The following is a 70,117-nucleotide window of genomic DNA, read 5'->3' on the forward strand; positions in this document are numbered from 1 at the left end:
CCTCTTGGAAGAGTCTCCGGAGACACCTGGGTGAGCCCAGCACCCATGGGGCCAACCTGAGCCTCAACCCACCTCGTGCTGGCTTTCTTCCTCCCTTCCTTTATTTCCCACCTCGCTGTGGTTCTCCCTGGGACTAACCCTGGGAATCCTCAGACCCTGAGCCACAGGCTCCCTCTGGACATCCCCACCTAAGACACCTAAGACAGTCACATTGCAAGGGATGGAGCCGGAATTCAAGCCCAGGTCTGCCTGCCTCCAAGCCTGCATGCTGCTGCTGCAGGAGTCCAGGAGTCCTAGACCCGCACACGGGGGACATCCGGAAGTGCATGGAAAACTGGAATTAAAAGACGACCTTATTTTTGTGCAAAGTGATTTTGAAATCAATGCATATATGGGAGTCTTCTAAAAGTTCGTGAAAATGAGTAGTATGAAAAACCGGTGCATGGATTTCAATTTTTTTGCATCAAAATAAAGTTGATTTTTAATTCTATTCTCCATGAACTTTATGAAGTCACAAATTAGCCAAATCTACTCTTTTTTCTCCGATACACGTAGCAAAGTTGGAAGATCCTTGGGGCTCTTGTCTAGCCTTTTATAGTGCAGGTCCTTCCAGCTGTTAGCTGATAGCCTGCTCATGAACTTGAGTCTAACCTAGGCTCCCGCTCACCTAAAGCCAGATTCATTCTCCACCCTCTGGGGGGCAGAAGGCAGCTGATCTCTCAGAGCTTTGGCCAGGGGCAGGTGGGCCAGGACACCCCTACCTGCCTCCAGGCATGTGGAATCGCTTTCTTAGGTTTCTATGAAATGGACATAGAATATGCAGAGAAGTGAGCCATGTTTGCTTGTTCTTGCAAAGGAGTTAAGTTCAAAGAGAGCGAGGGAGGGAGCTGGGTTTCTGCACAATCTCTGATTTGTTTGAGAGGCAGAAAGACAAAGAGACAGGGGGAGACAGACAGACAGCTTCCACCTACTGGTTCTCTCTGCAAATGCTTGCAACAGCTGGGGCTGGCTTGGGATGAAGTCAGGAAGCTGAGAACTCACTCCAGGTTTCCCACGCCCGTGGCCGGCACCACATTGCTTGAGCAGTCACCTGCTGACTCCCCAGCTCTGCATTAGCAGGAAGCTAGAGTCAGGAGACAGAGCCAGTGGTGAAAGCCAGGCCCTTGATGGATGCCCATTAGTGATTTCATAGTAGCTGCCTCGGGGCTACACCCCAGCCCCAAGCACAAGCTCTTGGTGTTGGCATTTGTGCCCGGGCCCTCGAGGGTGGCTTTTAGTGTTTGCCACTTTAGTTGTGTCTCTATTTTCTTTTTAATCAGAATTTGCTGTTCTGTCAACCGGCTTTGAAGGTGGGGTTTTTAAATTGGGGGACCATGGGAGGAGGACGTGCAAGTGCCGGGGTTGGCCTCTCAGTGCTTTCAAAGCTGGCGAGGCCATGCAGGAGCCACAGTGCGTAATCCCGTTTCTTCAGTCCTTCCGCAAAACCCATGGGAAATCGCAGAGTGAGCCAGCAGGACTGCGTGGAGCCTGGGAAGGAAGATAGAAGCTCTCTTTCTTTCTCTGCCTCTCCTTCTCTCTCTTTCATTCTGCCTTTCAAATAAATAAATATTAAAAAAAAAAAAAAGAAAAAGGCGGGAAAGAGATTAAGTGGGTAGGGGATAAGTTTTTTGCGTACTAAAGCCATACCCACCAATTCACTTTTTACAGACTGCTAACAGTACTGCAGATCCTGTTAGCCTCTGTCTGTCTGTCTGTCTATCTCAAATGACAGAGCAGGTCCCCTTCAGGTCAGAGCAGACTTTTGCTTACCTGGCCCCTGAGTTTGTAAGGCACCGGCACCTCTTCACTGGCTGCCTGCTCTTGTCAGGCAGTTGATGGGGGCTGTCTTAATCTGCTTCCTGTTGCCAACAACATAACAGTACAGACTGGACAAGTTGTAAAGAGGTTGATTTTTTGGCTCATGGCCCTGGTCCAAGGTCAAGGTGCTGTGTGTAGCGATGGCCTTCTGTGTTGGCAGAGTCCCACGGTGGGGCAGGGCCGCTCACGGGGAGAGACAGGGAGTGTTTAGGAGACTTAGCCGAAGTGGCTTTCATAGCGAACTCCTTAATCCATTAATCACATGAATGGATTAGTTCATTTATGAGGGCAGAGGCCTAATCACCTCTTAACAGGCCCACCTGGTCCTACTTCTTAACACCTCCTAAACAAACTAGTTAAACCACAGCAGGGGACTCCTCATTTGGGGATAGGTATAGAGAGGAGTGCATTTATATCATTCTCTTTCTCTAAGATTTATTTACTTGAAAAGCAGTTATAGAAAAAGAGGGAGAGAGCGAGAGCAAGAGAGACATATCTTCTATCCACAAGTTCACTCCCCAAATGGCTGCAAAGGCTGAGGCTGGGCCAAGCCAAAGCCAGGAGCCAGGAGTCAGAAAGTCCATTCAGGTCTCCCACATGGGTGATGGGGACCCAAGCCCTTGGGCTGTCTTCCGCTGCTTTGCCAGGCACATTAGCAGGGAGCTGGGTCAGAAGCAGAGCAGCTGGGATTTGAATCGGCACTTAGACGGGACACTGGCATTGCAAGGGGTGGTTTAACTCACTGCACTACAACGCTGGCCCCAGTATCATTCCTTCTTACTGCTCTCAACTGCAACATAGACCTCGCCTTGGAACACCATGCTCCCTTGGCCAGCATGCTGCCTCCCTTGGAACAGGGAGGAGGTGAGTGCCAGTTTGAATCCTGGCTGTTCCACTTCCCATCCAGCTCCCTGCTAATGCTCCTGGGAAAGCAGTGAAAGATGGCCCAAGTCCCTGGACTCCGGCACCCACATGGGAGACCAAGATGGAGTTTCAAGCTCTTGAAAGCTTGGACCTCTTTCTTTCTCTGTCTCTCCCTTTCTCTCTTTCATTCTGTCTGGACCTCAATCCTGGACATCTGTGGGTGCCAGATGGCAGTCACAGCTACAATTTCTTTTCACAGGTGAGGCAGTGGGTATTGAGGATGGGTGTGGCTTGCCATGGTTGCCACTGCTCATTGGTAGAAGTGACCTAGAATCTTGGCTTATGCTCTTCTACTCCAGTCTCTCCCTTTATCAGGCCCATTACATGTTTTGCTTAGCACTGAAGAGGTTGCAAAGCCAGGCAAATGCCTCTCTCCCCCTTGCTGATGGTGTGGGAGGAGGAGATGGACGATTAAGCCAGGGAGGGCGGACAGGGGATGCCCTGGAGCAGGAGGGAGGACTTCGGCCCTGGCCGGGTGTCTGCGATCACAAAGGATCCTGGAAGGAATGGCAATGAAGCCAAGCTGCAAGCTAACGGCCGAGTGGGGATTATCCTGAGAAGCGAGGGTGGGCTGGCAGAGTTGGGAGGAAGAACATTCCGGCAGCAGTATGCGAGTAGAAGAATCCTGGCAATGGCAGAGAGCGAGACACAGCTAAGGAACTGGAAAAAAAAAAATAACTCACAACACGGCTGGAAAAGACAGGGCAGGTGGGGCTGCTGGGAGCTAACACAGGAAACTCACCTTCCTATAGTGATGTTAAGTCTTTTAAGAGCAAGGACCGTGTCTTTGTGCCCCTTGTGAATTGAACAGCTCAGGGCAGAGCATTAATGTGTGATGTTTTATGTTTGAATGAATCCAGGTATGCAGGTGAAAAACAGCGCATCCCTACAAATTCCTAAAAGTGTCCAAGTCTTTCATTATTGGAGGTGGGTGCTGGCAAAAATAATGACTTTTCCAAAGCACGTGGCATTGAGGTAGACTCTCGCTATCATCACCCCCGGCCCCCTGGCGGCTGGGGAGAGCGCCCTCCTGCCTCTCCGAGGCTCTTGCTCCATGGCCTGGATGCTCCCGCCGGAGCACGCGTGGTGAACGGATGAATGGCACTGCCTGTGAAGTGGGTTCCTGACCTCACGACTCCCTTGCCCTTCCGCCTGGTTATGAACCTGCGAGACGGGCCACAGCAGGTGCAGCCCCCGCTTCAACTTCCCAGCGCCTCCAGGCAGGTTTCTGTCAAATAAGCACCAAGGATCCAGTCATTCGGTGAGCTCCCATTGTAGCAACAGAGAGCAGAGCAGGCACTAGCCGGGCAGCCAACGTCTCTGCGAGGGGCTGGGGGTGAAGGAGGTGCCCCCGCCCCAGCCATCCCCACCAGACTTTCTCTGGATATTCCCCAAGGTCCTGTGGTGGTCACCCCAGGGTCACTGGGGTCCTCTGGCTCCAGGCTAAGGGCTCAAGGAACAGTTGGAAATTTGACCTGGGAAAGTCACAGCACAGACAGGTCAAGAAGAGGAGCTTACAGCTGTGGACCTGCCCATTGCTGGGACCCTTGAAACACACATGTGCGCACACCGGTACAGGGTGGGCCTTCTGGTCTTACTCTCACTTTTGGGATGATGCTTTTCCTTCTTCCTTGCCACTTTATTCTGCATTTTCAGTCATTTTCCCTAATGAAACTATCAGGCAGAACTAATCCAAACATCGGCTTAATTAATCAACATTTGGCAGTCTGTAACCACGCACTCCGGTCCAAATTACTTGTGACAACTTTCTTAATACAAAACCAAAACATCTACAGGGAGGCAGTGGCTCTGTCAGCCGGCTGGGGAGCACAGCTCTTCAATTTATCTAATGTATTTTAATAAAGTTGCAATAAACCTTTAGTCCCCAGGTATGACAGGAGGTATTTTGCTGCCAGAGAGTGTCATTATTTTATTGTTAACTCAATAAAGGAAAAAAATAAAATGCCCTTGTGGTTTAGGTGTGTTCTCACTGAGAGCAACTCCTGGCAGAGGTGGGGTTCATGCTCCAAGGAGACCTTCCGGTCAGGTGCTCAGACCAGAGGGGCCTGTGTGGCCGGAGCATCGTCCAGCCAAGAAATTCAGTGCAGCCAGGCGATCCCTTCTGGAAGCTGCGGTCCCCTTTCAGAGACTGACTGTGCAACAGGAAGGGGAATCTGAAGCAGAGTGATCGTCTTCCCTATTTGTTTATTGCTTTATGCAATATAGAATATTTCTAGTTTGCTCTCACAATATCCCTGGGCTGTAGGTGATGCTGTCGTTTGTTTTCTGTGGCTGCAGTAAAATACCAGAGGCTGGGTAAATCATAAATAATACAAGTGTATTCAGCTCGCAGTCCTGGAGGCTGGGAAAGCCAAGATCAAGGGGCCGCGTCTGGCACAGCCTCCTTGCCGCATTACAACAGAGCAGCCAGCCAGCGAGCAAGCGCGAGGCAGACAGGAAATCCCACTGAACCCGGCCCCTTTAGCGCCTGTGATTACCACGGTAATTCAAGCATGAGGGCAGAGCCATGGGCTAATCTCCTCTTAAAAGCTCCACCTCTTAATACTGCTACAATAGCAATTAAATTTCAACATGGCTTCTGTAAGGACATTCAACCTTAGCAGTCCCGGTTGGGAGGGGGATTTCAATACTCCTTCAGGATCTACTCCTTGCTGGGGCCTGGGCCACACAGCAGGGGACTCATGGTCCCTGGGGGCCGGGAAGTGGTCCAGCAGGTTAAGCTACCGCCTGCGACTCCAGCATCCCCTAAGAGCCTTAGCTTCACGACCTGGCTGCTCCACTTCCCATCCAGCTCCCTGCTGATGCTCCCGGGAAAACAGCAGAAGATGGCCCAGTGCTTGGGCCCCTGCACCCACATGGGAGACCCAGATGGAGTCCCAGGTTCCTTCTTTTCGCCTACGCCAGCCTTGGCCATCAGAGCCATCTGAGGGGCAACCAGCAGATGGAAGATTTCTCTCTCTCTCCGAATTAGAGTTCTGCTCTCCCCCGGACTCTTGATGGAGAACCCCAGTGTGCAGGCAGCCCTGCCGGCCCGTGGGAAGCCATCCTATACAGTGGGCGCCGAGCCTGGCTGGCTGGAATCCGTTCCTCAGACAGTAGATGAAGGCTCTAAGGGTGCTTGCTTCGATTTTTAAAAAAACGTATTTACTGTTTTGTTGATTACAAAATTAACAAACGCATCCTGCCAATTTTTCTAACAATGTAGAAATGTGGTCTAAAGAAAGTTCCCCATCATACAACATAATCCAGAAGTGTATATAACACAGAGACCTCGCCATAATTCAAGAAATAACTGTTCCTAAAAATTTGGTTTATGCTTTTCCATTTTTTCCATGCATATTTTAACATATAAATATGTAATTACTTTGAACAAAAATGATGTACTGTACAGAGCATGCTACAACTTGCTTCCCCCTTCTCAGTATATCACAGACACGACACGGAAATGTCAACATGTACAAATGAACCTCGTCCTCCCAGCGACTGAACAGCAGTGCAGTGTAGACGGGCCACCACTGGGTATCACTTACTGACAGGCATTGCCAATTTCTCTTCTGCTGCAAACAATGCAGCCATGAATATCCTCTATACATACACAATTTGGCCCTGTGCTAATGTTCTGGAGGGTAAATTCTTAAAAGGGGAATGGCTGGATTAAAGGATATGTGTATTTTGCAATTTCATAGAGCCTGCCAAGTTGTCCTGTGGAAAGCTGATCCAATTTATACCACGGATGGTGTAAGGGACGCTGAATTCCCACCACCCTTACCGGCGGGTCACTAATCCTTCTCATAGACCCAACTATTTAAGGGGGAACCAGCATGACCCAGAAGGGCTGCTCATCACCCTCCCTGTGACACAGCCCAGGCCCCAGGGGCTGCTCTCCTCGCCCCAGCCGCACCCCGGGAAGCCTGAGTGGTGGGGAATGTGGGAGATGCAGGCAGTTGTATGAGGACATAGGTAACTGCCTTGAGGTTGAGCACTGGGACCCGACTCCCCTGACTCTGCCCCGTGCCTCCATAAGGTCCCCCAAAGTTACATGGCCTAGCTTTCTATATCTGTGCAGGGTGCTATCACACATTTACCGGCTTAAAACAACACAAACCTAGGATTCCACTGCCGCTATGGCTCAAAAGCCCAGGCACACCCTCGCTGGCTCCCCTGTCCAGGGTCCCTCCGGGCTGAAATCCAGATGAGAGTTGGGGCTCCCTTCGCGGCCGAGGCTCTGGGTCCTCTACCAAGCTCAATCTGCTGCTGCTGGTAGAATTTACTTCCTGGGGATCTCCAGTCTCTAGCAGGCTGCCAGTTGGGGGTCCCACTCAGTGCCCAGAGCCCCCCTCTCGGGTCCCAGCCCTGGGTCTCTCACTGTCCAGCAGCTCCCGGCTCTGGAGCCAGTGGGAGACTCGCTCTCCAGTCGGCCACTACGTGAAGTGAGCAGAGCTGCGGAGTGGGGACCCGATCCCCTTTGCCACACAATGCACCTAACCACTGGGGACAATCTCATCAGATTCCCAGCCCTGCCCACACTCAAGGGGAGGGGATTTTACCAAAGTGGATGTAGGGGGCAGAATCTTAGAGGCCGTATTGGATTTGTATCTAACCTTAGCTGCCACTCCACATACCACGTATCACACACACCATGCCCCTTACACCCCCACTCTCCTTCTCCCCACCCCCCCACCCCCACCGGAGGAAAGGTGCCTGGTGACTCTCAAGGCCACACTGCCAAGTACAAGGCACTTTCTCTTTTTTTAAGGTTTAGGTCAGATTTGAATCAGGAGCTGTAGTTTTTACAAGCTCCCGCGAAAATATTTGCAGCCAATTTTTTAATTAAAAATTATTTTACTTATTCGCATGCTGGAGAGAGCCAGGCAGCATGCAGAAGTGATGTGGGACTGGGCTTCAAGCCATGCCACCATCCCTGATGGTCACATGGAGGGCACTGCAACACTCCCGGCAATCAGAGGGAGGCGGTCGGTCATCGTCCCGCAGAACATGCCTGCACACGAGGGATGCACCCCATGGCCAGTGCATGCGCACACACACGGGCTCAGGCCCCCAGAGACACACTGCACACGGATGCACCACACATGTTCATGCAGGCACACCTACAGATATGCATACACACAGGCAGCTACATACAAGCATACAGAGACGTACAGACATGTACACATACAGAGTTACACAGAGACAAATGCACACACATGTACACACATATGCATAGACATCCACACACATAAATATACACATACGGACCCCACGAAGACTAACAGAGAACAGTGACTCACAGGGCCACAGATGCTGGTGGCGAACCAGTATGTCATCCAAAAAGAGGACGGAATCTTCAGATGTCAAATGTCCTTCCATCCAAGCCAGACCCTGCAGGCTTGGGGCCAGAGTCCCTGGCCTTGCGAGCCACGTGCCACCAGGCAAGGCTTTGGGGCGGCTATGAGGGTCAGCGCCCACATTTGGGACACAGGCAGGGCAGCGGCTGCAGAGTTGGAGTTGGGCTCAGCTGCAGTGATGCGAGGGAGGGCCCAGAAAAGTGTCAGGTTCGGTGCTACCCACGTGGCGCTGCAGGTGTGAACGGAACACCCGTACCCCCACCCCGGCAGAAACGGTGCTGACGTGGCTGCCCCTCTGTGGATGCTTCCTTGGGGAAGGCTTCCTTCCTGGCATCCTGACCTGGCCCCTGGACTTGGAGGAGTGTAATCCCATCAGCCGGGCTGCTCCTCCCTGCCGCTTCCCTCCCAGAGGCACACAGCGGGCAGGAGTTGTTGCACAGTCTCAGGGATTACGCTAATTACATGTTTATCTCCTCGGCCAGCATGGTTTCCACTCTCGGCTTCCCGAGCTGACTGTCCTCTGCAGCCTGTTGTTAGGATGTTACCCGGGTCCCAGCGGTGCTCTTCTGAGAACGGGACAAAGGAGAGCCGGCAGACATCCCTCGTGGTGTGTGCTGGGCGCCTCTGCTTCAGGCTGAGCCTTGGCCTGGGCGGGGGGATCCTGAGATGAGAGGACCCGGTCCGGCTCTCAGGGAGGCAGGTGGAGAGTGTGTGCTGAGTGCTGTAACAGAGAAGTGTCAGAGCCGGCAACAGCATCCCCTGGGAGGCTTTCGAGGTCGGGGTGGGGGAGGTGCGCCTTGCTGGAGGAGAGGCTTTGTCGAGTGCAAAAGGATCCTGGGTGCCTGGAGAGGAGTTGTGGGTAGCAGGGAAAGCAGGTGCGAAGGTCAGGGGGTGTGAGGGCGTGGCGGGACTTGGTGTGGCTGGAGGGGGCGCTGATGTTCCACTGCTCACATGGCCCTGTGTCCCGAGGGTGTCTGTCCCGTTCCCCAGCTAGACTGTGAGCTCCTTATGGGAACAGGAGGTATAGTCTGACCCATTTCTGGGCGACTCAAACACTCGCTGAGAATGTGCCGCACACAGGGCACTCACTGTGTGGTCTCCATGGCAGACTGGGCTGAGAGGTGGCTCCTGCCCACCAGGAGTGGCCAGTCTAGCAGGCGAGACAGACACGCCCATTCCCAGCACCCACAGCGAGGCGGGAAACACCAACACCAAGGGTTTGGGAATCTAGGAGGGGCCTGGGAAAGAGCTTGATGTCCCCGGGAGAGACCAGAGCAGATTTCTCCAGGGGGCAGTGTTGAGCCGGAGGAAAGATGGGGGTGGGGTGGGGGGTGGAGCTTACCTTTAAAGTAGGAGGACTAGCAAATGTGAAGTCCCAGGGTTTGAAAAATGCAGGTTGGTGCTGGAATAATGACGAGGTCCCCGTGGCAGTGAAACCAGGCACCCTCGGTGTGTGTGTGTGTGTGTGTCTGTGTGTCTGTGTGTCTGTGTTCATGGGCATGCAGATACACACAACGTGGGGCAGGACTTAGGAAGTCACCAGCAACATCCGTGTCAATAATAAAGCACTGACTGTGGGGCCGTCTCTTACCTATTACTTTTATTTTCATATTTTCCATATATTAGTTTACATAGTCTTTATAGCACCAAGAGGTCAGCTCTGTGATATCCCCCAAGAGACTTGAGGCTCAGAGACGTGGAGTAACTTGCCTGAGACCACACAGCTAGTAAGCAGCAGAATGTGGACTTGAACTTGGTCAGTAGAGCTCAGAGCCCACCCTCTGGGCACCACACTTCTGACAGCGAAAATGCAGTGTGGCCAACGCTGTTGAGTGCCTGCTCCCTGCCTTGTGCTTCCTCCTGCTGCCAGAGCTCTGAGCTCCTGTGGGTTGCCTACCCTCCACCCTGCACGACTCTGGGGTCAGTCCCAGTCACTTTAAACCAGTTCTGGGCCAATTCTGGGAACCCCATTGCCCTTTCCAGTCACTGGTTTAGTCAAGGGCACACAACTAATCCTGACCAATGAGAGACTTTGGGGAGAAGGTTCTTCAATAACAAAAGGAGACAACCGAGGGCATGGTGCTGTGGCACAGCAGGTTAAAGCCCTGGCCTGGAGTGCCAGCATCCCATATGGGCATCAGTTCGAGTCCCGGCTGCTCCTCTTCCGATCTGGCTCTCTGCTATGGCCTGGGAAAGCAGTAGAAAATGGCCCAAGTCCTTGGGCACCTGCACAGGCCATAGCAGAGAGCCCCTGGCTCTAACGTCTGTGGCAGGCCCCCTCCTCCAGGACATCCCGCGGTGAGCAGCCATCAGCCTTCGGCTTAAAGCCAGTTGAGGAGAAAGAGAGTTACCTGCAGCCCAAAGCAGCCTCTGATACTTGAGGAAATGGTCCAGAGGGTTTCCTCGGCGCCCACCCTAGCGTCTTGGGCCCAGGCAGCAGCAGCTGAGCAGAGGGGACCCTCCAGAATCCCGCAAGTGATAGAACCAATGCAGCCTTGGAGCGTGTTCAACGCCCTGCCACCAAAGCCGGGACGGGGTGGAGGTGGAGGGGAGCTGGGAGTCAGCAGCTCTGGGGTCCACCTTCAGCTTGCTGCTTGGCCACGCAGGAGCCATGCCCTTCTCCGAGCGCCTGTGGGACCAGATGTTCTGAGAGGGCCCTCCCAGCTCCTGGGTTCCCTGATGAATTATCGTCTGTCTAAACCCATTAAGCTGCTTTACTAAAAACAGCAAGGTGGGTGGCGGCGGTGGCTGCAGTGGAGGGTGGGGGGATGGGCAGTTACTCCCCAGAGGCTGCCTGTGTGCCACCAAGTCTGGCTAGAACAGGGCTTGCTCTGCCGAAAAGGAGCAGAGGGACTCAGATGTGTCCCATGTTCACAGGGAACTGGGGCGCGGGGCTGGGGAGTTCATGGTGCTCCGGACGGCTTCTCACCACGTCTGCATTCTGCAAGGCGGATCTGCGCGGAGGATTGTGTGGGTGGGGACCGTGGCCGTCTCCGTTACGGGACACGGGGTGGAGAGGGGAGGGCAGATGCCCCACAGGCAGCCGCCGTGGCTCTCTGATCCCGGCTGGGGGACCCTGCGGGTGGGACAGCATCGCCAGCTCCCTGCAGCCAGAAGCGGGATTGCTTCGGGCGGTGACATCTGCCGTACGTTCCTAGCCAGAGCAGCCACCGGCTGCATGTCAGGATGTCAGACTTCTCTTCAGAGTTCTCTTCTGATCTCCCTTCTGTCTCCTGCCCTCGTCAGCCTCTTGGGGCCACCCTGCACCCTTCCCAGCCCCTGCCAGCTGCTCGGGGCGCCACCCAGAGGCAGCCTTCATTCCATCCGGCAATGGCTGTTCCCCGTTTTCTGCGCTGCTGTTTACTGGGTGTCTTGGCATCAGAGGAGTGTCAGGAAGGCATCTCGCTGAACAGAGTCACTCTGAATGATGAATGACTGCTGGTTTTTTTGTGGAAACTCCATCTACCCTTGCTCTCTCATTCACTCTTTCTTTCCCAAGAGAAAATGTACTCAGTTGAGTCCATCTGTAATTGCCAAAACTATTGGGTAACAGCAGTGAAGAGATCATGCTGCAGGAGGGTGAGAGAAATTTTGGAGGTGGTTTGCACTGGGATGTGTATTCAATTTTCTCTTTCACGTGCTTTTTGGGTAACCTCAAAATACCCTACGTGGTCAGTCTATGACATTCTTGCCTTTTGGAAGGGAGGGAGGCAGGAAGGGAGAGAGGGAGGAAGAGCCTACAGCCCGGGGACTCTGCTCTCCTGGGGGTGGGGCTGGGATGGGGGCTGCCTTAGCTTTGAGCTTGACCTGTATTGAAGGAAACAGATTAAGCAACGCCTAGAGAGAGACAGGGAGGAGTAGATTTGAGGGACAGGAAATGACCCTGATGGGCTGAGACCATGGGCAAGGGAAGCAGAGGAGGCATCAGGGAACAGGGGTTGGGTTTCACCGAAACCAAAGCCTGGGTACAGCCTGGCGGTGATGGCGGGGCTTCGCTTTGATCTGCCGCGTGCCGCGTGCGCCATTGTACGGTGATGTTCTTACAGTAGCATTCCAGATCCTTGATTTTCAAACTGGGTTCTCCAGATACCTGGGGGTTCCCTAGCAGCCTGCCCGCAGGACCAAAGCCACAGGGGGATTTTCTGTGTCCTCCTACAGCCGGGTTCTTCTCGGAGAGGCGCTATTTTGAAACACTGCTTTCATACGAAGGCAGATCTGGGGAAACAGTGGCATACATGGCAGCACCTGCTGTCATGTGTCAGCTGGAACAGAGGCCTTTGCGGGGAAGGAGTGGCGACAGCAGGGGCTAAGTCTTCAGGTGCTGGGTGTGGGGAGGGAGGGGCAGGGTGGGGGGTGGGGGCTCGGGGCTCTGGTTGGGAAGCAGCTCAGGAGGGTGACAAACGGCTGATGCCCTTCCAGAAGCAGCACTGGTTTTCTCTTCCATTAAGGGGTGTCTCCCTGTGGCAGTCAGGAAGCTGGGGTTAAGGAGGAGAATCTTCAGGGTGCAGCACAGCCCTGGGGACTCCCCAGATTGCGATGTCCTGACAACCATCGTCTTTGTCCCGGCAGACCTGCCTGGCTGAGCTGGTCCACCCCTACTCGTGCAGCCCAGCTGGCGAGTTCTCAGGCACAGCCTCCCTGTAAGACAGCAAGGCCTACAGGCTCACCCAACTTCAACTCCAAGTATTTTCTTCACGAGTGCTTTGAAGAAAAAAAAAAAAACCATCCAGACTCTTAGCAATACATCAAGGATACTTGAATGCATTTGAAACATAATGAGTATGCAGCCGTAAAAGACAAGCCTCCTAAGAATCTTTTGAAAGGAGAAATAAAACAAATGATCCTGCCTTTGTGTCTTGCCTTTCCAAGTCGTCAGCCAGTCCCCTGGTGCTCTCCCCAAATCACAGACTCAGGTATAAATTACAATTAGTAATTAGGCTCCTGCATAGGAGTGTCACCGGCAAAACTTCCGCCTCTGCCTTTGGCATGGCTGCTGCAGGCGGGGTGGGGAGGCCATGACACCCAGCCTTTCTTGGCCAACACAATCCACTGCCCAAGACCATCTTCGGAAGAGCTGTAGGTGTCTAGCCTGTGCTGCAGACAGCTGGTCACATGGCCTTGGTCTAGCCCGCGAGATCTGCAGGAGAGTTGGCAGAGAATTCTGGGAAAGACTTTAATCTCTTCTAAAAAGGCAGGTGTTTAGAACAGTGGCTTACATGACATCTTAGGACAGCTCAGGTCTCAGATACCCTGGTTCTGATCCAGCTTCCTGCTCACGCGCATCCTTAGGGGGCCGCAGTGACAAAGGCTCTAGTGCTTGGGAAAGCCAGATGGAGTTCTGGGCTCCTGGCTTTGGTCTGTCCCAGGCCTGGCTGTTGCATGCATTTAGGGAGTAAACCAGCAGATAAAATGTCTCTCTCTCTCCTCACCCCGCCATGGCCCTTCAAATAAAACGAATGAACTAAATAAAAAATAAGACAGTGAGAAGGTGCTTAGCTCTCCCTCCTGTTCTGCCATGAATACCACGATGTGACACTGATGCCAGGCACCCTGGAAGGGGCCCCGCGAGCAGAGTGGAGACGGGGTTGACACACTAGAGGTGGCGGTCTCTGTGGATGCCGAGGGCCTGTGTCCTGTGGGTGTGAGCGCCTGCTCAGCCCCAGGAGCCTCCTGCTCCCGCAAGGCTCACGACCAAGGTGTGGAAACTGCTACTGGACTCCATGTGCTGTCACATGCTCTTGCTGAGAGCCCAAAGCATCGTATCAGGCAGGGGAGCTAGGCTGCGAGTCTGTAACACGTCGAACTTCAAATCTCAAGGTCTAGGCACCAAAGGTTTCTTCCTCACTGCCTTAAAGGCCGTGGAGTGCTGGGTAGCCCTCTGCAGCTCGTGCTATGTCAGTGCAGCCTCTGAGACCCTGGAGGCAGAGGGAGAGAGCCAGGTGGGGCTGCACCTGCCCGGCTGAGGGCCAGGCTTGGAGGGAGCTGATGTTTCTTCTGCTCACATCCTAAGACTGCGCGGGGAGAGGAGAGATGTGTGTCTCAGGGAGCACATGACATTGCCTCTGCCACACTTCCTAGTGGATCCATGATCCTGTCTAATACCTCTTCCGGGAGGAAGTCTTCCACTCACTCAACAAATGAGTATGGAACCTACTTGTGGCAGGTAGGCTCTAGGGAATATCAAAGGGGAGATTTGTCTCATACAGCTTCACACGGCCAGTCCTCGGAGCGTCTGACACATGAAAGACAATGAATACATTAGTGAGAAAGCCCACACACACACACACACACACACACAGCCCCAGCCTCCTCCAAGGTCGCCCCGCAGGGTGAGGCTGGGGGAGGAGGCAGTGCACAGGTCCCCTGGTCAGGGTTTTCCTCTGCTCATTGCTCCTTCTCTGCCCAGGTGGCCCCCGCTCCTCCCTTGTCTGCAGCACCCTGGGGGCTGGAAACACCTGTGCTGGCAGCTGGCAGGAAATCCCCCAGCTGCCCGAGGCTCCCGAGACAGCCCTGGCAGATGCTGACTCCCGCTCCTGATTAAGTATCGGGTGCAGGGGGGGTCCATTGGGACCCCGCGCTCCTGGCTGCTGGGCCTCACCCAGTGTCCCCACAACCTCCTTGTCCATGCAGTGCACCTACTCTGCGCCACAGAGCCACTAAGAACTTCTGTGGGTAGAGGAGCCCCCCTGAAGATTCCGACTGGGATCGCAGATTCTGGGTTTGCTTCTTTAAAAAAAAAAACTTCAAGATTTATTTATTTATTTATTTGAAAGGCAGAATTACAGAGAGGCAGAGAGAGAGAGAGAGAGAAAGAGAGAGTGAGAGAGAGGTCTTCCATCCACTGGTTCATTCCCCAGATGGCTGCGTTAGCCAAAGCTACGCCGATCCAGAGTGAGAATCCAGGAGCTTCTTCCGGGTCTCCCATGCAGGTGCAGGGGCCCAAGAACGTGGGCCATTTTCCACTGCTTTCCCAGGCCATAGCAGAGAGCTGGATCAGAAGTAGAGCAGCCGGGACTTGAACTGGCACCCATATGGGATGCTGGCACTGCAGGTGGCAGCCTTACCCACTTCGCCACAGCGCCACCCGGGGTTGCTCCTTTATCCACCGGACATGGGCTGGTTCTGCCACTTGGGGCGCTCTACTTGGACTCTGCCATACCAGGACACCCCTGCTTTTGTTAGAGTCGACTGCCCGAAAAACGTCACCAAGAGACATCTCTTATGCAAACAGCAAGGGGAAGCTTTATTGATTATCCAGCATGCTGGGGCTGTCTGACCATACATGAACAGAGCAGCCCCGAATAACCAAAGGTTAGGGTTTATAAAGGCAAAAACCGCAAAACCGGGAAGGGGGGAATACATGGTTGCTATGTACGGTTGCTATACACAGTTGCTAAAATCAAAAGAGTGTACATAAAATCAAAAGAGAGTATATGGTTACTGGGGTCAACATAACCTAAAACCTAAGTGAAATTAATATTTATCATAATCTTGACAATACCAGTTACAATATTACAATCAGCAATTAGGACTTGACATTAATGTAAGACACAGACAAATCACATCTTTATTATTAGCCCAGGTAACCCAGGTGCAACCTTTCTACTTTTAAGCTTGAGCAATCATGCTAGGGGGTTTTTGTGTGTTGCCAAGGGTGATGTAGTGCACTGCTATTGTCCGACTATTTGAGATCATAGTTTCAGACCAGAGTCTCACGGTGGGGGGGTGCTTTCCTAGAATGCAGTCTCAAGTGCTCCAAAATGGAGTCCCTACTGCCAAGGTGCTACTCTGTCTTATTTTTTTACAGCTGTACCAGCAAGGTTTAAACCTGCAAGCTTAAGCTTAACTTTTTACACCCGCACATATTCAATTTTAACTCTTCATTCCCCACTCCTTGTTGTGAGGATCTCTAATCTTAGAGATTTGTTTTTGTATCTTTTAATGTGACATATTGTTGTCTTATGATTATGAGTTTAACATTTTTAACTTGTTCCCGCACGAAGGTGATGAGTCTATTTAACACACAAGGTCCTATGGTTACAATTAGGAGTAGAACAATTAAGGGTCCTGTTAGGGCTGACAGTAGAGTAGTAAGTCACGGGGACCAGCCGAACCATGACTCAAACCATCCCTGTTGAGTTTCCCTCTCCTGTTGCCATTTTTCCAGTCGTTTTCTGAGTTTGGCCATGGAGTTTTTAACCACCTGGGTTTAGTCAGCATAAAAACAACATTTTTCCTTTAGGGCCGCGCATAACACACACCCCCCCTCATGAAAATGAGATCCAACCCCCGCCTGTTCTGTAATACTGAAATGCAGATACTGGGCTACATCTGGGAGACTGTGGAAGATTTGTCAGGCAGAAGGGGCGGGGATCTCCACCTGGCAGGTTATCAGGTAGAAGGGGGCAGGACAGGATGCAAAGGCCAGGCTGTCCATGAAACATTGTCAGGATGACTGAGATGCAGATGCATATGCTGGACACATTAGGCCTTTATGTCACACACACATAAGCTCATAACTGACTTTCTGCCTAATATTTTTTCCTCAAGAGGTAATACCCAAAATTCTTCTTTGGGATTATGGATGGAGTTCCGTCTTCTGTAACTTCTTCGAAGCTGGCAGGTGGGCGTTGAGGGGGATTTGGGTATTTCCTCTTGCTACCTGTCTTATGGTGTGCAACAGGGCCTTGGAGAGACTGTACTGCTTGGTCCAGAGGGCTGCTCAGGTAGTCCAGTGGAATGGGCTGGAAGCCTTGTCTGACGACCATTTGGAGTTAACAGCTTTTAGTCTGTTAGAGACAAAACAAATAAGGGCATTAAAAACACACGGTGTAAGGAGAAGCATCTATAGTTTCAGTACAGGAGTGGAGGGGACCACTTCCCCCTGGACTATTGGATAGACTTTTAAGGCCTGGCAGGGTGTGTGAGGCCCAGACCTATCCATGGGGTGCTGTTAAGAAAATTGTAAGAGATGCAAATCTCCTTTAAGGGAGGCACCCTGTTGACTCGCATTACATGGCTGGACTAGGAGAGTTAAATAGGAGGCTGATAGAAATAGGCAACTTACGTTTTACTGACCCTAAACCATCCCCAGTAGCAGTGGCTGGAATTGGAAGCTGGGCAGAGGCTGGGCAGAGCCAAAGGCTTTTTAGCTCGGGGCCACAGGGTCTGTAGTTCTGAACCAGGAGTCCTTCGACACCCAGGGCAGTTCCGTGTCCAGTGGCTGTGCTCTTGGCAGGGCCGACAGAAGGCATTTGCTGTTACGACAGCTGCTTGCCCAACGCCCTGGCTCCTTATATCAGCAACAGGTGCACAGGTTTGGGGTGCACTGGCCTTGCTGGGTCTCCTTGACGGCAGATCACCGTGTAAAGCAGCCATTGATTGGCCTGTTGCCCATCCATACATTGCTCCTGCTGCTAGCTTGCTCCTCATTCCACTGGTCTCTAATAAAGTGGACCATGGAGGCAGCCTCTATGATGCCAGTCAAGGGGGGTGCCCAACCGAACCCTGATTTTTGGAGCTAGAAAAATTATGGTCATGGGCAAATTCTGACACTTAGTATTTTCCTGCGAGTTAAGACCGTGCCCATGAGGAGAACTATGACCCTTTAGGTAAGATCAACTGTGGTGACCTGTTTGTATACTTTGAGGTCGTCAGTGTAACTTTTCACACCGAAAAATTGATCTAGTTGTCACATTATTTTACAGTTTAACCCCCCCCCCTTTTTTTTTTTTTTGTTATGTTGTTTGGGGCCCTATACTGTGGCCAGGCATTATTACAGAAAAGGTCAGTCATCCCTTATATAAGGTCTGGGGATCAAACCGTACATCACAGTGGAGAGTCCTGCAGAACAGTAGTAACTTCCCTTCTGAAAGAGAAAAGAGGAGAAGTGAGGCAGCAAGTTGGGTCTCTAGCCTGACTTTTTGGGCTTTTAGATTTAACTGGCAGTTTAACCAGTGTTTACTGTGTAGCCTGACTTAGAGGAGAAATTGTGGCAGAGGTCTCTGCCATCCTTTGGCTTCCGGGTATTTACCGTGTAGCCTGTGGACACTAGCGCTTTCTTGGGTTTCTGGAACCCAGTTTTTTAGCATCTGCCGCATAACCATAACTTAACAGAGACAGTAGAGTACACAATGGATTAATATGAATTTTATGTCTCTTGTTGTCGAATAAACCAGAAATTAAAAAAAACCCTTGTATATAAGAGTTTACATAATTTAGAATTATTTAACAGAGTCAAAAAGAGCTTACAGGACCTAACTCTAGAAATGGCAGAGTAATCGATTAAGCAGACACTGTTAAAATAGACGTTATAGTTTTTGCAGAAACAGATTTTAAGATTTATGATTTAGACCATTTTTAGATATTTATTAACATTAGTACACTTTTTTTTTTTAAACCCCATTGTTATAACAGAAGATTAGACTTTAACTTTAGGTCAGTGTAATTTTGGTATTAGCACTTAACTCTGTAAATAATATTTTAAAATTATAAACATTTTAAAACTTTTTATGACTTGTTTACACCTTTTGAAACTTTATACTTATAGTTATTTTTACATAGTCTTGAATTGTCATGTATGGCCAACCTATGAGAATACATGTTAATAAACTCAAACAGTTTTTTTTTTTATTGAATTTGAGATGTTAAAAGTATATATAATATATTTTTCCAAGTTTTACTTAGCACTGATGCCTAGATGACTTAAGACACTGAGTTATTAATGAATACCACACCATTATCTGAAATAAAAGTTAAAATTACATTTTTATGTTTTTAAGTAACACAAGGATAACACCTCCTGGCAGCAAACATTAGTGTATGTTTACAACTTTGAAAAGATCTTCCTCATTAAGAGAAACAAGTTTAAAGCATATCAAAGACATGTAAAACTGAGCAAGCAAGCCACTGAGCAAACCGAAGGGCATTTGCATTACCTCAATTTTTTTGAACCAATCTGTATTGGCTTACTTTAGTTAACAACATAAAGGCTTGTATACACAGAATTTTACTCTTATTTTTATAAGACCGCTTTAGCTGGAAAGCAAAAACATAAATACAGCATAGGTCTGACACTATTTATAACATTTTAATATATTTTATATAATCTGAATTGACCCAAGCAGCTGTTACTTTAACAAATTTAGAGTCTCATCCTTTGAGAGTTCCAGGGATCCGACTGGAAGCCCAAAGTTGGAAGACTCGGTTTAGAATTTAAGCTGTCAGAGAGTCAAACCATTTAGCCAAAATTAGTACATTTCTGATCAGTTGGGTAATTACTTAGACATTAAAAACAGATAAACAATGTAAACAAACTTCGCGCTGTAGTTTTTCCAATCAAGACTCATAATGGCAACAGAAAAACGCGAAACCTTCAAGACAGGTGAACGCTCTCAGATGAGTCAGGGACAGCAGCACAGAAAAGAGCTGATTATCAGCATATGAACCCATTGTTTAGGTTTTTATTAGCTGCAAAGAGAAAAACCCATCAGTTTGGAAAGGGTTAATGGCTTAAGGTTCTGGCTCCCTTAGGTAAGGTCAGCAGTGGTATTGAATTGGAAATTCCTCCAGGAGAGGAAAAAGAAGCAGCCCTGGGGTGGGGGCTCTGCCTAGAGATATTTGGAGTGCAGAGAAAGGCTGTGTTCCCCCATTTACAGGGAAGACTGCACACACCGGGGCCTGGCAGGACTAATCGTGGGGTTGGGTAGGTGCGCCGTTTTACCAAGAGTGTTGGGAACCTCCTATAATTTAACCAAAGCCAGATCAATTAGGACTACTGCAGACACTCAGTCAATTACAACAGATAGTTAACTTTAGCTCTTTTCCAGATTTAGTCCTCAGGCAATCAAAGCTTAGCAACAGTAATAGTTCACAAAAAAACTTTTAAGACGCACCAGAGCTACCATAAGCTGCAAAGACGGAAAACTTTTTACCCGGTTGGAAAGGGTTAACAGGTAACAGGTAACAGCTTTTCCCTAGGTGGAGAGACCTGTGGAATTTCCCTCTCCCTTTCTCCAGGCCAGTGGTATAGGAATGGAGATGAGGAGAGCAAAAGAGTGGGGGAGGGAGCCCCCGGGAGGAGGAGGAAGGCAGAAAGCAATGAAGCTCCTCATGAAATCTCCTATCGCTTAAGGTTACCCACTACCTAGTTGTCTGAGTTTACCTGAGGGTCAATATTAGCCTCGACCGAAGCTAAGCCCTGCTCGCGTAGCAGTAGGCAGCGTGATCAGGCGTCCCTCCGAGAGAGAGACCTGGTGCTCAGGTCACAGTCCGGCTGCCGGGAAGCCAAAGCAAACTCAGGGGATCTCCAGGCTCTCAGCCAACTGCCCTTCCTAATTTCCCTCCCATTCCTTACAATCCCTCTGGAGTTTCGGCCGTAGCTAAGCCGTGGCCGGGGGGACTCCGCGTTCTCGGAGAGCTGTGGGGTGCCGGACACTCAACGGTCACTTCCACAGATCCGGTCCCGCTTGAGGGAAGGAATACTGACCTCCGATGTTTTCTCAAAATCCCGGTCTGGTGCCCATGACAGCCAGGCAGGAGAACGGCCTCTTTCACTTGGCGAATGAGTGGTAAATGGAGAGCCCTCCGGGGGGCCATTCAGAGGCACAGAAAGACTGCCACTTTACCTTCTTGACTGACAAAGAAAGGTTATGTGCCCGGTCGCTTACCTCCTACCAATGATTTAAAGTTAGAGACAAAGGTGTAGACACAGTCTGGCCCATGTTAGCAGACAACACAATGTACACGAACAGACAAACAGTGTAGAGAATCAGCACACAACAACCACACAAAGTGTCCGTAGAGGAACTGAGATAAACTACTGGTCGCGATGATGCTGGCAATACAAACACAGACTCTGGAACCGCCTCAGAGCCCTGTGAGGATGCCGGTAATACAAATGCAAGCTCCGGAACCACTTCAGAACCTACAAATGCAGACTCCAGAACCACTTCAGAGTCACGCGACAATGCTGGCAATACAAACACAGATTCCAAATCTACCAAATGGGAGCCATCACAGCGCCCCATACAATGCTAAATGACAAGAGAATACAATCAACAAACAACAAGACAACCAACAAAGCACCTTACAACTACAAAAGACTAATAATAAGAAGGCCTTACTGGCCACCCCATCTGTGCTGGGAATGCAGACTCCACGCCTGCCCCGTCGGAAGTATCTGGGCGTCCCCAGCCTTCCTTTGTCCTCCTGAGGCGTCCCTCAGGGCCGTAGCCTGTGGCCCCCGGGCACGTCTGCCGGCCACAGCCAGGAAGGGCTCACGCCCTGTCCCAGCAGCTACTACACCAGCACAGTTCCCAAAATCCTAGAGCGCTCACAAATTACCAAAATCCAGAATGAAGAGACACAAACCACAAATAAGCCGGCCGACAACACAAATAGGCGCCTGCACTTACCCCGAGAGATATCTGTTGGAGACGTCCGCAGGCAGCAGTCAGATCTCGCTGGGGCCTCCAATGTTAGAGTCGACTGCCCGAAAAACGTCACCAAGAGACATCTCTTATGCAAACAGCAAGGGGAAGCTTTATTGATTATCCAGCATGCTGGGGCTGTCTGACCATACATGAACAGAGCAGCCCCGAATAACCAAAGGTTAGGGTTTATAAAGGCAAAAACCGCAAAACCGGGAAGGGGGGAATACATGGTTGCTATGTACGGTTGCTATACACAGTTGCTAAAATCAAAAGAGTGTACATAAAATCAAAAGAGAGTATATGGTTACTGGGGTCAACATAACCTAAAACCTAAGTGAAATTAATATTTATCATAATCTTGACAATACCAGTTACAATATTACAATCAGCAATTAGGACTTGACATTAATGTAAGACACAGACAAATCACATCTTTATTATTAGCCCAGGTAACCCAGGTGCAACCTTTCTACTTTTAAGCTTGAGCAATCATGCTAGGGGGTTTTTGTGTGTTGCCAAGGGTGATGTAGTGCACTGCTATTGTCCGACTATTTGAGATCATAGTTTCAGACCAGAGTCTCACGGTGGGGGGGTGCTTTCCTAGAATGCAGTCTCAAGTGCTCCAAAATGGAGTCCCTACTGCCAAGGTGCTACTCTGTCTTATTTTTTTACAGCTGTACCAGCAAGGTTTAAACCTGCAAGCTTAAGCTTAACTTTTTACACCCGCACATATTCAATTTTAACTCTTCACTTTCTTCCTCTGCGGCAGGTCCTCGGGGCTCCCTGCCGTCTCCCCTCTTTGAGCATGTTCCCTGAATGCAGACTGATTTTCCCATCATCCTAAGCGAATTTGCTGCAGGGGCAGGTGGAGCGCCCCCTCTGAAGACAAGGAGGACTTTTGTGCATGCTGCTTTCCGGGGTGGCATGTGGCAGATCCCAGCACCCTGACACCTCCCCGACACCCAGGCAGGCACCGGTCCAGCCCTTCAAAGGGCAGGCCGAGGCTTTGCATTTGAGACTACTGCTGAGTGTACCCTCTGGCTTGCATTTTTCCCAGTTCGCATTTCCAGGGCTTTTTGAAGCTTATTTATTTATTTTTATTCGAAAGGCAGAGAGAGAGAGAGAGAGAGAGAGAGAGAGCTCTTCTTTCTGCTGTTCACTCCCCAAATGACCACAACAGCCAGGAGCCAGGAACTCATTTTGGGTCTCCCATGTGGGTGGCAGGGACCCAAGAACTTGAGCCATTACCTGCTGCCCCCCATGGTGCACACTAGCAGGAAGCTGGATCAGGAGCAGAGGAGCCAGGACTTAAAGCAGGCACCCTGATATGGATGTGGGCATCCCAGGGGTGACCTGACTGCTCTGCACAACACCAGCCCCAAGATGAACATGTTACTGGGAGGACTTGGAGGAAAGCGGACTGCCTTCTAACGGGGGTGGGCCTCAGCTCATCAGCTGAAGGCTAGAGGAGAACAAGGACCTCCTCCAGCCAAGCTAGGAGTTCTGCTATCACAAGGCCCTTGGACTTGAACTGTAGCGTGGTCTTCTCCCTGTGTTTCCAGCCTGCAGGGGAAATCCTGTGATGACCAGGCCTCCCATGCACCTCCCCTTGCAGAGCTGATGCCACTCACCAGTCTGTGGACCCAGTGTGTAAAGGGAGCCCTGGCCTCTCTGCTCGCTCTGACCTCTGCGGGGGCCAGGTCTAAGGCCTGGGTTGCCCTGGGTTTTTGCAGCCCCACTGAGCCATCCGGCACCTTCGTGGGGAGGTCTGCTCTCCCGGCTGGTGACCGGGACTCCAGCGCCTGCCCACTGTGTCCAGCTTGCTCTTCCTCCTCCCCAGGCCTGGCCCTCTCTGCTCTGTTCACCACCAGGGGATTTTGCTCATGGGGTCAACTCCCAGCTTCCAAACCCTGCCTGGAAATCACTTGATTTCAGAACCGGCCGCCCTGGCCTGCCGCATCCTCCCTAGCCTCTCTGACCCAATGGAGGCTGTGAGGCATGGGGAGGGGGAGTGGGGAGAAATTGATTCTGAAAACGCGCCTCCAGGGTCTCCAGCTGTGGGGGGCACGACTGGCCTGCAGCCCCAGCTCCAGGGCTCTGAAGTTCTTTGCTGTCTTCCTGCTCAGAGCTATTAAAAGCAGCCCAGTCGTGCACCGCGGCCACCGCCTCCAACCCCACCCCAGTGGGTCACACTGGCTCAGGAGTCCTGGCAGCCTCGATGACCTTCCTCACAACTGCCAGGTGCCACAGCCCATCTCAGAGACTCGCTGACCCCCACCCCTACCCCTTTTCCCAACCCCCTGCCCGCTAGCCAGCACCTACATTTCTTTCTGGCGGCTCTCCCTACCTCCCCCAGCCTCTGTGGGCCATGTTCCCTCGCAGCTGTTGCTCGTCGCCTGTCCCCGGCACACGTAGTCCTTTCTTGGAGTCTTCTGTGGGAGACCCAGGTAAATGCCCCCACCTTTGGAGCCAGGAAGACTTGGTGGCAAATTGTGACTTCTCAGAGCAGTGGCTTCCGCACCTGCCAATCAGAGCCGGGACTCAATGCCCCACCCAGGAGCTGACTGATGGGCGCATTCAGGCAGGGTAGAGCCGCCTGCCTTGGGGAAGCTGGCAGGGTGGCCCCCCTTCCCTGGGCTCCTGCTCCATCCAGCTCCACCCCGCTCTCTGATTGCTGCAGCCATTGCTCTCAGGCTACCCCGGGTGGCTTCCATGGAATCTGGGATCCCAGTGAGCTGGGTTTGCCCACAGTGGGCTCAGCTGGCCCTGTGCCAGGGCCTGAGCTGTTGGGGCGCGTGGGGTCCCTCTCTAGATGGCGGCTCCTCAGCACCCACAGCCCACGCAGAAGCCGTACATTTGCCCACACCGCTGCCCACCCCACCCCACTAATGGGTGTTTTGGAGCAGCTTTTGCACTCAAAGTCCTTTTCTTTTTATCCTAAAAGGGGAAATTACTTGCTTAATTTAATTTGTTTAATATTCCTGTTAAAAAATGAGGTTCAATTAAGATACCCAGAGAAATCATAATGCTCATTTAACAGTAGAATGGAATCTGAGTCCCACAAATGCATTTTTTCTTTAAAAAAATGCAAATCCCCAACTAAATGAATTACTGATCTTTATTAGATGCTTTAATTACAGGTTGCTAATGGAAATATTACTGAAATTAAACTCCAATGCGCTGAGCAAGGAAAAGGCTTCCTGCATCACTAGAATAACCACATTTCAAGACTTTGTCGATATGGTCAATGGCGAAAGCACCTGGGAAATTAGCCCCTTAATTGCGACACAGTGACAGACAGTCGATGGACAGCTGTCTCTCTGAGGCTCGTGGTGGACAGACAGGCATCGTGCGTGTGCAGCCAGTCTGCATGGACACCCCAGCCGCCAGAATGGAGCAAATCTGCGATGTGTCAACAAACCCTCCACTCGGAAGGGCGCAGAGGCACCCCCCGCCCCTGCAGCCGCCTCGCCACCCACGCTGTTCAAACTCCGCTGGCTCCGTGATTGCTCCCCGGGAAAGCGCACTCTCCCCATGCATTTATTCATCAAAACCACCTGCCTTTCCTCTCCGTGAACATGCGCTGACATGCCACAGAACACGATCGGCTTTGATGGAGCAGGCGAGGCTCTCGTAGGAAGTTCTTCAGTGTTCCAGAAAATGCCCACTTCCCCGGGGACGGCTGTGGAGGACGAGGGGTGGACGCCTTGGCTTTCCCACTGCCTCGGGCTGCCTCTCTGCGCTGGTTCCCCACAGAGCTGTCAGCTGCGTAGGAGGCAAGGACTTCCCTCCCAGGGCCAGGCGGCCTCTGGGCATGAGCTGGCTTGGGTTTTCAGCAGGTTTTTCTCATTTGCCCTGAACTGAGGGCTCTGCCGCACCCAAACTGCTCAGCTCATTCTTGACCTTGGCCCTAGGGCCATTCTGTCCTTTGAAACTGGGTTTTAGGTATGAATTCAGATTTGTTTTTTAATCTGAATGTATCTGAAGGGCAGAGTGACAGAAAGAGAGAGAGACAGAAAGACAGACACAGAGATCTTCCATCCACTGGTTCACTCCCCAAATGACAGCAACAGCCAGGGCTGGGCCAGGCTGAAGCCAGGAGCCTGGAACTCCATCCAGGTCTCCTATGTGGGTGCAGGGTCCAAGCACTTGGGCCATCGTCCGCTGCTTTTCCAGGTGCATTAGCAGGGAGCTGCATTGGAGGTAGAGCAGCTGGGATTCAAAGCAGCACTCCAGTATGGGCTAGCGGATGCTGCAGGTGGCTGCTTAACCCACTGCCCCACAGTGCAGGCCCCTGATGTCAGAATTTTCATCAGAAGCTGCGCTGGACAGGGCTGCCTGGGTTGGCCATTGTGGGGGATGCTTGTCAGATGAGGCGTCTGAGCCCGCAGGCCTGGGCTGGAATTCCGCACCCTTCCTACATCAGGGTGACCTTGGGGAGCTTGTCCACCTCTCTGACTCTCCATGTCCTTGGCTCTTTGGTGGTGATGATCACAGCTCGCCTCCTGTAGTTCCCTGTCTCAGTTCGGGAAGCTGCCCAGTGCCCTCCTCTCTGCAAACGCTCCCGGTTTTGACCCAGTACTTGACCGCATTTCATCCTCCTTGTTCTTAAAAGCTTAGTCTGCCTTCTCTTTTTATACAGATTTATGTATTTAATTTATTTATCTGAAAGGTGGGGTGATAGGGAGAGGGACAGAGAGAGAGAGATCTTACATCTTCTAGATCACTCCCCAAATGCCCACAAGAGTCAGGGCAGGTACTTGGGCCATCTTCTGCCGCCTACCCAGGCGCACTGGCAGGGAGCTGGATGGGAAGCCGGGCAGCCAGGACTTGAACCAGCACTCTGATATGGAATGCAGGCCATAAGAACTGTGGGTTAACCCGCTATGCCACAACGCCGGCCCCTGGTCTGTCTCCTTATGCCCGTGTCCTCACTCGTCGTGCAGTCCCCACACGACTCAGTGCTGTAGTGACGAGTGACAGAACCCACGCTAGCTAGTTTAAGCAGACAACAAGTTAACAAAAAGAGCTCAGGGACCTTGCAGAAGCCAGAGTCGACTGTGGTCTGCACACGGGCAGTGGTGTCCTGCATGCCTACTGGTCTACGCTGAAGGCGCTGCTAACCTTGACTGCTGACTCTGGAGCGAGACCTCCCTGCTATGCTACCATAAACCAGAAAGCAGATTCCTCTGGCACCCTTGGCCTCGCCCAGCTCTCTTCCAAATCCAGGCTTCTCTGGTGTGGCAGATTGGTACAGTCCAGGTCACACGGCTGCCCTGCTTGCAAGGGTGTCTGGGACAGAGAAGCCTCTTCCCCAGGAAAGAGAGACTCATGGGTGAATGTGGGAAGTGTGTTCGGGGGATGCTGGCAGATGTGACCAGCACCGCTGTCCACCTCACCATGTCTCTACTTTCTGCCACTGTGCCCCTGACATTCTGCAGGCAGACCCCCATGCAGGGCATCTTTTTTTTTTTTTTTTAAGATTTATTTATTTATTTGAAAGGTAGAGTTACAAAGCAAGAGAAAGAGAGAGAGATGGCCGCAAAGGCTAGGGCTGTGCCAGCCTGAAGCCAGCAGCCAGGAGCTTCCTCCTGGTCTCCCACGTAGGTGCAGGGGCCCAGGGACTTGAGCCATCTTCTACTGCTTTCCCAGGTGCATTAGCAGGGAGCTAGGTCAGAAGTGGAGCAGCCAGCACTTGAATTGATGCCCATGTGGGATGCTGGCACTGCAGGCTGCGGCTGCACCTGCTGTGCCGTAGCACCGGCCCCTCGGCATCTTCTCTTTGCTCCTTCATGTGCATGCTCCACCCCCCTCTCTGTTCCCAGGGGTGACCTGAGGTCTTGTGTTTGCCCCTTGCCTCTGGCTTCTGGTTGGGTGTGGTGGTAGGGAGCGTTGGCAGGAGAGAGGAGAGCCAGGCCAAGGGGGTTTATCTCCCCACCTCCCCACCCTCGCAGGCTCACTAGGCTGGCTGCCATCCCCACTCAGCCTTGCCTGTCTCTGGCTTTGTTAACTCCTCCCCCTTCTTAGACCTTCTGCCAGCATGGGGGTTGTTCGTGCTGTCCCTGTTACCTCATCCAGGGCACTAGGATCTCCTGGGGGCTTCCCCTACGCCATGGCCTGCTGTAATTAGATTCCTCTTATTAACCTCTGCTGAAGTGGCCCAACCTAACAGCGCCGGTTCTTTCCTGCTGGGTCTTGATGCCGATGACACAGCAGCAGTGAATTCCACTTTGCCAAAGCCAGTGAGCGCTTTTCAGTCGGGATCTTCCCCAGCCTCTTGGCTGCACTGGACATGGGGCCCCTCCGTCCTGGTCGTGCCAGCTCCCCTTGGCTCCTGGCTCTGGCGGGTTCTGCTGAGTCTCTCTGGTGGCCGTCTCCATGGAGGAGCGCTAACCTGGATTCAGTGGGGTACAGCCATCCTGTGGGCTGGGTGAGGCCCGGGGAATCGCTGGGTCTGGCTCTGCCCAGGCAACTGCAGACAGGACTCACAGTTCAATAAGTCTATAGCAGGCTCCTTTGTAGGTGGATCATGTGGTATGGCCCGCCAGAGAAGCTGGAACTATCTAAATGGCCCCTGCCATGATCTGGGTGGTTGAGCTCATCCAGTGTCTTCGGTCGTCTTGTTGCTGTCTGCCGTCTCTGAGTCTGCTGAGTTTGATTCCAGCTGCCCACTAGCGGCGGCCACCTGGATGTCACTTGGGTATCACGAACCCAACAAAACCCCCAAACCGACCCAGCATCCCCTCCCAACGGTGTCTCCCCGAACAGCACTCTGATAGCACCCGGCCTGCTCCTTCTCCCTCCCTGGCCTCGTGCTCGTTCCCTTTGTAACTGTTTCTTTTCCCAGCCCTCTTTCCTCTAACCCTGCCACCAATGCCTCCACCTGGGCTCTCATCCATTGGCGAGGGACTAGAGCAGTCTCCTCCTTCCTGGCTTCTAGGCCCCGTCTTGACTGGTGAAAAGTGTCACGCCCCTGGGAGCCAGAGTGGTGCTCTGAAAACACAAACGAGCCAGGTTAGATTGTGCTGAGGGCCCTTCGGTTGAGCACAGGAAACTTAGCCATTCCAGCATAACCTCCTTCAGCTTTCCCCCGCCTAACTCCTCAGCCTCATCTTACCCCACTCCCTGTCTCCAAGGTCAGGCTCTACGCTTGTATGATGTCAAACAAAAGCCAGCTGTTCCCCACCTCCGTGACCCTGCATCTGCGATGCCTCTAACCAAGAGTGGCACTCCACCCCTTGCTTACCTGTCATCTGCTCCGACTTCAAGGCTCAGCTATCGTGTGGCTTCTATTGCTTTTTTTTTTTTTTTTTGACAGGCAGAGTAGACAGTGAGAGACAGAGACGGAGAGAAAGGTCTTCCTTTTGCCATTGGTTCACCCTCCAATGGCCACTGTGGCCAGCGTGCTGCGGCCGGCGCACCACGCTGATCCAAAGGCAGGAGCTAGGTGCTTCTGCCTGTCTCCCATGGGATGTAGGGCCCAAGCACTTGGGCCATCCTCCACTGCACTCCCTGGCCACAGCAGAGAGCTGGCCTGAAAGAGGGGCAACCTGGACAGAATCCGGCGCCCCGACCAGGATTAGAACCCGGTGTGCCGGCGCCGCTAGGCAGAGGATTAGCCTGTTGAGCCGCGGCGCCGGCCTCTATTGCTTCTTCTGAGGCTGACGTCCCCAGTTCAGGGAGGGCTGCTGTCCCATCTTCATAGCATTCAAATCGGCTTTCTCCTTTGTGTCTCTCATCTCCACTAGACTGTAATCAACCTGGGGTCCCTTAATCGTTTCTAGCAGCTGGCGTCACCAGACAAGTTCAATGAACTGAACTGAACCAAGGGTAGTGGATTTGGCTGGACTGCAGAATCTCTGAAAGTTCTGATACCTTGGATGTTCTCAGAGGCAGGATCTACAAGGAGTTCTTTCCTCCTTGGGATTCCCAGAGCGGCTTCTGAGAAATCAAAGCGCTCCGAAGCCTGCCCCCTACAGGCAGAGGCGGGTAGCACACACACCCTAGAAAAGATGATCAAGTTCTGACTGCTCAAAGCAGCCAGGCTTAGGCTGCGCAGGGGCCCTCCCAACTTCCTGGTGCTGCCTTTATGTCTGCTCGCTAGGAAACAGTTGCATTTTTACTAGTTGGAGGCAACCATAAAGCAGCAAGGTTTGGAGCCAGGGTTAGGAGCCAGACAGACCCAGTTTAAAATCTACTCCGCGGCCCTGTGGCCCTGGTTTCCCCCTTTTTCAGATGGGGTGGGGATTCTAATGGCCAGGCCACGCATTGTTACAAGGGCTAAATGAGGTGGCGGGCGCCCAGCCCTTAGCTTGCGGCGTATCCCTCCTCAGCACACATTGAGTGGAGGCTGTCGCCAGGCTTGGTCCAAATCCCACCTTCCCGGAGCACTGTGGGTGACTCAGAGCCAGCCCACAGCAGCTTCCTTCCTCCAAGCGTTTGAACCTGGGCCCGAACACTCACGTTGGCGCTTAGTCACTCGGAACCGGTGCATCTCCGTGCCTGTCTTGGGCGCCCCACTAGGCTTTAAATCGCTGGGGGACCAAGGTGGCGGGGCAAACAACTTCTCTGGTGGAGGGGGGGCCGCGGTCTGCTGGCACCCCCATGAGTTTCCCTCCTCCTCTTCTTTGCCCAGACTCCTTTAAGTGCCCAGCAGAGGGCTGCCCTGAGTGGTGGGGGAGGAGCCGCGTGGAGGACCCTGGGAATGGGGAGGAAGAGCAACATTATGTGGGCGGCCAGTGGTGGGGAGGGGACGGTGTTAGAACACCTTTTGGGTCGCAGCTTGGGTCGCAGCACCGGAGGGCTGAGCAGCTCTTAGAAGATTTCCTCGCTGAGACTCCGGAGGTGAGCGGGCAGCTTCCGGGCAGTGGGGACCCCCGCAGAGCTGCAGAGCAGTGGGGTCCCTACAGCTAAGGCAGGGCATGTCCTCTAGAGAAAGCTGGAGCCTGGATGCTTGCGCCCACATCCGCCTGTGCGTAGTGGGGCTTGTGCCCCTGCGTGTGTTTCTGCCAGTGCCTTTGTTACCGGGGAAATATCAGGGTTCTTGTCTTTGCGCAAGAAAGAATTCAGGCGTGAGACAGAGTAGTGGAAAGTAAAATAGCAAGGTTTATTAGGGAAGGGGCATCCGTAAGGACGGATGGGCACCTCTCCAGACAGGACCTGGGAGAGAGTGCCATCGCTCGGACGGGGCGGGGTGGGGGTGGGGGGAGCAAGGTTACATGATTGAGCGGAAAGATTACACCTGGCCAGGCAGGCGGGCGGCTCAGCAGAGGGGCAGAGGGCTGAGTGCGCAGTCTGGTTGAGGCCGGGGGTTTTTAAGGAGATGGGTCTCGCTTCCCCACCTCTGCTCCTCTTGGAACAAAGGGCTTTTTGGATGTAAATAGAAAAACTTCTGAGTTTTCCCCTGAAGGTATCAGACAGGAGGAAGCCTAGCTGATGCCATCCTGGGTTCAGAGGAAGGGTAAGACCCCTGGAGAATGGGGATCCGGAGCAGGGTATTTGAAATGCAGATACTGGGCTGCACCTGGGTGATTGTGGAAGATTTGTCAGGCAGAAGGGGTGGGGACCTCCACCTGGCAAGTTATCAGGTAGAAGGGGGCAGGGCAGGATGTGAATACTGAAACATTGTCAGGATGACTGAGATGCAGATGCATATGCTGGACATAGACGTCTTCTCTTTAGGCCTTTATGTCACACACACATACGCTCATAACTGACTTCCTGCCTAACACCTTCAGTGCAAATGCGAGGACACTTTTAAAGCTGGGTGCCCTTGGCCTCCCCAGCCCCACCCCCGCCAGGCAGAAGCACAGCGGGACCAGAGGCTCGGGCAGTTCCTGCAGGAGGGCTGGCAGGGAGTCCGCCCCAGCACAGAACCCTTTTCCCCGCGTGGCATTGGACTGGGGGTTGGCCCCTCGCACACAGCCCGGTGGTGGTCGCGGCTGCCCCCACTCTGAACCAATCCACAGCTGTTCTTGTCATACCGGCGGGGACAGAGCCTCCCACGCACCTTAACTGGATGTGAAAAGTTAATTCAGGTATAAAAGCGAAGGCTTAATGAAAGGAGAGTGCCGCGGATTAATTACGCCCTTTTTATGACAAGGTGAAGGCATGCAACCGGCAGCCCGCTAGCCCGACCCTCCCCCCACCCCGTGGCACGCACCTTCCTCGCCCAAGAGGGGCCTGGGGACTGGGGTGGAAGGGACAAAGTGTGAATTCTGGCATCTGGGGCAGAAACCTGTAGGCAGCGTGGATATGCGTGACCGCTGGGCAGCCAGGCTCCTCCCCCAAGCTTCCCCAAAGACTTCCTGCCTCCATGTCTGTCCTTTGGTGTGTGTGAGCCTCAGCTTTGGGACATGATCAGGTCCTGAAGGCTCCCTCCTCAGTGCAGCCGGCCCTGGTCACTCCCACTGCTCCTACCGCCCCCACCAGCACCAGTACCACCATCCTCATCGCTAACTCACTGAGCGGTCCCATGGGCGAGGCACCACACTGCGTTACTGCATTTCAAGTGGTTAGTGATCCCAAGGTGGAACTTTTCTTGTCTCCTTTTTTACAGATGAGGAAATAGAGGCGCAAAGAGGCAAAACTAAATTGTGCACAGTTACACAGCTAAAAATTATCAGGACCAAGCTTGGCCTCTTGTTCTCCCCGGCCCTGAGCTGCCCTGATGCACCCTCCATTAGAAAAGGCACAGCCCTCGGGGCTGGCACTGTGGCGTGGAGCATTAAAGCCAGGACCTGTGCCAGCGTATCCTGTAGGAGCCAGTTAGAGTCCCGGCTGCTCCACTTCCGGTCCTGCTCCCTGCTAATACACCTCGAAGAGCAGTGGAACACGGCCCAAGTCCTTGGGCCCTTGTACCCACGTGGGAGACTTGGATGAGGTTCCAGGCTCCTGGCTTCAGCCTCGCCCAGTCCTGGTTATTGTAGGTGGGATTGAAGCACCTCTGCTTTGAGATGGATCAATTTTTAAAAAAGATTTATTGGGGCCAGAGCCGTGGTGCACTAGGTGGCACTGGCATCCCATATGGGTGCTAGGTTTTGGTCCTGGTTGCTCCTCTTCCAGTCCAGATCTCTACTGTGGCCCAGGAGGGCAGTGGAGGATGGCCCAAGTGCTTGGGCCCCTGTGCCTACATGGGAGACTGGGAGGAAGTCCTGGCTCCTGGCTTCGGATTGGCGCAGCTCCGGCTGTTGCAGCCACTTGGGGAGTAAACCAATGGAAGGAAGACTTTTCTCTGTCTCTCTTTCTCATTGCCTATAACTCTACCTGTAAAATAAATAAATAAAATCTTTTTAAAAATAAGATTTATTTACTAATTTGAAAGAGAGAGAGAGAGAGAGAGAGCTCCCATCTGCTGGCTTATTTCCAAGATGGCTGCAACTGCCAGCGTTGGGCCAGGCCAAAGCCAGGAGCTAGGAATTCCATCTGGGTCTCCCACATGGGTGCAGGGGCCCAAGCACTTGGGCCATCTACCACTGCTTTCCCAGGCCATAGCAGGGAGCTGGATCGGAAGTGGAGCAGCCGGCATCAGAGGCGGCTTGACTCGCTGTGTCACAGCGCCGGCCCCGAGGTGGACTATCAGAAAGCAGGGCTCTTGCTTCCTTATTTCCCTACCTCCTGGACTGGCACAGGTGTCCTTCTCGCCCCTCTACGAGGACCTCATCACAGGAATTCACATATCTTCTGTGATGAAAGCAGGAGTCCCAGCTGGGCCCGGGGCCTGGGGAAAAGAGGCTCCAACCCCAAGCCCTTTCCCCAGCAGGCGGAACTCCCGTCACAGCCGGCTGCCCGGCCCAGCCGTGACGGAGCAGGCCGGCCCTCCCCGCTCAGAGCTGACCCGCCCTGCAGGCTGTGTGTGGGGGACAGTGCTCTGTGCCAGTTGCAATAGGAATTCTCCAGGGGCGGTCGCATCAAGGGACTTTCTCTCTACAGCTGCATTTGTGTGTTTTGCTTTCATCTGAAGAGCACACAGGGCTGGCTGCTGAGGGCCAGATGCAGCATGCAAGTCTCAAGGGCAGCTGCTGTGGTCGGCAAAGCGACCTCCTAACCTGGAGGGCCATGGGCTGCGCAGGAGGGCGGGAGGGAGAGCAGCTGGTGGAGATCAGAGGCTCAGAGAAGTCGGGAGAGATGTTCAAGGCCACAAACAATTCAGTGGACGTGACAGCCCAACCCCCATTTCTAGGGTCCCTGCAAAAGGCTGTTGTCCCTCGCTGAACCCCACAGCTTTCCTGTCTGCATGCGCCTTCTGTTATATCTTAATGTTAGCCGTCGCAAAGCACGCCAGACACTGGAGTAAGGGAAAGGGTTTATTGGGGAACACCCTACAGACCGGAGTGAAGGGGCGGCGAAGGAAAAAGAGAGGAGACTGTGAGAGAGAGACAGAGGAGGGAGAAGAGAGAGAAGCCAAGAGAGGCCAAGAGAGCGCAGGAGAGAAGGACCGAGAGAGAGGAGGAAAGGGACAAGAGCCAAGAGCCCAAAGGAGGAGGCTAGAGAGAGGAACCGAGAAAGAGCAGGAGAGAAGGACCAAGAGAGCACGCGTTCAGGAACAGGCCCTTTTAAAATTTTGCCTGAGGGCGGGCAGGGAAGCAGGAGCAGGGAATCTCATGAGGATGGGGGTGCAGCCTGGCTCAGGTAGCTGGGCCATGCGGCCACCTGGCTACAACTGCGCCAGTTTCCTAACACCTTCAGCCCAGGGAGTGCACAGCCAGGACAGGGGACCAGAGGGATGTCCCTGTAACAGATGAACACGTGACACAGGCTAAATGCATCCTTACTAAGCATCAGGTGCAGCGAAACTGCATTATTTCTCTTACTCCACATACCAACGGTGGGGGTAGGTACTGACATCCCTAATTTGAAGACTTGGAAATTGAGGCTTAGAAAGATAGATTGACACTGGCAAGAGTGCCCAGCTAGTAAGATTTGGGACTTTAGGAATGGGAGGCACACAAGACACCGATGGAGAGGGGTGGCTTAGGTCTTGCTGTGGTCTGGGTTCATACATTGGAGGTACGGTCCTCAATGTGTGGTAAAGTAGGAGGTGATGGCCCCTTTAAGAGGTGGGGCCTAGGTCAATGTAGGCACTGCCCTAGGAAGGAATTAAGGGACTGCTCACCCCTTCTGTAGCTTACTGTTCTGAGATTTCATCTCTTTCTTGTGCACCTGCTGCTGCCAAAAATCCATCCGCTGGGATGCCATGTGCCCTTGGGCCCTTACCAGAGGCTGGACCCATGGGGCTGCCTGGTCATGGAATTTGAGCCTCCAAACTTGTGAGCCAAACAAAACTTATTTCTCTATGAAGGTAGCCTGCTCAGGTATTTTACTACCCTAAGGAAATGGACGAACACAGATTTCGTCCCGTGAATATTTATGGGCACCCGCTGTGTGCTGAATAGTGCACTACACACTGGAGATACAGCAGTGAGCAAGACAAGAACGCGTCTTAGCCCTCATGGGGCCCCCAGCCTAGAGGCGCAGGTGTCCATGGCGCTGGGACACAGGCACGTGACTTACCCAGCTCTGCCTTCCTTGCACTGATGGTTCTCCACCCTGGCTGCCAAACAGGAGAGTTGTGAGCCCCGTCTTTCCTGATCTTTCCCGAGCTGGGACTTGACTACAAGGTTAGGGCAGGAGCGCTACACCAATGCAATGCCGCTCGGGACCACACAGGCCTGGAACTCCTGTCTTAAACTAAAGGAGCTGGGGAGAGTGGCGGCTGTGAGGACCGCACCTGTAGGCATAGAGGAGGGGTGGAGATGGAAAGGGCTGCTGGGGAGACCCCCGACTCTGCCACGTGACAGAGTGTGAGGTTTGGATGAATGTTCTCGCAAGCGCGCTGGCTGCCATCTGCCTGGGAGGGAATTGGTTATTTATTCCAGGTCGTAAGCAGGGGATCTTGCCGGAGAGCCTGAAGACCCAAAAAACGTAAAGCAGGACCTCAGGGACAGAGAGCAGAGCGATCCGGCCGGCAGGAGAGTGTGGGGCCAACTGGGCAGCCTGAGGTCTGAGGCTGGGGAGAGGCCAAGTTAGAACCAGGGCCTTGTCCCAGGCCTGGGCAGCCGGGGGGAGGGGAAGTGGGTGTCAGGAGGTCCTGGCTCCACCAAGCTGGATGCTGAGGGATGGTTGATCATGACAGGAAGCCCAGTCTGCGGGAGGAGACACAGCCTTGTCCTAGGGAGCCCCAGTCTGAGGGGAGAAGAGCCCCACCCTCAAGGAGGCCCCATTCATTCTGGGTGAAGGCAAAGCAGGAGTGTTTGCAGTGACTCTGGGCTCACCGGGCATTTGTGTGGGGGGCTTGGGGGCTGCATCGCAGCATTTTAGTCACGTGAGGTTGCTGTGCCTTTCAATTTTTTAATGATTCATTTATTTATTTGAAAGATAAAATTACAGAGAGAGAGAGAGAGAGAGAGAGAGATCTTCCATCTACTGGTTCACTCCCCAGATGGCAGCATTGGCCTGGACCAGGTCAGCCCAAAACTAGGAGCTTCCACCTATGTGTCAGGGCCCCAAGAGCTTGGGCCATCATCTGCTGCCTCCCCAGATATGCATCAGCGGGGCACTGGGTCGGAAGTGGAGCCGCCGGGGCTTGAACCGGCACTCTGCTATGGGATGCTGGCCTCGCAGGTGGCAGCTTACCCTGCTGCTCTACAGCACCGGCTCCTTTTCCTTTCATTTTTACACTTTTTCAAACACTATCAGAAGAATGTCTTTTTTTTTTTTTAAAGGGATTTGTCCCTCCTGGATACTGGCCAAAGGAGGCCAGTGTGTTTGCTATTGCTCATAAAAGCTGATGGCCACACATATTTGCTGAAGCTGTTCTAGAACCTTTGTCTATCACAGCTCCTTTAATTCTTACAGGAATCCAATGAGATGGGTGCCACCAGCCCGTTTCAGAGAAGGGGGAACTGAGGACACAACCCACCTCCCTGGAAGTCCCACAGCTGGTGAGAGGTCCCCCCGCCCCCCGAATACAATCCCAGGTGCACTGAGCCCAGGGCCCTTGCACTGAAGCGTGGTGCTGCCTGTGGTGGGTGGGCGGGGCCAAGCCCCTCCATGGGAATATATGCAGCCCCACTCCTGGGGGACGTGTCAGTATCTTGTGCCTCAGAGAATCAGGCCCCTGGAGCTGGACACCAGCTCACGGTGTGCCCTGGGAGAAGCCCCCCACCTGCCTGGGCGCTCTTTCAAACATGGATCCCTGCGGCCCTGCTGTGGGGCTCCTCTGCCTGACCCTGAACTTCTGGGGAGCTTTTCAGAGGGGAGAATGCAGGGGTGCACAGAGAGAAAACAGCACAAGAGATGAGAGAGAAACTCCTGCTGAGCCAGTCTGCCCCGCCCCCACTTTGAAATTAGGGTCTGGGGTCTTTACGCTAGATCCTTCCACTTAAGTTAACTCTGGGGTTATTGTCTGCAGTACTTGCCCCAGCTTCCCTTCAAAGGTTTTAGGATCAAAGCAGACGGTACTTATGAAAGGGCTCAGTGACATGCAAGACCCTACCCCGCTCATGGGACATCCGGGTAACTGTTCTAACCTTCAATGTCATCAGTCATCCGTGGGTGACTGTGAGAGGAAGTCAGGGCCACGGGCTATGGGCAGAAGGGAGCTAAGGGAGCTTGACAGGGGCAGTGGTTCTGCAGGGAGATGTGTAGATGCAGTAGGAGAGGGAGAGGGAGAGAGAAAGATCCCCAAGCAGGCAGACAGCGTGAGCGACCGTGTAAAGAGGGTGCAGCGTGCGGTGGGGGCGGCAGGGGCTTATGGCAGCTGCTGTCAGCTGGGATGCATTTGGAGAAGTCCAATGAGTGGCTGCTTTTTGTCTGTTATGGGCAGCAAGGAGCCATTGGAAGTTACTGAGCAGGTGTTGTTACAAAGGCCAATGGGATTTGGTGGATTCGTTGGGAAGAAAAAGAGAGGACTAACGAAGGAGACCTTTGCTGCCTCAGGGAATCGGAAAAAGCACCCAGCAAGAGAGCTTTCTGGGCTGGAGAGGCCCCGGGACTAGGTCACAGCTTGCACGATGGTTATGCATTCACTGAACAGAGCTGGACCCTGCTCCTCCCAGCACAGGCGGTCTGGGGTGAAGGAGACAGTATGGTTCCCGCCCCTGGACACGTACAGTCTGGCAAGGGTGGCGGACGTTGGTATGACAGTGGCACAGGCCAATTCGAGATTCTAAATGGTGAGGGAAGCCTCTTCCAGGGCTTGCCCAAACCGGAAAGAGGGTGCAGGGGTACAGGTGGGTCGGGGAAGGCTCCCAGGAGGAAGTAAGTTTTCCCTGAGTTGCCGAAGGCCGAGCAGAAGTGTCCCGGGTGAGGGTGAGAGCCGTCAAAGGCGCAGTGTTGCCCCACACGGAGCAAGCGGCGTGGAGGTCCACGTGGCCAGGGGTCAGCCAAGGCAGGTGCAATGCAGCCTGCAGGGCCTGGCGGGCTGTGGCGGAGAGTCTGGTCCTTATCCTGAGAGCAGTAGGGAGGCGTGGGCTGCTTTAGGCAGAGAGGACATGATTGGATTTGCGATCTCAGGAGTTTGCTCAGGAGAGCAGGAGTGGATCCCAAGAGGATTCTGGGAGGCCAGTTTGGAGGCTTTGGCTGTAGGCCATGGGAGCAGACTGATTGTCATAGACACCAAAGGATTGACTGGAACAAGCAGAACTGAAGAGGAGGCTCCAGAGATGTGGCGATTGATTTGTGCTCAGGTCCCCCGAGACTCTTCGTCCCCCGTGTCGCTCAGTGCTCAGGCCTCTGCACGCACTGGGCACATGCCCACAGCTGCTGTGCAGTCACGAGAGAGAGAGAGAGAGAGAATTCTGGGGCTGCACTGGGGTCCAGCTGGGAGACTGAGTGGGGCAGGAGTGCTGGGAGTGACAGCCCCATGAGAAGCAGAAGGGAGCTGGGGCAAAGCCCACCCCTAACGGGAGCTGGAACTCAGGGGGATTGTGTCACAGAAAATAGCAGATGGGATGCGGCCCAGAGAGAGGAAAGCAGATGTTTCCTGCAGCAGCCGTGGCAGTGGCCTAGGCGGGGGGCAGCCTGGCCCCAGGAACGGCTTTCTCTTTGAAGGAGGTTGGGACCCGTAAGAAAGGCACTAGCATTGGCTAAGTTACTCCGCTTGGAGCATTTCATTGGGTGCCTTTCCTTCTCTGCACAACAGGACGATGAAACAAGACCCAATCACAGCTGGGGAAACTGAGGCGCAAGAGGGCGAGGGTGGCTTGCCAGAGATGGCACGGGCAGCCAGAGGCAGAGCTGAGCGTTGATCCCAGGATGCTGGCGTTGGTCGCAGGTCCCGTGCTTTCTTGTATCCTGAGTGGTATCTGCTGGGGGAGGGGGTTGGGGCAGAGAAAACAATGTTGGCATCTGACCTTGACTTTCCAGTAAATGAGGCCACCCAAAAAGAACAGGCTGGCTGCTGGGAGAGAGGGGAGGGGGTGGGGCTCAGGCTTCATTTGGCGGGTGGGAGTCATCCCAGAACACTGAGTGGCATGTGGGCACCTCGTGGAGAGACCTCTGTCTCTATATCACCTACTCCCTCTCTCATCCCTCCCCCCCGGCTATGGTTACCTGACTGGCCTGCTGGTTGTTTTTTTTTTTTTTTTTTTTTTTTTTTTTGATCTTCTAATTAACAAGAGCCAGTTCCTTGATTTTTTTTAAAAATTCATATCTTAGGAAAGGAAGCGAGCTGATTTTGCACAGGTTTGGCTGATTGCGGGATTAGCAAGTGCCTTCCGACTTGCTTAATCCTCATTTAATTCCTTGATCAACTTGGTTCGGCTCAAAACAGGCTGCACCTAAGAAATTCAGGATAAAAGCTGCATTTTCGGGAGTTAAGCCCCGGCATTGTGTTTATTCTTCAATGTGACTAAATTGTGTCTGGTCTGTGGTGAGAGGGACAGGCAGACAAAGAAGCGACTGCCATTGTGGTGCCTTAACCTTGGAAATAATGCCCGGGAGATGGAGAGGGACATGAATTGGGGAGGGGCCGGGACAAGAGTGGGACTGGGGAAAGAGCCCAGAGCACCCTGGGAGCCCACGGCTGGGGCAGCAGCTGCTCCCACCCCAGCCGGGTCCAGGCAAGAGGCTTGTTGTGCGTGCTGGGAATTTAAATTTGTAGGGAGTTTGGCAAAAGGAAGCCGGGGTGCAGAGAAGATGCAGTTGCCACGGGCCAGTGACAGCAGGGCCATCCCCGCTCTGCACCTGAAGCCCCAAAGGGAAGGCACCATCTTGGGAACCCAGAGACACAGCAAGTGATATGCAGGGGACTCCTCTGAGGGGAGCTGCCACCTCCAACTGAGGATCGCATCGGTGGGAGCTGGGACTGAGCACTCTGGGCTCATTTGCCTCCCTTCCCCATTGCCCAGTGCTGTTCCTCATTGGCCAGACCCCATGAGAAGCTGAGGACAGGTGGCCTATTGGGGGACCCCACAGGAGTAGATGCAGAGGCCAAATGAGAGGTGCCCAGAGGGAACAGCTCTGCAGTACTCCACTTGGCCTCACCTGTTTTGCATGTGGCTGGTGGCTGTGGAGGGAACACGATGGATGGATGGATGGATGGGTGGATGGGTGGATGGGTGGATGGATGGGTGGATGGATGGGTGGATGGATGGGTGGATGGATGGATGGGTGGATGGGTGGATGGGTGGATGGATGGATGGATGGATGGGTGGATGGGTGGATGGTTGGGTGGATGGATGGGTGGGTGGATGGATGGTTGGATGGATGGATGGTTGGATGGTTGGATGGGTGGATGGGTGGATGGATGGATGGATGGGTGGATGGATGGATGGGTGGATGGATGGATGGATGGATGGGTGGATGGTTGGGTGGATGGATGGGTAGATGGGTGGATGGATGGATGGATGGTTGGGTGTATGGATAGATGGGGATGGGGTGGGGGCAAGCGAGGGTCTCAGGCTTTGCTGTCTGAGCCCGGGATGCCTGCTCCCTGCACCTCAGCATGGCCAGGCTTGTCTTCATCCCTTCCCTTCATCAAAGGTTATTTGGTGCCCAGAGCTCATCAGGCAAGGGGTGCTGCCTGGCAGACTGCCCCTGATTTAAATGCCTGTCCCCTTCCTGCTCCCGTTCCTACAGGGACAGGAGCAATGCCCAGTCTCTTGGCCCAGCGTTGGGCTTCAGAGGGTTTCAGACCCTGCTCCTCTGAGGATGGGGAGAATGCACCTGTTTCTGGGGTGCCACACACCTTCCTCGTGTTGACCCTCATCTTTCCCAGGATCTAGGAGTCTGCCAGGGGGTGCTCCACCTGGGGATGCTCCCCTCTCACTCCTGCCTCTGGCACGAACCTGCCCTTCCCTGCCCCTTCCTTCTGGAAGCCTTTGGTCACTGTCCACCAGCATCTGCTCTCTGCTGTGCTCCACAGGCCCTGAGCAGTCACAGGTGCAGATGGCTCCGGGACATGGCTCTGGGGGTGTGGGTCCCAGGCCCACTGGACTGTAACCTCCCCCAAGGCAAGTCTCTTTGGGACATCCCCGACTCTCCCTCTGGCACCTGCCTGAGCTCAGCTAACCTCTCTGGGGAACATAGGTGGCTGCCGAGTCATCTCACTGACCCCATTGCTGAGAAGTAAGATGTAGGATATTCAGGGTCTCCTGGCTCTGGGGACAGCGAGAGGCCCTTCAACCAGGGTACCGTTTTTAGGAAGTTGGAAGCTAGGACTGTTGGAATTAGACAGGAGCAGAGAGATCAGGCAACCTGATGGCTTGTGTGGATTTTTAGCTTTTGGGTCTTGCATTTCCCACAGTTGACTCTGCCGTGGATTCCTGTGGAGAGCAGGTAGGTGGCAGCTTCTTTGAGGGAAGAGGGGTGAGGGATGGACCGATGCTCACTCAGCTTCTGATGGTCCTGCAGCTTCTCCACCAAGGGTCCTAGTGTGAGCACTGAGGTGGCAGAGGGAGGTGACTACAGTCTGAGCTGGTTACTGACCAAGGAGGAGCAAGAACCCGGGCCTCAACATTTCCGGGCTGAAGTCCCTTCCGGCTCAGCAGTCCTTCTACTGAAAGTTATTTGCACTGGTGGTTCTTGGCCTAGCCCTTATCCCTGCCCACCAGACTTGCCCCAGGAGTCCCTGTGTGTCTCAGGAGGCTGCTGTGGCCTGTGCCAGACATGGGCAGCCAGCACGTTAGACCCTGATTACTGAGCAGTCCAGCTGCCAGGTGACCCTTGACTTTGGGTCACAGAAGGCCCAGGCCCACTTCTCTCCCTGCCTTAGATGATACCTGGCTCCCTCCTCTCTGGAGCTGGTCGGTGACCACGCTGGGCTGTGCCTGAGATCCCAGGGGAAGTTCAATTAGCATGCCGGGTCCATGCTGGCTGGCTCCGCATACTATTTGCACAGGTTAAGTATTCCTGATAAGGCTTCTGGAATCAGAGGGCTGAAATGAACTTAATTAGAATGCTCCAGGTAGAGATAAAAGGAAGCAGTGCCGGTCTCTGAAGCAACACGCTGGGGGTGGGGAGAGGAGGGTTGGAGAGAAACAGAGGAGGCGCGGGAACTGGAGCCTCCCTGTGCAGGCCGGGTGTCTGGAGCCCAGCTCGGCCTTTGCTCCAGGGACCTAATGCAGTCTGTGCTTCGCGTGGGGAGGAGGGTGGCTTGGATGGCCGGCGAAGGGGAGCAAAGCTGATTCACATCAAGTGTAGACTGGCCAGCTGCTCCCTGCCGGCCTTCAGGTAGGTGGGAAGCGCCATCAGCACATCGGGGCTTTCTTGGGCTTGGATGGGTAGTGGGGGCGGAGCTAGTTGCTTCTAGTTCTTTCAGATGTTCAGGTGAGTTCTGTGCAGCCCCCTCTGCCTCCCACACTTCCTGGAATCTGTGTCCCCTCTAATGGCGCTCAACTCCCTCCACTCCCGGCTCGGACAGCTCCAGGACAATGGCCATTGCAGGTGTAGCAGGAGCGCCTGGTGCCCCAGCCGCGCCTAGGAGCTACCCGGATTGGCTGCCTCTCTTCCCTGGCCCAGTTCTGTGCTTCCTGGGCTCACAGTGCCAATAAACTCTTAGCATGCAGATCCTTGCTCCGAGAAGTCTCTGGAAGACCCAGCCAAAGGTGCTGAAGCTTAAAGAAGCTTCTGTGATGGGAGACTGCTGGGCCCGCCCTCGTCAGCGTTCCCTTCTGCTTATGCGGAACATCTTTCATCATTTCCCCAGCTTGCAACTTTGATTTCCCATCTGATTGGCACCGAGCTGCGGCCTCCTCCCTGGCTTCTGCCGCCACTGCTGCTGGCTATCCTCTTACCAGGCACCCACCCCTGCTCCCTGTCCCTGCAGCCATGGCCTGGAGGACACAGACCTGGGGCAGGCACAGCTGGAAGGACTCAGTCCCCTGCAGGGTGAGGAGAGGCCCTGGTGCTGTGTGGGCCCTGCAGGGCTCGGCCTCGCTTGGCAGGAGTCATCCCACGGGAGCCAAGCACCTGATCCCAGGCTGGCACCAACGGTGCAGGGGCTCCAGTGCGTGCCTCCAGCAACCCTGCAACCTGGAGAAGTCAGGGCCTTAGGGACCCACTCTGGTCATGGCACAGAGGAGGAAATTGAGACGGGTGGCAGTGCAGGGGTAGGGGGCTGACTTGGCCGAAGTCACTGACCTGGGCTGAGAACCCCGGACCCTGATTCCACTCTACCTTTGCTGTCTTGGGCAGGAACAGCCTCCTTCAATGTTCCAACAAAATTGGGACGTCTCAGTAAGGACAGGCCTCCCTTCCCTCTGCAGGGGATGTGTGACCTACAGACCTCATTGGTGATGGCGATAATATTTGGAGAGGTGAGCCCCTGTGTGAAGTTCTCATTGGCTCTCCTCCTCCAGGCTGAGCTGTGAGCTGAGTCAGCCCATTGAAAGAGAGGCTGGCCCTGCTTTGGGCGAAGACTCCATGCAGGGGGCTGGCGCTGTGGTGCAGTAGGTTAAGCATCCATCTGTAGCTCCGGCATCCCACATGGGCGCCGGTTCAAGTCCTGGCTGCTCCACTTCTGATCCAACTCCCTGCTAATGCATCTGGGAAAGCAGTGGAAGATGGTCCAAGAGCTTGGGCCTCTGTACCCAAAAGAAGCTCCTGGCTTCAGCCTGGCCCAGCTCTGGCTATTGCAGTCATTTGGGGAGTGAACCAACAGATGGAGGAATCTATCTCTCTCTCTCTCTCTCTCTCTCTCTCTCTCTCTCTCCCTTTCAAATAAATAAATAAAAAACTTAAAAAAAAAAAGACTCCATCCAGGGGATGATTTTGGGGCTTGAATCCTGGCTCAATCGCTGTGGCCCTGGGCAAAGTAGATGAATTAGTAAAATAAGTAAGCATTTAAAATAGCTTCCCTGTGCCCTCCGGCTATCACAACATGTCCCCTGGGGAGTCCTTGTGTGATGGACACAGAGTGAGTGGCTCCTGCTCTCAGGCCTGGGGGACTTGCTTGGGGCCTCTCCTTGGGGGTGGACCTGCTCTTTCTCCAGGCTGAGTCTGGGGGGGGGGGAGGGGCATCCAGGGCCGATGGAGGAGACCCCCGAGCACAGGAGCCCCTGCCTCCTCACTTCGGACTCCCATGCTGCTCCCACGCACCTGTGTAGCGCTGCCCTGGAGGGGACTGAGGCGTGGTAAGCAGAGAGAGGCTCTGTGTTCAGATCGCCAAGCGCCCCTCCTAAGAGGGAACCCAGGAGTCGCTGCTTGCCCTGAAGGGAGGTGAAGCTGGTTGGAGGGAGGGGCGTTCCCCAGGGAGTTCCGAGAAGGCGGCCAGTCGGCACCTGAGAGGGTCCTTAGCCTCATCAAGAGACAAATCAGGACCAATAGATGGGAGCGCTAGGACAGCCCTGCCCGGATGGAGCTGGCAGCTGGGAGAGAACCTGCCAGAAGGCTGTGAGCCTGGCCCAGCAGCAGGGGAGAGAACACCCCTTACCCTTCTGGGCACCAACCCACATAGACACAAGGACTGGCTTGGGCCAAACACACCTCCCAGTGCCATAGAAGCCCCTCCCTGTCCACAAAATGCCCTCCCAGACATTATCCACAGGACTCTGAGTGTTCTCTTTAAAAGGCTGAGGGGCCAGCACTGTGTTGGGTAAAGCCACCACCTGCAGTGCCACCATCCAATACGGGCTCCACTTTCAAGTCCCAGCTGCTCCACTTTCCATCCAGCTCTCTGCTCATGGCCTGGGAAAAGCAGCGGAAGATGGTTGAGGTATTTGTGTCCCTGCACCCATGTAGGAAACCCAGAAGAAGCTCCTGGCTCCTGGCTTCCTTCTGGCCCAGCCCCAGCCATTGCAGCCATCTGGAGAATGAACCAGTAGATGAAAGAGCCTTGTCTGTCTCTCCTTCTCTCTCTGTAATGCTGACTTTCAAATAAATAAGTCTCCTTTAAAAAACACCACTGTTTGAATAATGGAATCAGACCTAGGTTACGCAGCTAAAACTCGGCTGCTCCCTCCCCACGATCCACAGAAAAGGTGCACAGGAGAGCTCCAGTCAGCTAACAGACCGTAAAGGGAAGTGGTTTCTCTGTACATCTGAGTGTGCCGCGGGACATCTGTGACCCGGCCACACATAAATTATCTCACGTGATTCCCATGTGCGCTGGAAGATGGCCATTTTCAGCGTCCAGCCTAGAGTGGCCATATGGTGCGGGATGGCAGAGGCCACAGTGGCGTGCCAAGAATCATCTTTATTATCACCATTTCCACTGCCTGGGGCTCCGGAGGCTGTTGGCTCCTCCCATCAGCCCTTCCCTCCGTGCTGGGTGCTCAGCTGAGCTGTGGTTGCTGGGTGAAGGTCGATGCAACAGAACCTGGGAGAATCAGCTCAGGATTTTGAAACACCCAGAGCAGACCCTGGTGGAAATCCTAGTCCTCCCACTTGCCAGCTGTGTCCCTGGGAAGGCAGTCTCACTTCCCTCAACTGTAGGATGGGGATAAGTACATCAACTCTGTTGTTTGGATGTGAGAGTTAAAGATATGTGAGGAATGTTAGCACAATGCCCTGGGCCTCGGAGCTACTCAACTTACATGGTAGTGAATTTAAGGATGGATGGGTGGATGGATGATGGATGGATGGATGGATGGGTGGATGGATGGATGGGTCATTTGCAGAGATAAACACTCAGGCACAGGTCCTGCACTGAAGGGCAGTACAGTTGTCTTGTGCCCATGGAGGACAGGCCCTAGGATCTCCACGGACAACCAAATCTAGATTCTCATGTCCCTTTTATAAAATGCTCTGGTATTTACATACAAACCCTTCTGCATGTGTATACTTTAAATTCCCTCTAGATTATTTGCAACACAAAACACAACACAGATGCCGTGGAAATCATTGTTACTCTGCATCATTTAGGGCTCATGGCAAAGAGAAAAGCCTGCACATGGTCAGCAGATGCAATTTTTAAAAATGCTTTTGATCTGTGGCTGGTTGAATCCGTGGGTTCAAAACCCACGTAGGCAGAGGGCCGGCTGTGTAATGCAGGGTTAGACAGTGAGAGCTCCAACGGCAAATGGCCTGCCCTGGTCACTTGCTATGTAGCGATGGCAAAGCTGCTCAGCCTGTCTGGGTCTCACTCCCCCAGGGACCTAATGACGATGTGGATAATGATAGCTCTGTAATGGGTGTTATGTGTTCTGCCGCTGTGGGGATGCAATGAGTGAAGGTATAGAAGCCTCTTACAGCTCTGCCTGGCATAAAGTAAGTGCTCTGTACACGCTAGCTGTCCTTGGGAGGAGGTATGTGTCTGGGGCCTTTCTCTTCCATTCCTGCAAGTCCTGCGAAGGTTCCACGAGGATGGGGAGCGTAAGCTGGGCCATCTGGCCTCAAGGAGCTCACTAAGGGGCCAGATGTGCACTGTTGACGCAATCACACCCAGGCTGGCAGATGGGCTCCAGTGACACTGACAGAAGGACCCGGGGGACGTGTAGATTGACGGTGCCACAGGGAGCAGAAGGTGGTGGGGGACCCAGCGATGCTTTGGAGAGGCCGTGGTGCCTGTGTGCGCTCCCAGCAGGGGCCGCTGAGCCTTCCAAGTTCACACAGCCCAACATGCCGTTCGCTCTTTCTCCCCTTGGGGGCCCCCAGCCTTGCAGCCACTGTAGCAGATAGCTGGGACTTCTGGAGGAACGGAAGACCTTGAACGAGTGGCATGGTGCCCAAGCCTCAGTCTCCTTACACGGAAAATGGGAATAACAGCAGCTCTCCTTCTGACCTCTTCATAGAAATTAGTCTCCGTGTTAGCCGCCAGTCCTGCCAGTGTTGGCGGGGGGCTCCAATGAGTGACTCTCTCAAGGACAGGTTAGGGTACTCTCACGCCTGCTCTGGGAAGGGGGTGACAGTCTCATCTCGTCATGTCATGTCTTGTCACATCATGTCATGTCATGTGTCACGTCATGCCACGTCATGCCACGTCATTGCACCACACAGGTCTGGAGGTCTCCTGTTTTTGGGTTTTAATTTCTCCTTAATCTGGACATTAACCATGAGCCATCAGCTGATGGCGTGTGCTGTTTTGACCATGGATCTCACAGCTGGTGAGGGCGGGGGCATCAGGCCCCAAGCCCAGTCACAGAAGGAGCTAATGCAGTGCGCACCAGGCCTCTTTGCTGCTGCTGCCCTTCCTCTGTGCCCCAAGAGCTGCTGCCCTGAGGGGGGGCCCTCTGCTCCCTCCCATCCCCGTGAGGTCCGCCCGCCTCTGTTCCCGCCTGCACCCGCGTTTCTCCTTCTTCCCGGAAGTCAAACTCCATCACCTCCCATCCAGCTTCTGCCCACGATGAGCGGTTGTGGCATGCATCTGAGGAGGGAAAAAAATCCACTGCTTAGAATATCGAGCAGCTCAGAAATGATTATGCATGAGGCTTCGTGCATGCATTGGCGCGTTCCCCTGAGGCTAGGCCTGGCCGCCGGAATGAACTTGGCCACAAGTTGGCCTTTCCTTCCGTGTTGTCTGTCTTCTCTGTCTTTTCTTCCTCCTAGTGTTTATGCATCCTGAACACATTCAGAACTGAAACATTAAAAACGCTTATGAACACAGCGTGGGCAGGGCCTTCCTGAGCTTAGCAACCGAGGCGCTGACGGACGGGAGGGAGGAAGGGAGGGAGGATGCACCATGGGACTGCTGCACCAGGAGGCGCCCATGACTTTCGGTGGGGGGGGTCCAGTCTGGGGTGGGGGAGGATGTCTTGTCTTAGGGAGCCCCAGGCTGGGGGGTGACACAGCCTTGCCCTCAGGGACCCCCAGTCTAAGCGGGGGATACAGCCCTGTCCTCATGGGACTTCCTGTCGAATAGGAGATCCCTTAAATATTTATTTATTCTGAAAGGCAGAGTTACAGAGAGAGAGGGGAAGACAGAGGGAGAGAGAGAGAGAGAGATCTTGTATCCATCTATTGGGTCACTCCCCAGATGGCCCCAATGGCCAGCAGTAAGCCAGGCCAAAGCCAAGAGCCAGGAGCTTCATCTGGGTCTTCCATGTAGGAGGCTGGGGACCAAACACTTGGGCCATCTTCTGCTGTTATTCCAGGCCATTAGCAGGGAGCTGGATTGGAAAAAGAGCAGCCAGGGCTCTAACTAGTGCCCAGAAGATTTGTTAAAGAATTGTTTGTTTATTTGTGTTTGGGGTGGGATAGGGGAGAGAGAGAGAGGCAGAGGCAGAGACAGAGGGATCATGCATCTGCTGGTCCACTCCACAAATGCCTGCGAATGCCACGACGCGGCTGAAGCTGAAGCCAGGGACCTGGGATTCAGTCCAAGTCTCCCACAGGTGGACAGGAACCCAGTTACTGGAACCACCCCCACTTCCTTCTGGGGTCTGCATTGACAGGAGGCTGGAGTCAGAAGCTGCAACCAGCCATTACGCCCACGTCCTGGGACATGGGACAGGAGCTGCTAAAGACCACTCCTGGGAGAGTCTACTCTGATCTTAGAGGGGGTCTTCTCGCCTCCGTGGCTTTCTGAAATGAGTTTGACAGCCTCATTTTGCCATGGGGCACTGAATGGACAGATGCACTGATAGATTCCCATTTCGTAAATACCTATTTTTTTTAAAGATTTATTTATTTATTTGAAAGGCAGAGTTACACAGAGAGAGATAGGCAGAGAGAGAAGTCTTCTATCTGATGTTCACTCCCTAATTGGCCACAATGGCCAGAGCTGGGCTGATCAGAAGCCAGGAGCCAGGAGCTTCTTCCGTGTCTCCCACGCGGGTGCAGGGGCTCAAGGACTTGGGTCATCTTCTACTGCTTTCCTAGGCCACAGCAGAGAGCTGGATTGGAAGTGGAGCAGCTGGGACTCGAACCGGTGCGCATATGGGATGCCAGCACTGCAGGCAGCGGCTTTACCAGCTACGCCACAGCGCTGGTCTCACATAAGTACTTATGGAACGTGGGGTTGAGCACTGACAAGCATGCGGGATTCCCTGAAAGAAAGCAACCGAGTCCTTCGGACAAAGACCACCAGCCTTCTTTGGAGACAGACAGCTCAGGGCTCCTGTAGGACACTGTGATGGACAGCGTGGCTGAGCTGAGCCCCCAGTCCTGGGGGGAGAGGCTGGCGATGCTCTGCTGGCAGGAGCCGGCCTTCCCAGGGGCTCATGCTCCCTGTGGCCATGTTTGGGTTTGGAGCCCTCAAGAGAGATAGGGACTGGGTGGGCGCAAGTGGGGGGTGGTAAGGAAGGGAAGGGAAGGGTGGGGGTGGGGTGGGGGTGGGGACAAGTGCTGAATGCAGAGCGCGGGAAGCTCCTGCAGGATGCTTTCCACTGGCTCACAGGTTTGTTCAGGAAATGTTTGTGGAGCCCATCTGGATTCCAGGACAAGCAAAAATTTGGAGGCTGCAAGGGGACAGGCCTGATTCCTACTCTTGAACAGCCGCGTAGAATCCTCGGCGGTTTTCATTTAGAATATTCCAGGGTGTTAGAGCAAGCCCTACGTGGAGGCCGTGGGGCCCTGTCGCCGCCTCCAGGCAGAGGCTGCTCTGGCGGCCCCCAGGGTGCCCTGATGCCGACTCTGCAGGTTTAGTTGGCTCACCTGTTCCGCGTCCTTCCTGAGACACAATAACCCCCTGTTCATCCATGCGTGCTCCCAAGGACTAGCTGCCCGCTTCCTGCTGCCCACCTGACTCCCTGAAGCCCAGCAGCCCTGCCCACAGTGTGGCGGAGGGGGGGTGCAGTGGGGGCTCCCGGTGTGCAGGATGGGGGTCTGTGAGATGTTCATTTCACAGCGGGCGCTCTGCCACCTGCTGGGGAGTGCTGGGGAGTGCCGGGGAGGCTAGGGTGGGAGCAGCAGCCTGAGGGGGGGCGGTCACACCTGGGGTGTGAGAACAGTGCCTGTGGAAATGGCCACCTTCGACGCTGGTAGGAGTCCCTTAGGAGGAGCTGAGCAGGGTGCAGGCCATGGTGCTATGAGCCCAGCGAAGGACTCAACACAGAGGCTGGTGTGACAGGGAGTTTGCGTCTCTCTTTTGGTTTCAGCTAGAAGCTGGTGGATGCTTGGGGTCATCCCTGGTTGGGGTTACAGCTCCGTCACCCTCACCATGGGCCTTCCACTCCTGGGCCCAAGAGAGCTGCTCCAGTCGTGGCCAATTTCTAGCCTAGGGCCCAAGAAAAAGCAGAGCAGGCCTCTTGCTTTTAAAAGGCTGTGCCCTGGAGCGTTCCTTCTGCTCAGCGTGCGCTTAAGCAAGGGGACTTCAACACGCTCACGGAAAAATGGAAGTCAAAAGGAAGTTTATTTTGGCGCAAAAATTATAGAATCTGTGCATCTGTTTTGTAATAAACTTTTCCTTGAACTTTTCAAGACCGCTTGTATCTCCTTGGCCAAAACTGGATCATGACTGCTTCTAGCTGCAAGAGAGTCTGGAAAATGTAGCCGGGCAGCTAAAACTGGGGAGATGCTGAGGACGACAAGCGCGGAGCAGCAGTTTCTGCCACAGAGGTCACCCCTACCTGGCCAGGGTCCACTTGGACAGCTTTATTCCCCCTAAATAGTTCAGCAGATTTGCTGTTGCTGTAGAATGGCTACATTAGAAGGAAAAGCGCCCCAGGCAACCAGCTCAGTAGCAACATTTTTGAATTTTTAAAAAATATTTATTTATTTATTTATTTGAGAGGCAGAGTTACAGACGGAGGAAGGGGGAGACAGAGAGAGAGATCTTCCATCCACTGGTTCACTCCCCAAATGGCCACAACGGCCAGAGCTGGGCCAATCTGAAGCCAGGAGCCTGGAGCTTCATCTGAGTCTCCCATGTGGGTGCAGGGCCCAAGCACTTGGGCCATCTTCTACTGCTTTCCCAGGCCACAGCAGAGAGCTGGATTGGAAGGGGAGTAGCTGGGACTTGAACCGGCGTCCATATGGTGCCAGCACCGCAGGCAAGTTTAGCTTGCTACGCCACAGCACCGGCCCCAGGGTTTTGAATTGTTGGAGGTCAGTGGTAGGGACCCTCTGAAGCCAGGGCTGAGGCCTGGAGCCCAGGCCGCAGTTTCAGGTGTCGGGCACCAGGCCACAGTCACCACTGCCTACAGCTGGCCCTCTGGGGTCTGGCGAAGCATGTGCCTTTGTCTTCCTTCCCATGCATCGTGATGGCTGCTCTGTGCCACCTGGGCAGATACTGCCCGAACGCTGTCTCCGGTCACTGGAGCTGGCTTGTGCCCTTCTGCAGGGCAGAAGTGCCAGGGACCTACCCTGGGCAGTAGCCCTCAGCAGCTGGTGCATAAATCCCCGACTCTGGGGGACCGAGCCCCAGGTGCCCCCAACAGGATCTGCTCTCTGTTCTGGCTTCCTTCCCTTTCTCATGCCCTCTCTGCCCTCTGGGTTCTTTCTGGGGGTGACCTCCCTAATAGGCTACTTGTCCTGACATCATCATCTTAGAGTCGGCTTCTGGAAAGCCCAGACCGAGAAACCGGGGTTGCATGGCTTTTCTTGTTCATTCTAAACAGAGGAAAGGCACTGCAGCTAAGAAAGGGGGCTCCCAGAGGCAGCGGCCAGGGGCTGAGTCTCATTGTCATTGCGTTCCCAGCACCTGGCACAGGACCGCATGGGACGGAAGCATCCCGGGGACTGAGCGGATTAACGCAAGGGCCCTCTGTCCCCGATTCACTGTGTGACTTTGGGTGAGTCCCTTACCCCCCTGAGCTGCCCTTCCGTCCACCACGGGAGAGAACAGTATCTGCTTAGAAGGTGCGGTGAGGCAGAAGCCGGAAAGGAGCTAGGGGACCACTGCGCCCTCTGGATCTCAAAGGCTTTAGCTCAGCAAGCTGCCCCTTATCCTTGGGGCTGCTTTTCCAGACGCCTGACTAGGCATATGCTAGTGGCTACGAAGCAGCATCCGTTCTCACATTCAGATTCTTTTATTCAGCAAAGTGGATAATCCTAGAGGAAGGAGCACACATTGTATTTTCTGTAGGATTCATTAAAGTTGTTTTCATTTTGAATTAAACGCGCGGCTTCTGAATATTTGTTCTGAATTGCTCCTGTACATGCAAACAAACAAGCAAACAAAAAGGCTCTTCCTGGTTGCTCAGTGGTCTCCTCGTTTGCCAGCTGAGAAAGCGGGGCCGCAGGTTGCTAGGATCACTCATTCTTTCTGCAGATGCCGCATGGACACTGGCGCTGGCCGGATGCTGGATGGCAGGTGTCTCCGGAGGCCCGGGAGGGTGTGGTTCTGGCCTCATGGAGTTGTGGGCTGCTGGAGCAGAACGGTCACACTCAGGCTGACCAGTAAGTGCCGTGACAGAAAGGAACCTGTTTCTCCAAGGACGAAAACAGCAAAACTCCGCAGGTGGTGTTGGGGAACGGAGAGAGAAGGAGCCCAGAGAATGGCCGTTTGAGTGGACATCTGCCATGTGACCTGAGAGCCAAAAGAGAGGTAGAACCTCCTGTAGGAGAGAGACCTTGCAAAGGTCATGGGGCTGGAGGAGGGCTCGTGGATTGGAAGGAGTGAAACAAAGGCCATCGTGGCCCCAGCATGGACAGCGACGTGTGGACTGTGAAGTGAGCCACAGAGGGGGCAGTGAGAGACTGCAAGGGGCCTTGGGGGTTGGGCGAGCTAAGCCAACAGTGGGATTCAACTCTTAGTTTTTTCTGCCCCATATTCCATCACAAAATTTTTAATTTAATTCAACCTTATTATTTTATTTATTTGAAAGGCAGAGCATTAGAGAGAGGAAGAGATGGAGAGGAAGAGATCTTCCATCTGTCGGTTCACTCCCCAAATGGCCTCAACAGCCAGGGCTGCGCCAGGCTGAAGCCAGGAGCCAGAGCTCCATCTAGGTCTCCCCTGTGAGTGGCAGGGGCCCAAGCACCTTGGCCACCACCTGCTGCCTTCCCAGGCACATTGTAGGGAGCTGGATCATAAGCCGAGTGGTTGGTATTGGAACCTGCACTCTGGTATGGGATGTCAGCATCACAAATGGTGGCTTCGCTCACTGTGCCATGATGCTGGCCCTTTTATTTTACTTTTAGTCTTTATTTGAAAGACAGAATGGTAGAGAGAGAGGGAGAGTCAGAGAGAGAGGAAGAAATCTTCCATCCTCTGGTTCACTACCTGACAACAGCCAGGGATGAGCCAGGCGGAAGCCAGGAGCCAAGAACTCCCTCCAGATCTCCCACATTGGTGGCAGAAACTTGGGCCATCGTCCGCTGCCTCTTGTGCTCATTAGCAGGGAGCTGGATTGGAAATGGAGGCGGGACTTGATGGCAGGCGCTCTGATATGGGATGCAGGCGTCACAGCCATCCGTGCTACAGTGCCCACCCCTACCTACAAAAAACGCTTTAAAACACAAGAGTCGCTCAGTGTACAGTGAACACCACCACCTGGATTCACAGTAAGCGGGTGGCTCTCACTTGATTACGTGCCTTTCCATCAATCCGTCCCGAAGCCACCTGCTAACCCGTCGTATGTTTTGTGCAGTTTAAAGTTGAGAGCCCTAAACACGTCAGTGGGTGTACACATCACTGCTGAACACAGCCGTGCAACTCAGGAGCTTATAACGACACAACGTGTGTGTGTGTGGGAGGGTGTTTGGCTTGGCGGTTAAGCCTTGCTTACAGCATACGCCCATTGTGGAGGGTCTGGGCTCCAGGTCTGGCCGACTCCAGCTTCCTGCTAACCCTGGGAAGCAGCAGTGATGGTGCAAGTGTTTGTGTCCCTGCCACCCCTGGGGGAGGCCTGGGTTGAGTTCTGGGCCCTTGGCTGTGGCTCAAGCCAGCCCTGGATGATTTGGGACATCTGGGGAGTGAATCAGCGGATGAAAACGCTCTCTCTCTCTCTCTCTCTCTGCCTCCCAAACAAACATTTTAAAAAGATTTGCTTATTCCTAGAGATAAATGAAAGATACGAAGAATCCCAGTGCTCTGGAAAGTTGCTCCGTGCGCTCCTAGGTGACCACTGTCTGGATACTTTGCCCTGTGCGTTGGTTTTTCTTCTCCAGAGCTTCAGAGAGAGGGAACCATTCCGTGCACTCCTTTTTGAGAGATGCTTATTCAACTCAGCCTGCTCCTGAGCTTCACCGTGTTGCAGGCTTTGTTATGGTTGAATGGCATCTCTCGTGTATATGTGCGTGTGTGTGTGTGTGTGTGTAGGTGTGTGTTACCCATATAGACACTGGGATTACCCATTCTGTTGTCAATAAATATTTGAATTGTTTACAGTTTGGGGTAGTTAAAAATAACACTGTTCTAGGCACTGGTGCACAAGTCTTTCTGTGTGTTTTCCTGACTCCTGAGTGAATGCTCAGGAGGGGAGGTGTTGGTCACAGGCTGGTCCCCCCCCCCCCCCCGCTTGAGATTTATTTATTTATTTGCGAGGCAGAGTTATACACGGAGAGTCAGAGCGAGATCTTCCATCCGCTGATTCACTCCCCAAATGGCTGCAATGGCCAGAGCTGGGCCAGCCTGAAACCAGGAGCCAGGAGCTTCTTCTGCTTCTCCCCTGTGGTTGCAGGGACCCAAGGACTTGGGTCCTGTTCCCAGGCCATTGGCCAGGAAGCTGGATCAGAATGGAACAGCCGGGACTCGAACTGGTGCCCATATGGGATGCCGGCACTGCCCTCAGAGGCTTAGCCCACTGCACTGCAGCGCCAGCACCAGGCTGTTTGGTTCTATAACAGACGTGCAGACCTTGGTCCAGAGCGGCCAGTACCATTTTGCACTCCCACCCACAGTGAGAGAGCTCCAGCTGCCCTACATCCTCATCAGCACTCAATGTTTTCAGCCTCTCTGATTAAAAAAAAAATCAAACCGGATGAGTGTGTATTAATAGTTCATTACTGTCTTAGTTTGCATTTCGCTGATGGTTAAGGCTGAGCACTTTTTCAATGTGCTTTGGGCCATTTGCATCAGTGAACTGTCTATTAATACTTTCTGCCTGTTTTAAAAAATTGTTTTATGTTCTAATTATTGGGTTTTAGGAGTCCTGTGTATATAAGAATGAAATGCAGGCTGTTTAAGTTCTTTGTTGTGTGTGTGTGTGTGTGTGTGTGTAGTCAGCATTGTATCCAACATATGTTTATTTGAGCAACTACTGTGTGCTGGACAATGGGTTGATGCACACCATGTAAGGTGGACCCGCAACAAATCAGCTGAGGTCAGGAAACCCCGAATCCAGCGCTCTTCCCACTGAACTCACCTTCTCCTTTAAGGAAGGCTCTAGACCCCATGCCACCCCAGGACCCCTGAGCTAGCAGGGTGGGCACTTTGGAAAACCCAGCTCAGCTCCTTACTTGCTGTGTGACTGGGGGCAAGTCACCTAACTTCTCTGAGCATTGCTTTACTTGTTTACAAAAACAGAAAAAAAATTCAGAACAACAACGGAAAGTCCCCTTCCTGGGTTTACTGCAGCAGCCAGGGTCTGAGCTCTGTCTGTCCCTTCCTTGGGGACAAGAGACTGATCTGACACTGAGGTAACTGCAGCCAGGCTTGCTCTGTGTTTGCAGGGCTGTCACGGAAAACAGCTATGTGGTGTCACAATGGCTGTCCTCATGGTGCTAACATGGCGGCTAGGGCTCCGTCTCTCCAGGGCTGTGCTCACGGAACCTGTGCTCCAGAACTGCCCGGGGCTCCTGAGTTTGCTGATGGAGGGTCCTTCCTTACTGCTGTCCATCAGCAAAGAGCACAGGGAGAAGGCCCTGGGTGTATCTCCTGGCTGGGTCTCTAACCAGCCATGGCTAAGTGGGCGCAGACCCAGGAGGCAGCGCTGCCCCGTGGCTCCGAGCAACTGACTGCCTTTGTCCTCTTCTGGCTGCACACGGCTCTGGGCTTCGGTTTTCTCATCTGTAAGAGGGAGCTGGTGACAGCACCAAACCTGCCAGACTCTGAGGACCTGGAGGGAGTGGTGAGGGCAGGGCACCCCATGGGATGCCTGCCATTCCAGTTCTCATCCACACTGCATCATGAAGCCACACACACAGGGAGGCCTTGTGGACCCCGGGGGTCCCTGGCGTGGACACCCAGCCTCGGCACCCTCCTCTCGGTCCTGTCCCTGGGGAAGCTCCACCTCTGGATTTTCCCTGAGGCTTTATCCTCAAGGGACAATTTTCCCAACATCCTTTCCTTCTGACAACCTCCCATTCATGAGTGCTGGACCAGAGGTGATGCCTTTCCTACTGCAGAGAGTACCTCCAGGGACGGTTCCCCAAAGGGCTGGCTTGCCAGGTTGTCTTCCATCAGCACTTCTCGAGGGCTGCTGCTTGCTACCTCTTTAAGCTTTTTCATATCAGTGCAGACACTTAGAAATAGCAGGGGCAGGGTCAAGATCTGCCTGAGAGCCTTTTCCCGTAACACCTGTCTTCCCTTCCCGGCAGGTCCTCAATCTCCCCTGGCAGTGCTGGCCTGGGCTGCTGGGGCAGCAAGTCCCGGTAGCTGGTAATTCTGTAGCTAGCACTTTGGATGCTGGGTGCAGTGGCTGGCCAGGTGCTGCACCTGCTTTGCTTGCACCATCTCATTTAATCCCTGAGAACCCTGGGAGCACACGCTGTTAGGAATCCGTCTTCCAGGTCAGGGAGAAGAGGCTCAGAAAGTTGAGGAATTTGCCCAGGACATGCCCTTGGTGAGTGGAGGCCCTGGAGCCAAGGGCTCTGGCTCCAAAGGCAGTGAGCCATCCTCTGCAGTGGCTGTGGCCCTCATGGCAGTGTGACAAAACCAGGACATGGCCTTGGACCTGTCTCGGCACTGCTTGCACTGGTTAGGACAGTCTCACTCTAGGTACCGTGCAACAGGTTTCAAATACATAAGATGCAGCAAACTCTAAAGAATATCAGAGTTCTTTCGCATGAGGTGAATGCGTCTTAGAGATCTGAGGAAGTGTATTGGGCCCAGGAGGACCTCAGGGCCAAGGCTGCTGTGCCCTTCTCCACAGCACTGATGTCAGACGTGCTGACTCCCAGGCCCACCCTAAACTTGCTCATCTGAATGCATTTTAAGAAGCTCCCCTGGGGCCGGCGCTGTGGCACAGCAGGTTAACACCCTGGCCTGAAGCGCCGGCATTCCATATGGGTGCGGGTTCGAGACCCGGCTGCTCCACTTCCGATCCAGCTCTCTGCTATGGCCTGGGAAAGCAGTGGAAGATGTCCCAGGTCCCTGGGCCTCTGCACCCACATGGGAAACCCGGAAGAAGCTCCTGGCTCCTGGCTTTGGATCGGCGTAGTTCCGGCCATTGTGGCCAATTGGGGAGTGAACCAGCGGATGGAAGACCTCTCTCTCTCTCTCTCTCTCTCTGCCTCTCTCTGACTTGAAAATAAATAAATCTAAAAAAAAGAAGCTCTCCAAATAACCAGTGTGGACACCGAACTGTGATAAGCACTGGTGTTAGGGCCAGGATGCTAATGAATGGGGTGCAAGACCTCATAGAAGATGCCCAAGACGGCCCCACCACGTGAAACAGCACCAGACGGACACTAAGGCTGCACCTTGACCTTGGGCCTGTCAGCCTCCAGACGCATGGGTAGCAAATTTCCACTGTTATAAGCCACCCAGTCCAAGGTACATTGTTACAGCCACCAAACAGACCAAGTCAGTCTGTATCCGGAACTGCCGACACGGCGGTTGAGGCCACCCTGAAACTGCGTGGAGCTGCCTGTTGGACAGGGCAGGCAGGCAAGGGCCAAGTTCAGAAGGCTCTGCTCTGCTGTCCCGGAGGGCGAGTGTCGGCTGGGGAAGCAGGACCGCACGTGACTCCGCACCACGGGCTGCTCGTATCCGTGTCTCTCCCCTGCTGCCTGCCTGTGGGCTTCCCTGGGCTGCCCTCGTGGGCACTACCAAGGTGTGCAAACGTGCCTGCACAGGCGGAGACGCGAGGGCCATTCCCCAGACGCTGAAGCCGCGTCCTGAGCAGCCTCGGAGCCGGGCCCTGCGTGCTGCACCTTGGGCGGCCCCATCCTTGCTCTCAAGCAGGCAGGGGTGCGCTGTAGGGCCAGCTCCCACACACCGAGCGCCGTGCAAACACGGTCCCCTACCGCTCCCCACTCACACCAGACTCCAGTATTTAACTGCAACCCATTCCTGGTTCTGTATTTAATTTTTAAAAATTGACTGAATCATTAGTCTATTAATAAATAATAAAGTTGAGCAAGCTGTTAATGAGCATTCAGACTAGAGAAATTATTGCATTCCGTACACAATACCGCTATTTATCCCTGAAACGGAGGCGCTGTGCCTGTGGGAAACGCCCCCTTCTTGACCTGGCTCCCTTCCCTTACGTGGTGTCAACTTGTGTGCCACGTGTGTCCTGGTCCACCCTTTCCGCTGCCCTTGTCCAGGCTCTTCCCATCCCCCACAGCCAGGAGGAGCAGAGGAGGGGCCCAGGAGGGCTGCTGACTTAGTCAGCTCTTCAGTACCCCCAGGAACTGCCCCAGACAAGTACTTGTGCAGGGATTTACTTGGCTCACGGTCTGGGAGGCCTGCAGTCCGAGGGAGATGGCCCCGTGGCCAATGGCGGAGCAGGGCAGGTGCAGGGGGCTCACGCGGGGAGCCAGGAGGCAGAGACAGGGCCCAACCTCAGGCGTCTGTCACAACCCTTTTGCAAGGACAGGCCTGCCACCTGGCCCACCTCCAAAGGGTTGCACACCTCCCAGTAGTGCCACCCTGGGGAGCCAGCCTTGCACACATGGGTCTTTGGGGAGACACCCAGACTAACATCCAAACCACAGCCACTGCCCCTGGCTACTGGGCATGTGGTCAGGAGCGAAGCGCCAGTCCTCTCCTACTGGTTCCCCCAAGGTGTTGCTAGCAGGTGCCAGTAAACCAGGAGACGGGGAGGGAGCTCCCGGCTGAGTAAGACAAGCCTCAAGGAAAACACCGCTACTCACACTATGTGGGGAGCACAAGAGGCGCGTGTAAGTAGAAACCTTTTATGGGGCGACTGGAACACGGAACTTCATTGCCAACCCCCACGTGCTTCGTCACGCAGGCTGACATCTGCTCGGGATGCGACGGCAGCACTGCCTTCCCAGCCTGCGGGAACTCTAAAAGGTTCTGGAACAGTACTGGGACTCGCCCTCCCCCCACAAAAGGCTCTCTGTGTGTGTGCATGTGCGTGTGTGTGCACGTGTGTGTACACATGTGGATGAAGGCACATGTCACTCATGCACTAAGTCATTCATTCATGAAAATGCCTACCAAGCACTGTTTGAGGTGCTGGGGATACAGCGAGGCACCTAAACAGATAAAAGGCTCTGTGTTCACAGGCCTGGTGTTCTCGCGGGAGAGAAAGACCATAGCCCGATATTGCTAAGGGGCAAATGCCAACACAGGGCGAGCAGGATCAGGGTGCTTCCAGGAGAGCCCCTCTGAGGGTAACATTTATGCTGAGACTCGACTGAGTGAGGGGACAGGCATGTGGCTGTGCGGGGGACAGCAATCCGGGAGGCGGGTCCAGCTCCTGAGAGATGTGGCCACGGGGCCTCCCCTGGGGTGGGGAGCACCGGAGAGCTGTGCAGAGAAGGGCAAGCCAGAGGGAATCTTGCGGACTTCAAACCAAGGGCCGTGGAACCAGAGCCAAGACGTGGGAGGGACGTCATAGCCTATGCAGCTGACACATCAGATTCTGGGAGACTCGGATGGAGCCCCAGGCTCCTGGCTTTGGTCTGGCTCAGCCCTGCCCATCGCAGCTCTGTAGGGGAATAAACCAGCAGATGGAAGACTCTCTCTCTCTCTCCTTCTTTCTCTCCCTCTCCCTCTCTCTCTCTCTCTCTCTCTGTGACACTGCCTTTCAATTAAATAAATCTTTTTTTAAAGAAACTTTGAATTTTCTGGGTAAACTAGAGACAGAACCGGGAGTTTAATTTGGTTGTCCCGACCGCAAGTCCAGATGTGTGGCCGCCCTCCTTCCGGCCTCCCACCCTCCACTCCCCATTCTTCTAGCCCACGGAGCCCACCCAGTACAGGCCAGAGCTCGGAACATGAGGGGCCACTCCTGGATGCCTACTGACTGAGCCCAGTTCTCACCCCCAGCTCAGTCTGACTCAAGACCCCTGGCATTGCCCTAGCCTTACACCCTGCAGGTCAGCGATGGAATGATGATGTGTCTCCTCGTTCGCACTTGCACCATCCTCTGCCTCTACCCATGGCCTGCCAGGGCTTGACCAAGCTGCAGGTCTCACTGGGGAGGGAGGCAGAGACAGCAACAGCGCCACCTGCAGGGCGGGCGTGGGGACGATGATCGTGCTTGTATGAAGGTCTGGGGTCCTGGCAGATCGTGTTGGCCTGGCCCCAGCTCCCACTCTGCGGGGGGTCTCAGATGCGAAGCGGGGCCACTGCTTGCCTCAGCTCAGTGCCTCCCCTAGAGGTCTCTTGATCCCTTCTGTTTTGGGGGAGCTGCAGTATCTTGATTGACTGACAGGAAATCCAACTGTGGAGTAGGCTGCTAGTCTGTTCAAGAGGGTGCCTGGGTGGCTGCTGCTGTGGCTTAGTGGACTAAGCCTCTACCTGCGTTGCCGGCATCCCATGTGGACACTGGTTCGAGTCCCGACTGTTCCACTTCCGATCCAGTTCTCTGCTAAGGCCTCGGAAAGCATTAGAAGATGGTCCAAGGCCTTGGGCCCCTACCCTCACGTGAAAGACCGGAAGGAAGCTCCTGGCTCCTGGCTTCGGATCGGCTCATCTCCAGCTGTTGTGGCCATTTGGGGAGTGAACCACTGGATGGAAGACCTCTCTCTCTGTCTCTTCTTATCTCCATAACTCTGCCTCTCAAATAAATAAATAAAATCTTTAAACAAAAATGAATAAAAAGAGGGCTCCTGAGTACCATCTATGTCCTCGCTTCCGTTCATCTTTCTAGAGTTCCAGCCATCACGTCAAAGTTCCAGGGAGAAAGTAGGAGGGATTAGGGAAAGGCACACATCCCACTTTAAAAAGCCTTCCACAGCGCCACCCAGCGGACTCCCTTTGTATGTCCATGGCCTTCCCCATCTTCAAGGAAGGCTGGGAGGCACTCTGTGGGCTTTGGGGGGTGCATTTCCACTGAAGGAACTGTGGTTCCGTGCAGGTGCTCGGCACGGCAGTTGTATTTGGGACATCTGCATCTCATGTTGGAGCACCTGGTTCGCGTCCAGGTTCTTCCACTTCCAGTCCAGCCTCCTGCTAATGCACACCCCCAGAGGCTCAAGTCCTTGGGTCCCTGCCACCCACATGGGAGACCTGGATTAAGCTCTGGGCTCCCGGCTTTGGCCTGGCCCTACCTGGGCTGTTGCAGGCGTTTGGGGAGTGACCCAGTGAAAGGAGGATCTCTCTCTGTCTCTCACCCTATCTGTCTCTTTCAAATAAAAATAGAGGATTCTTGAAAAACATTTGAGCAAATCATGTTTCTGATAGAAGGGACATTGGTATTTGCTGTAACATCTCTGCCCTTTAGGCAAAGGCACCAGCCAGCTCAGACGCCTGCCCCAGGTCCACTGAGGCAGGTGCAGGAGACAGCGTGAGCAGCCCGGAAGGGCCTGGCTGCTCCGATGGAAGGAAGGGCTCCCTGCCAGCGGAACTTTCTCAGGGTGCTGAGGACGAAGGATTTGGGTCATTCTAAGCTGTCTCCCTTTGCCCTTGGCTTTTCATATCTGTCCATGAGGTCTCTGGTCCCTGGGACATTGTTCCCATTTATGAAACATGGTTGATAGTTCCTAAGGTTGCAGGAAAGAACAGTGGAAATTAATAAAAAAAACTCATAGCAAAATACTTGGTGCATGGTGGGTACTCAGCGACAGTAGCCGTTTGCTGCAGCTACAATGTGTGGACCACGGCTTAATGCATTTTGTGCGTGTGCACATGTGCTCACACAGACATGTATGTGTACACGCATGTGCGATTGTTCACAGAGGAGGCAGCACGGAAGACAGAATGGGAGCCTGGGCAGCACGTGGGCTCTGACTCAGCGCCGTGTGCCCCTCTCCGTCACTCGGCAGGGCGCGGCTGCTCAGGGCAGTGACCGGCCGCCGTCCTCAGAAGTGAGATTCCATGGGAGGCGCCTTAATACTGAAAATCCCGCAGTCCGATTTTGAGGGCAACAGGCAGAGAGAGAGAGAGAAGCTGCGTTGCCAGGCAACCAGCCATTAACAGGAAATTAGTCGCTCATCTCTGAATGTCCTGTCCCATTTCCATCCCACCTCCCCACTTCTGCCAAATAGGAACACACTCACACACAGCAGTGCAGCCGGGGGGTGGGGGCGCCAGGATGCTCTACGGAGAGGGTCCGCACGCTGGGCTCACACCCAGCTCAGGCATGGAGGCCAGACCAGCCCAGCCTCCTCCTCCGCTCTCCCCATCCTCTCTGTCTCCTCGTCCGCCAGTTCCTTCCAGTCGTAGCTCAGTCTGGATCGCAGTGGGCACCATGGCACACCTCTGTTTGTTCCTCTCCTCCGCCTCTGTCCCCTTGTGAGACCTGGAGCTCCCTGCGGGCAGCGGCCGTCTCTCACTCAGGAGGCTCCCTAGGAGTGGTGGCAGCCACCCTCTCCCACCTAACCCTAACCTCTTCTCTCAAACCTGACTCGAACCCATTCCAACCCCCAACCCCAAACCTGATGTTTGGCACAGGAATCTTGCTTCAAAAACGGGGCTGCACCTGTCACCCGAGGGGAGGGGCTGTCTCCACACCACGTGTCGTGTGTCGCTCATTGAGCACTCAGCTGGGAAGGGAAGGGGAGCAGGACAAGGTGGCCTCACCTCCTGGAGCCGGCGTGGGGGGGCTCCAGCCAGGAGCTGCTTCTGACTCAACTCTGCTCCAGCAGGGAATGACGAAGCAGGTGCCCTCTGAGGTCACCTGGGACCTCCCCTGGAGCACGCCCCTTCCATGGATCTTCCTGGACACTTGGGGGAACGCTTGGGGTCCTTACGGATGCAAATATATCTGGAGAGAAATTTCCAGAATGTTGACCCTGAGTCCCGAGGGCCATTCTCACACAACTTCTCCCCTGCACATGTCTATCGACACAGACAGCTGATGCTAAATTAATGACGTCAATTGGGCTGCACTTCGAGCCAGACTCAGCTGTCAATCATTATCCCCCTCCCAGCTGCCCGTGGCCCAGGGAAAGAAGCAGCCATGTGCATAGTAATGAGTCCTGCGGACCAGCAGGAAGCACCCTGAAGACCTAGGGAAAAAGCAGTTCGCCTGTAGAGAGTGGGACCTGGGTGGAGAGAGGAATCAGGAGCAGGGAACATTTTCAGTGGGCTCTGAAGTATGCATAGGAGTCTACCAGAGGGAAATGTTGGGGAGGGGAGGGAGGAGATAAGGTGACAGTCTGGACACGGAGGCTGAGTATTTATAAATTGTGACCTTTCAGAATGAAAGGGGCAGCCTGGCTGTGTTTGCAGAGTTAATATAGAAAGAACTGAGGGCCAGGCACCGGGAGGTTCTGGTCCCCGCTCTGCCTTGGACTGGCTGTACATCCTCAGACAAGCTGGGTCACCTCTCTGGGCTTCTGTTTTCTCGTCTGGCAGACAGAGGCTCTGCGGTGATTCTCAAGGCTGACAACCCATGGGGCTGTGCGTGCAGAGTGTTTTCTGATGGCGGGGAGAGAAGGGGGCTCAGGGTCGGTGTCGCAGGGGCTGGGGAGAGACGGGTGTGCTGTCTCGTCTCTTCCCCTGCTCCCTGAACCCCTCCAGGGCCGTCCCCGCGTCTCCAGGGGTCACCTGGCATTTGCGGACGCTCTGGGTATTGCAATGACCTTTGCAGAAAATTGCCCATTTCCAGAGATTTGCCTGCACTTAGAGTCAACGTGGGAGGCTTTTAGCAGGGGCTAGCAGGGATCGTGCAGAGGCCGGCGGGGCTGGGAGGGGTCCTGGGGACCCGCAGGGATTGTGAGTTCAGCCCTGCTGGAGGAACACTTTGAGCTGCGCGAGTGGGGTCTCCCAGCATGGCCCGGTAAGGACCATCAGGATGCTAGAACCAGGCGACCGCTGGGTGGAGGCAGAGCTTGGCCGGGCCTCCGGGGCCCCGCCTCCCCTCTGGACTACAGGACCGACCCAGGACGATGCCAAAGGTCACATCATTAACACCTGGGGTGTCAGCCTCATAGACCCCTGGAAGACCCCGGGAAGGCAAGGGTCAGGAGGAGCCCAGGAGGCAGAGGGGAGGAGGAGGGAGGCAGGCTCCCCGCCGCACTGTGGCTCTGGGAGACCAAGGCAGGGCCCGTGGAACCCACTGACCCTGTCTCAACCCGGCACCGTCACAACCTTCAGTGCCCTTCAGGGCTCCAGGGAAGAGGCCAGCCTCACAGTGACAGGGGCAGGGAGAGGAGAGCGTGACCTGCTGTCCCTGTCCCCCAAGGTGGTCCCTGCTTCCTAGCCCGAGGCCTTGACTCTTCAAAGCCTTTGCTTGAAAGTCAGAGAAATGTAATTTATTTGTCAAATCAAAAGCTCCTTAGCGGTGCAGTGGCTGCTCAGCCCCAACACCCTTGCCTGGGGCAGAGCAGAGGCCTGACAGCGACAGCGACGCGCCACGGGTGTGCTCGTGCATAGCGCATCGAATTTGTATTTGTGGAGCGCCGGGCTGCCTGCCTCGGCGGGGGGCTTGCACGCTCCCTTTGCGGGCGTTCTGTGTGCAGGCATGCCCGCGTGCGTGTGTGCTCTGCGTCTGGCCCATGGCCCCTGGCCCCTGTGTGTGCAGGCCTAGCTGGGTGACTGACTGTGGGTGCTCTTGGAGGACTCCACCAGGGACCCCCGGGGGGTGGATCGTGCAGAAGACAGCCCACAGACAGACTGGGGACCTCAGGGGCTGGAGGGCCGGAGATGCTCAGGTCTGCTGAAGCCCCACCTTCTTAGAAGAGGCCTCGGGCGACCAGAGACCGCTGCTTCCTCCTGCCCTCACTCCAGGCCAAGGATCTCCCTCAGTCCGCCCCCTCTTTCCAGCCTCCTCCTCCTGCTGAGCTGGGACTGCAGGCTGGCTACGGAGGGAGGGGGAGGGCGTGGATGGGGGTGGTTTCCTAGGCAACCTGGGCAGGGGAGAGGCTGAGGGAAAATGGGAGCCTGCCTATAGGACCCTTCCCAAGAGGGAAGCAGACAGCCCCTGTTGGAGCCCCAGGATGACACCTGCAAGGCTGGGTCTCCCCCACTTGGAGGAGCTGACCTGGAGCCGGCTAGCGGCCCTGTGGGGGCTGTAGGGTGGGACACAAAGGGACAGGTTACTGGAGGGAAGTTGTAGCCTCAGTTTTCCCAGGGCCTTGAACAGAAGAGTCAGGTCCCCTCACTGGCAGCGGGCTGAGAGTCAGGGCCAATGCCAGGGTTCAGAGGGCGGGGCTAAGCACTGAGCCCAGGGCTGTGGCTACAGATGCCGCGGGTTGAACTTGACAGGACGTGATGGGTGGTGTTGTGTAGAGGGGCTGCCCCATCTCGGGACACAGAAAGGTCGCAGGGGGATGCTGGTCTGTGACACTGTGAGGGTCAAGGGGGCGCCCAGGGTCTCCCCTCTCTCAATCCCCACTTTCCCCTGCCTGAGAATCCCCTTCCCCAGGGCTCGCTCTCTCTGCCCAGTATCCCCAGTCAGGCTCTCCCCAGCCCCTGCTGGCCAGTGCTGCCCTGTGCCTGGCCCTGCCGCTCGGCCATCGGCACTCAGGGGCTCTGCTGCTTCCCCGACCCCAGGGACAGACAGGTGCCGAGTGAGCACCGCCTGCCTGTTTGCTTCCCAGCTTCTCCTTTCAGGAGCCCAGGAGAGTGGAGCTTTGGGGATTGCTAAAGACAGTGTGTAATTAGCATTCTGGGCTGGTAGGTGTGCAGGTACGGCAGGAAGCTGGGAGCACACGCGAGGACCCGCCTCCCCGCTCCCACCCCGCTGTCTGCCTGGGACTCCCATCTGCATCTGTCTGCTCCTTGCTATGATTCCCGCCCCTGTCCTCTCCCAGCTCTCCCCAGCTCTCTTTCTCCTTCCCGGCTCCGGCTGCCTGGGGCTTTCACTGCTAGGTCCTTTCTTCGCTTCCTGTGTGTCCTCCGGAGTCCTCCACCCCCACCCGCCCACCGCCCAGAGCTCCGTTCTGACTTCCAGCTCCTCTCCCGGTCTCCCTTTGGGTCTCCCCCTCTGTCAGCCTGTCTCCATCTCTCTCTCTCTCTCTCCCTTCCTGCACCCCATCCTCTCTCTCCCTTTTGGACGGCAAATGTTCAAATAAATGAAAAAGGCCAAACCCCATGTGTCTGGCAGTGGCAAGTAACTCTGCAACCCCAGGAGCCAGGCAGAGACTATGTGGAACAAAAGATTCCCAATTACTGCCTCTCAACTCTGAGCTCACTGCTCGCACAAAGAGGAGCTCCAGGCAGGAGAGGCGGAGGGGGCTTCGTGGCAGCCCCCGATGGTTTCTAGCTCTCTCCTCATCCGGATTCCACACCTCCCCTTCATCTGGTCCCTCTGTCAGCCAGCTCCAACACCCTCTGCGTGTGGACGCTCATGCCTGCTAGGACCCCCCCCCCCCCAATGCACACCCCCAGGCCACAGCTCCATCCTGGACAGGTGGCAGCAAGGTGAGAACGGGCTCCAAATCCCCGTCTTCCCTTGACGGGAGTGTGCTGCCCAGGGTCTCGTCTTGACGGCTTGCAACCCATTGCTTTCCAGTGAGAGAGGCAGGGGAAGGAGCGCTCTGTACGCAGATGTTCGCCGTTTTGGAGTCACCGGGTCCACCTGTGTGAGGGCTGGGAGAAGCTGGTGTGGCGGCTCATGTCAAGCCTCTGCCTGCCGGGGCCAAGGGGTGCCTGGGCAGCCAGGGAAGGTTCTTTCTGGGTGGGGCTGGGCCATGCTGCTGGCAGAGACTGGCATCTGAGTTGGAAGACGGAGGAAAAGCGTGCTCTCACTGGGCATTGTGCAGGCTGTTAGCGGAGGTGGAGCGAGGGCGGGCTGGGCCATTCAGTTGTTCCTGCTCCCCAGCCTCAGGGGTCCCTGTCCCGGGGCCTCCAGCCTCAGACAGGACTCACACCATGGTCCCCCGGGCCCTGAGCTGTGCCACCCACATTCCTGGCTCCCCAACTTTCACACTGCAGATTGTGGGGCTCTTTGGCCTCCATAACTGCACGAGCCAACTTGTGCAATAAATTATCCATAGCCACACCTGTTCCTATGTCTACACCTCTCTCTCCATCTTCATCCATACCTGGGCCTATACCTATATCTGCAGTTATGTCTACACCTCCAGCTTTAGCTTTATCTATCCCTGTACCTACATCTACACCTCTGTCATCTCCATCTCTATCTCTACCTATATCCATACCTACACCTGTGTCCAGACCTAGATCTGATACCTATACCTATATCCATACCTTTACTGAAGTAGCACCTTGACAGTAGGGACTCCATTTTGGAGCACTTGAGACTGCATTCTGGGAAAGCACCCCCCCCCCCCCGTGAGTCTCTGGTCTGAAACTATGATCTCAAATAGTCGGACAATAGCAGTGCACTACATCACCCTTGGCAGAGCACAAAAACCCCCTAGCATGATTGCTCAAGCTTGAAAGTAGAAAGGTTGCACCTGGGTTAATGATAAAGATGTGATTTGTCTATGTCTTACCTATAATTTGGATTAATGTCAAGATCATAATTGATAATTGTAAGATTGTAACTGGCATTGTCAAGATTATAATGGATATTAATTTCACTTAGGACTTGGGTTATGTTGACCCCAGTAACTATGTACTCTCTTTAGATTTTAGCAACCGTGTATCCCCCCTCCCGATTTTGCGGTTTTTGCCTTTATAAACCCTATACTTTAGTTCCTTGGGGCTGCTCTGTTCTGGCATGATCAGAGAGCCCCAGCATGCTGGAAAAATAATAAACCCTTTGCAATTTGCATGAGAGAGTCTCTTGGAGTCGTTCCTCAGGCGGTGGGCGTTTTCGGACCCTAACATTACCTCTAGCTACAGTTCCATCTATACCTGTATCTTTACCTTTATCTATATCCTTACTTATGCCTACAACTAGAGTTATACTTTGCATCATCTATATCCATACCTATCCATTGCCTCTATTTATAGCTCAACCTATAGTTACATCTACACCTCTGTCTCTATCATCTTGATCTATACCTATACCTATCTATAGCTATACCTCTATTACCTCTCGTTCTACCTCTGCCTCTACTAATTCTATCTCCTGTTTGCTCTGTTTCACTGGAGAATCCTGACTAATGTAGCTAATGTGGATTTTAGAGTTGGGCCTTCAGAGTTCAAATCCAGCTCCCTCTACTTAATAGCTTTGTGACCTTGAACACATTATTCAGTCGCTTGGAGCCCCAGTTTCTCCACCTGTGAAATGTGGGCTTAGTAAGACAAGAGTGCTTCAAAAAGTTTATGGAAAAAATGGAATTAAAAGATGAGTTTATTTTGATGCAAAAAACTTGACATCCATGCACAATTTTTTTTCATAATATTTTTTCATGAATTAAGACCCCCTGATGAGCATGGATTTCAAAAATTTTTGTACCAAAATATATTTTAATTCCATGTTTCACAGGTTTTTGGAAGTACCCTCATATCTTTCTATAGGATGATAATGATATCTATCTTACAGGTGACTCCTCTCTCAAGGGACCAGGTGTTAGGAGCAGGCATGGTTGGCATCTGTCAGGACAGGAGCACAGTGGTGTGTGGGACTACAGGCAAACTACCCTCAACATCAGCTTCACAGTTCACCCTTGGTCCACCCAGGAGGTTCAAGCGGACTCCAGCAGGTCCTGATGGCCCCGTCACCGCAATTTCTGATGGCGTGGAGAATGCGAGTGCCCCTCAGGGAGGAAGGCTGAGGCTCAGGGGTCCCACAGGATGGCCACACGGTGTCAACCAGCCCCATCACTCACGCTGTGTCCATTCCTCCCTTCCCCGTCCTGCTGCCCAGAGTGGGGTCCCATCATCCCCCCGGTTCACAGCTGCTGCCTGGAGCCTGGTCTCAGGGGCCGTGGCTGCGGCAGCCCAGGTGGAGACAGCACGCTATTGTGTGGAGACGTTGGGTCTTAGGGTCGGGTGTCCTGGGCTCACGCTCCAGCGCTGCCAGGACTTACCTGGAGGTTCTGCCTCATAACCGCTGTTTTTCTTGGTTTCTCCATCAACGGAGTGGGGCTGCTCCAAAGTCCTTTCCCACCCATCCCAGCAGCTGGGTGATAATCACATCAAATAAGATGTTGCAAGTGTAAAAAAAAAAAAAAAAAAAAAAAGAAAAGGAAAGTCATGAATTGACTCGCACATGCGAGAGTCACCGTCATCATTAATATTTGATCTTGTGAATTCGATTCCCACCATCAAAAGGCAGACTGGGAGCGGGGAGCGGGGAGCGCGGGGCCGTCTTTGCGGGCACACATCCGGCGAGTCTGTCTGCCAGCGCCGTCATCCTGTGGGCACCTCCTGCTCTGTGATCATCCAGGGCTCCCACTCGGCCTCCACCCGCTCTCCCGCCTTTGAAGTTATTTAAAAGCTCTTACCACCAGCTCTGGGGGTGCTCACAGGGGCCATCTCCGACACTTCTCCTGGACAGCTGACTCCAGGCACCTGCTCTCCCCGTCACACGTAGGTACCAGACGTAGATCGCAAACCTTTCATTGAAGCCCCTCCCTTCCCGTGACCTGCTTTCCGCTGCTGCTCAGCCATGCAGAGGTTTTTCTTCTCCGTTCTAGAAACCCACCTTTTTGATCCTTAACACACATTTTTCCTGGCTTTTTCAGTGAGGATTTTCTTTATTTTTTTTCAATAGTCTATGGGTTTCTTCTGCTTTTAAAATTCTTTTCAACTTCCCTTTCACCATTCCTCTTACCTTTCCCCCTTCCACACACACTCCCGTTGTCTGTATTCTCACTAGGAGAAGCGAGCAGAGGCATCAAGGGCATTCTCAGCTCTCCCGCCAGGCGGTTGAACTCCAAGGTGCTGAGGTCCGACGCAGGCTCTCTGCCCAGCCTCTGCCCTTCCTGGCCTTCTTCCCGGCGCTGAGTGCAGTGTGATGGGCACCCCTTATCTCTGCCACCACTGGGGACTTGCTGCACGGTGCCACTTTATCACTCACACCAGCTGCCTGCACTGCTGCCCCTTGTCCTTAATTAATGACACCCGTGCTGGAAGGAGCCATCGCCCCTTCAGTGACAGCCTTCAAGGCCCGTCAGATGAAGAGGCAAAGCGCTTTCATCTCTCCTGATGGCTCCAATCTTTCTGTGTCATTT

General features: G+C 54.0%; 2 long non-coding RNA genes across 8 annotated transcripts; one reads left to right on the forward strand and one right to left on the reverse strand.

The window, feature by feature from the left end:
• Positions 1-15,366: 15,366 nt before the first annotated feature.
• Positions 15,367-23,726, reverse strand: LOC149126659 (uncharacterized). Of its 6 annotated transcripts, XR_016234069.1 has the most exons (3): positions 19,520-21,556; positions 17,975-18,015; positions 15,367-16,936 (listed from the first exon to the last, which is right to left on the reverse strand). It is a non-coding gene; the product is annotated as an uncharacterized LOC149126659 (long non-coding RNA). The 6 variants fall into 6 exon arrangements; XR_016234068.1 differs by lacking the exon at positions 19,520-21,556 and adding an exon at positions 21,563-23,726 and having other exon boundaries at positions 15,367-18,015; XR_016234066.1 differs by having other exon boundaries at positions 15,367-18,015; positions 20,635-21,556.
• A 6,540-nt stretch (positions 23,727-30,266) lies between these two features.
• On the forward strand, positions 30,267-58,194 carry LOC149126660 (uncharacterized). Of its 2 annotated transcripts, none has more exons than XR_016234072.1 (3): positions 30,267-30,424; positions 36,437-36,522; positions 52,110-58,194. It is a non-coding gene; the product is annotated as an uncharacterized LOC149126660 (long non-coding RNA). The 2 variants fall into 2 exon arrangements; XR_016234071.1 differs by lacking the exon at positions 52,110-58,194 and adding an exon at positions 42,582-43,719.
• Positions 58,195-70,117: the final 11,923 nt, after the last annotated feature.

The sequence above is a fragment of the Oryctolagus cuniculus genome, chromosome 5 (genome assembly GCF_051225735.1).
Source record: "Oryctolagus cuniculus isolate XC-2025 breed Fujian yellow rabbit chromosome 5, ASM5122573v1, whole genome shotgun sequence".
Classification (NCBI taxonomy): Eukaryota; Metazoa; Chordata; class Mammalia; order Lagomorpha; family Leporidae; genus Oryctolagus; species Oryctolagus cuniculus.